The sequence below is a fragment of the Ricinus communis genome, chromosome 1 (genome assembly GCF_019578655.1).
Source record: "Ricinus communis isolate WT05 ecotype wild-type chromosome 1, ASM1957865v1, whole genome shotgun sequence".
NCBI classification, from domain to species: domain Eukaryota; kingdom Viridiplantae; phylum Streptophyta; class Magnoliopsida; order Malpighiales; family Euphorbiaceae; genus Ricinus; species Ricinus communis.
In genome coordinates this window covers 17,498,258-17,570,346 of record NC_063256.1, presented here as the reverse complement: position 1 = coordinate 17,570,346, position 72,089 = coordinate 17,498,258, and the positions used below count along the sequence as shown (strand labels likewise).

The 72,089-nt window shown below is 37.8% G+C and overlaps 2 protein-coding genes and 4 non-coding genes across 6 annotated transcripts; 2 read left to right on the top strand and 4 right to left on the bottom strand.

Moving 5' to 3' along the window:
• Nucleotides 1-11,777: 11,777 nt before the first annotated feature.
• LOC125369060 lies at nucleotides 11,778-11,884 on the bottom strand. Its single transcript, XR_007214553.1, has one exon. It is a non-coding gene; the product is annotated as a small nucleolar RNA R71 (small nucleolar RNA).
• Nucleotides 11,885-16,607: 4,723 nt separating this feature from the next.
• On the bottom strand, nucleotides 16,608-20,221 carry LOC125369797. The gene is made up of 9 exons (XM_048372975.1): nucleotides 20,008-20,221; nucleotides 19,574-19,905; nucleotides 19,345-19,498; nucleotides 18,647-19,242; nucleotides 18,065-18,595; nucleotides 17,726-17,912; nucleotides 17,115-17,284; nucleotides 16,827-17,027; nucleotides 16,608-16,745 (listed from the first exon to the last, which is right to left on the bottom strand). The coding sequence occupies exons 1-9, from the start codon at nucleotides 20,219-20,221 to the stop codon at nucleotides 16,608-16,610; spliced, it is 2,523 nt and encodes an 840-aa protein (XP_048228932.1).
• Nucleotides 20,222-20,351: 130 nt separating this feature from the next.
• On the top strand, nucleotides 20,352-20,457 carry LOC112535822. Its single transcript, XR_003079909.2, has one exon. It is a non-coding gene; the product is annotated as a small nucleolar RNA R71 (small nucleolar RNA).
• Nucleotides 20,458-42,237: 21,780 nt separating this feature from the next.
• Nucleotides 42,238-42,343, bottom strand: LOC125369065. The gene has a single exon (XR_007214558.1). It is a non-coding gene; the product is annotated as a small nucleolar RNA R71 (small nucleolar RNA).
• Nucleotides 42,344-63,191: 20,848 nt separating this feature from the next.
• LOC125369080 lies at nucleotides 63,192-63,298 on the bottom strand. Its single transcript, XR_007214574.1, has one exon. It is a non-coding gene; the product is annotated as a small nucleolar RNA R71 (small nucleolar RNA).
• A 7,451-nt stretch (nucleotides 63,299-70,749) lies between these two features.
• Nucleotides 70,750-71,670, top strand: LOC125369796. Its single transcript, XM_048372970.1, has 2 exons — nucleotides 70,750-71,131; nucleotides 71,324-71,670. Exons 1-2 carry the CDS (start codon nucleotides 70,750-70,752, stop codon nucleotides 71,668-71,670), a joined length of 729 nt encoding a protein of 242 aa, XP_048228927.1.
• Nucleotides 71,671-72,089: the final 419 nt, after the last annotated feature.

Below are 72,089 nucleotides of genomic sequence, written 5' to 3'. Positions count from 1 at the left end.
ATAGAGCATCAAGTAGGCTTCATCTTCAAGTTACTAGCTGAAGAGCAATTGGGAACTCCATCAAACGCTACTGAATCCGAGGAACACTTGGCGCCGCCACTTTGCGTTCAGGTGAGAATTTTCCGGTTTATCTACAATGTTTGTGATGATGCTTCCCATGCGGACGATTTCTTGAACATGGAGATGGAACCGGAAAGGAAGAGGCGAACATGATTCCTTGAAGACTATCAACAAGAACGTACGATTGATGATCTTTGAGTTGTAGTTAGAGGAATTTTTGGTGGATTTTCCACAAGTCCCTTCGATGATGGAAGATGAGCATGAGTTATCCAATGAAGAAGTCTTGGAGGAGCTCGAGTTTCTTTTAGCAAGTGAACCAAGCCAAGGACTGAAGAAAACCATCGACACTCCTGAAGATATTGCCCAACCATCGATCCTTCCAATTGTTGAAACTCCAGCTTTCAAATTGGAAGAGCCCCTAGAGCATCATGACCACGTTTAATTATATGAGGAGCGAGTTTTGCCCATCATATTGGAAGCTTGCTTGACAGTTGGGAAGAGGAAGTTGACGATTATCCCTTTAAGCGGATACTTGAAGCCATTTGCTCGGAAGAAGGATGGATGGTCATCAATCCCCACCGTTTGCTTTTCACCATGAGTCCAAAGTAAGAAGAGTCATCACATCAAAAAGAAGCGCTTTTGGGAGGCACCCCAAATTCTATTTTCAATTTGAATACTTTACCCTTTCACTGTGAACTTAGTTGATTAGGTTTCATGTTTGTTTTTGGTAAGTTTTATTTATGTTGAGTGTATGAGTTGAGGACTTATTGGTTGTGCGGTGGAGAAAGAGTGAGAAAGTCTTTGGAGTCGCTAACTTTGCATTCAGGAGATCAACACGAAGTGTTCAAGACCATGTTCATTAACACGGCCCGTGTTCTAATTGAAGAAAATCAAATTAAGATGAACACGTTGACAGTAGGCCACACGGGCATTTATGCCTGACCGTGTCTCCAACACGTTCCCATGTTCCATAAACAGGCGTGTTCTCGAAGTGGTAAGTCGGCGTTTTAATTAAGCTTAACACGGCCCGATATCCGGACCGTGTTCATGAACACGGCCCCTGTTGGTGAACACGGGCTTGTTCCGTACACTGCCTATATATGCCACTTCATTTCGAAATGGCTAAAAATTTTGCTCTCCTTTTAGTTTTAGCAATTCTCTCCTCTCTTACTCTCTCACTTCTTATTTCTCATCTCGAAAGCTTTGGATATGGCGTTTGTCAAGTAAGTACCCTCCAACTTCATTTTCTGTTATTTTATTTTGATATTAGTTTGAATTTATGTTTTCTTTGTGTTCGAATTTGTGTTTCAATTTTTTATTATAGTTTAATTCATTATTTTTTTATTTGGTGCATGCATTTACATTCATGTTTGAGCTTAATTTTCTTTTGTTTTCTTTAATTTAGTTTAGATACTTAACTTGCTCATATGTTCCGTTTTTCTTTTCTACCATTATTCATGATTGTGATTAATTCTTTATTTTTCTCTTTATTATTATTGTTGGCAGTTAAACAATAGGCTCACATCATTTATAGTGGACTCTGTTGTATCTATTTTATATTAGCATGTTGGTTTGCCTTGTGATGGCGAAGTTAAACTCCATGTGGATAAATTGAAAATTTAAATGGTTAGAATTGGTTGGTAGTATTGTGGATTGAATTTTCTTTGCAGGACATTGAGCGGTTTAATTTTATCAAGTTAAATCATTCAGTTTGTCCCTTTTATGCCGTTATGCTGCCAGAATTTTGTTGATCCTTAGTACTAAAAATTTCTTTTTTCAGGTACCATGTCTACCAGACGAGGATCAGGAGTTTACAAGAGGAGGCAGACCGATGGCTCCTCTTCCTCTCAATCGTCAAGCGCTGCACCGACTAGTTCAGGCCAAATTAGACCACCGCGGCGCCATCGATTCGTACTTTTCCAAGGGCAGCCCACCTTTGAGCAGAGGTATCAATGGATGAGGCACAAAGATTTGGGAAAGAGGCGTAGGATAGACTGGGCCGTCGGACTTGCAGTGCGATCGTCGATATCTTGAGGCGCCCCATTTCGGCATTTCTTTGAGATAGTTGAACTAACATATAGGGAGTTGGTATGGGTTGCGGCCTTTCTTTCTGCAGAGCCAGTTGCGGGACTTCCAACAATCGGATGCGATCAGTTTCAGACTAGCAGAGCAGTCTTTCAAGATGAGTGTACAGCAGTTTGGGGTACACTTGGGCTTGTGGACTAACGAGGATATCCCTGGGGAGGTTTATAGTCGTTGTATACACACGCCTGGTGTATCATATCCGCAGATGTGGGCTGAGATTTCTGATGACACTGAGGGTTACAATGCCAGTCAGTCCAAGGCGTCTAACTTGCCTGAGGGACTGCGGTACTTGCATGCATTGCTGGCTAGGACCATCAATGGTAGGGGAGATAACGGTGGTGTAGTTACCCAGCCGGACCTGTTTATACTTTACAGCATGGACCAGCACCAGTCCGTCGACATGGGGTACTTATTGGCCAGATAGATCAGTGCCTTCTACAACAACTCAAAGAAGGTATTTTTCTGTTTTGGGACTTACATTACTCGACTAGCTAGGAGCTTAGGAGTTTTGGAGCAAGCGATACCACATTTGACAAAGCTGGGGGTGATGGAGATGTTGGGACTTCCCCAGATGGTTAGTATGGGGATGGTGATTCATAGGCAGGGTCCGCTAGGACCAGAGTATATAATGAGGAATGCTCTTTTGGCAGCACTCAGAGAGGAGCGACCTGCCCCACGAGCCCATGGTACACAGGATGTCCCACCTTCTTCTGATATTCCAGAGTCTTCCTCCAGACCGTCTACTTCAGCTCCTTCTGGTTCTTCATCAGCTGTTTTAGGAGTCTCCCCAATTGAGTTTAGAGAGCAGCAGCTTAGAGTGCAGAGGTTGGCAGAGGAGCAGCAGCAACATTTCATTCGACAAGAGGCTTTTCAACAGGACCTTTTACAGCGTGAGGCTGAGTTTCAGAGCCAGATGATGGCTCAGTTTGAGAGGCAGAGGGCTATGCTTCAGGCCCTGATTGAGCAGGGAGGTAGGTTAGAAGCCTCTACGGCCAATGATATTTTTACTACAGACTTTGCACTGTCACACAGGCCGGGTTCGAGGCGAGCCATTTGACATCCTCTAGCGGATGATCCAAATTTGACCCTCCTCACGACTGAGCACCCTTCAACACAACAGCCTGACAAGCATCCTATTGACATTGCTCCTGCTGATCCACCAGCTCCTGCATGTGACACTACTTCCGATCCTCAGAGAGCAGCCACTCCTCCACCACGGACCGGCCATACCGATATACCTCTGGATGCACCTCTTTTCACTCCGGAGCTATAGTCAGGCCAGTATTAGTTCTTTTTCCTTTTTCATTTCTTATATTTTGTACACTGAGGACAATGTGTCCTTCAAGTGTGGGGTGGTGATATTAATATACACTTGCTTTCATGTTTTATTGCTTTGTATATGAAATTCATATCCTTTTCTAGTGTATATATCGCATTTCATTTATCCCATCTCAGTTATTTGTTTATTCTTTGTGCAATTTTTTGTAAAATTTTGAAAATTTTTCACTTTGTTTCGATGCTCTTACTGTTGACTTGCTTTTGAAATCCTGTTTATGTCCATGTGATCAGGTAAAACCGATAATGTTGAGTTTTGCGGAAGAATGTAAGATAATTAGTTTGAGTTTTGTACTAAGTTGCTTTGGTTTATTTAATTCTGTTTTGGTTATTTTTGTTTGGAACCTACTCAAAAGCACACTTGTGAGAAATTGAGCCTAAATTGTAAGCATACACTTTATATGCTTGTATTTATTTCTTATTGAGAGTGCCAATTACTGTCTTTACTTTTAGAACTTGCTCGGTAATGCTTATGAGGGCCACAAGGAGAGTTTAACACTTTGGTATGATAGAGGCACTTAGGTTATTCATTCTAGCCAAATAGCCTTCATTCATTTATTGATTCTGTAGATAACCCCTTCTTTCACCATTTCTTTTATCATATTCCATTACCACTTAGTTTTATTCTGCTTTGGGTTATGATTTTGCACATCAGTTGTTTTTATTGGGAATTTTTGTCTTGGGAATAGCTTTGGAATCTTGTAGCAGCTTACTTCAATCCAAAAAGAAATTCACTTTATTATGTGAATGTTCTTCCCTTATGAAAAAAAGAAAAAATAAAAAAAAAAGAAAGAAGAAAAATATATAAAAAGAAAAATAAGAGAGAAAGGTGATGAAAAGAAAGGAAGTAAGTGAGCTAAACATTTTAACTTGATTCCTATTTCCCACCTTGGACTACTATCCATTGTTTACCCCTTGTGATTATTGTGACTTGTGTGCATGTCATCTATTTCATTGTAGAACACCATAGGTTCAACATCTTATCAAATTTACCTACCCCTACCTAATCCCCATTACAACCCTTATAAAGACCTCTTGACATGGTTGTTGACTCTCCATAAGTGGTAGGATTAGGATTTAAGAGCAAGCATATAGTAAGTAAGGCTGTAGTTGATGCATTAAGCGATTAAACACTACCCTTTAAACACTTTGAGTGACTTAGAGTGAATCTGGTGAGGAGTTGGTTCTGAATAATTTTGTTGAGACAGTATTTTACGAAGTATTGGCATCTTGGTTGTGATACTTGAATTGATTGCTTCGTTTCTTTTTGTTTGACTTACGCTTGTTAAGGATAGGTGCAAGAGCTCTCTAGCTTGTCTGTCAGTTTAAGTATTGTTCCTTAGTGGTTTATTTTACTTATTTTACTTTTGATTGCTTGAGGCCAAGCAATGAGCTAAGTATGGGGTTATTTGATGTATGTAAAATACACACATCTAAATGGGGTTTTTAAGATTGATTTTATGGACATTTGGATGTGAATTGGTCCCAACACTCACCATATACGTCTTTTTGTGTGCATTAGGTCCAAAAGAAGTCAAAGGATGATAAAGAGAAGAATTATAGCATAATTGGATGTCGAAGCTGCCGAAACAAGCTAAGTACGAGCAAGAGGAAGCTGAACATGGCCGTGTTGGTTTTAACACTGGCCGTGTTGGTTTCAACACTGGCCGTGTTCCCAACACGTTCACCAACACGGCCGTGTTGGTGCATCAAACATCAAAGAAACAGAAGTTTTAGGGAGCACGGCCATAGAGAGTAACACGGGCATCAACACCAGCCCGGGTTGGGAACACTGTGTTGGCGTGAGGAGGAATTAGTTAAAAGAAAGAAGAGAGGGAAGAAAAAGAGGGAGCGGGGGAGAATGTCCCAAACCCTAATATTTCTCTCTCTAAGGGTTTTCTGAGCTGGAACCAAGGGAAAAGGAGACTTGGATCAAGGTTTTAAGCGGATTCCCTTCAGAGATTGAAGATTGGGCGAGGTTCGTTGATTAGTTTTCAAATCGAACAAGAGGAACAAGAATCGATTCAATTGGAGCAAAAGGATTTGGGGCTGTTTACTCTCATCCAAGGGTGTAATCAGGTTTTCTCTACCTTTACTTATTGTTGTAATTGAATTCTTGTGTATTTTAATAATGAACATGATTAGCTAGATTGATTAAATCCATTGGGATTTCTTTACTATGTTGGCTTGATATTATATTGTTGGATTGTTGGGTTAGTTTTGTATTCTTCTTGCTTTCAGTATTAATAAGATAATCATTATCCATCAGACGTTGTGAATTGTGTGTTTACATTGCTTTGTGTGATTGAGAAGTCCATTTGGCATTTAAAATTTTGAATAGTAAGAACTGGTTAATAATCACTTAGAGATAAGGATAATTAACTAGCCGGATTAAGAATTAACAAAGCTTAATAGAGGCGGATTAAAGCTTAATGCTAATTTAAGAATCAATCGTTAGGAAGAGATTCCAACTTTAGGTTATTAGATTTACGAATTCGGTTATCGAGAGAGAGAAACCGAATTCGGTTAAGAATTCGTCCACTGGTAGCATAATTAGACTCAACAATCCTTTATCTTTTGTTTGATTGCCAACTAGTTTAGGTTTCCTTTGTGTTTGCTCTCTTACCCTAGTTATTTTAGTTATCAATTACTCTTGCATCTCCCTTAGAACTTAGATTGTAGCTATTAGTTAGTTTAGAAAGTATTCATCACTCATTTTAGGTTAATATAACAAAGAACAAAGGAGTAACTCTGGGCTTTCACTTTGCCGAGGAATACGACCTTGATACTCGCCATTAGTGCTAGACTGCATCGATAGGTACACTGCCTTAGATTGTAGCTAACACATTTAGCAAACATCAAGTTCTTTTCCTTGATACTTGCCATTAGTGCTAGACTACATCGATAGGTAAACTGCCTTAGATAGTAGCTGCATAGATAGCAACCATCAAGTTTTTAGCCCCGTTGCTGGGGAATGTTTGAAAACTATAGCGAAATTTGCTATTTGTTACTTTAACCAAACTTTTTATTTTTATTTTTATTTTTATTTTTTTATATTTTTATTTTATTTTATTTTATTTTATTTTTGTACATATTTATTTAGTTCAAGTTTATGATTCAGGTAGTGAATGATAAGGAGGTTCAATGCTAAATTCAAACTCTTTGTATGACGCGTTAGAGAATGGGATCGAAAACCAAGAGAGTGCTAAAAATTGGGACATCCATGCAGCCTTAGGAGCTCGAGTGGAATCGTTTTGCAGGGCTACCGATCAACTCTTCACTCCTATCCTTTCATCTCAAGATTTTTATGAAATTTATTATGGTTTACATTTGAGTAATGATTGTCCATTGTGTAGTGATTTTGCTCATTGTTCTTATAACTTTGAACAGGTGAACTATACGGGAAGCTGGCTAAATAACTCGTATGAAAGCACCTACAATCAAGAATATAGCACTCATTCACCCTTTGGATGGAGCTTAGATGGACAACAACCACTAGGATCTCAGCAACCATATCAGCAGCCTAATCTTGCACATTTAACTCAAGATGAAGAGTTAGTGTCAGAGGAGCTGATGATGAGGTTCTTTACAAGTCTTGAGGATAGATTCCAACAACCAGAGAGGGTACTTGAAGGTCAACAAGCCTCGATTGAGAACATACAGCATCAAGAAGGCTTGATCTTCAAGTTACTAGCTGAAGAGCAATTGGGAACTCCATCAAACGCTACTGAATCCGAGGAACATTTGAGTGCCGTCACTTTGCTTTCAGGTGAGAATTTTTCTGGTTTATCTACTATGTTTGACGATGATGCTTATGTGTAGGACGACTCCTTGAACATAGAGATAGAACCAGAAAAGGAAGAGGCAAACATGATTCCTCTGAAAGACTACCAACAGGAATGTATAGTTGATGATGCTGAGTTGTAGTTAGAGGAATTTTTGGTGGATTTTCCAAAAGTCCCTTCGATGATGGAAGATGAGCACGAGTTATCCAATGAAGAAGTCTTGAAGGAGCTCGAGTTTCTTCTGGCAAGTGAACCAAGCCAAGGACTGGAGAAAACCATCGACATTTCTGAAGAAATTGCCCAACCATCAATCCTTCCAATTGGTGAAACTCCAGCTTTCAAATTGGAAGAGCCCCTAGAGCATCATGACTACGTGCAAATATATGAGGAGCGAGTTTTGGCCATCATACTGGCAGCTTGCTTGACCGTCGGGAAGAGGAATTTGACGATTAGTCCTCTAAGTGGATACTTGAAACCATTTGCTTGGAAGAAGGATGGATGGTCATCAATCCCCACCATTTGCTTTTCACCATGAGTCCAGCTAAGAAGACTTATCACATAAAAAAGAAGCGCTTTTGGGAGGCACCCTAATTTTTATCTTTAATTTCTAATATTTTAACCGTTTGTTTTGAAACATTTTATTAGTTTTAGTTTTCATATTTTATTTAATTTTTTTTCAGTTTCGATTTTAATTCTTTATTTTATTAATTGCAGCTTCTACCGAGGACGCACTGAATTTCTACTACACCAACCTCAGCGGACGATCAGGGCAGTCCCCTAGATTTTTTTTATTTTTGCATTTATTTACTTTATTTCTTATATACATGTCATGCATTTGGATTGCATTGCCTTTGTTTCTCTTAGATGAGCATTACCATGTGGGGTATCCATAACATGTTACACTAGGGACAGTGTGTCCTTCAAGTGTGGGGTAGGTGATATTTATATACACTTGTTTTCTTGTATTTTGTTTATCTTTTAGCTTTATTACCTTGTGTGTTTTTTATTTTATTTTTATTGTTCTTGTATATAAAATTTGGATCCTTTTCTAGTGCATATATCGCATTTCATTTATCCCATCTCAGTTATTTGTTTATTCTTTGTGCAATTTTTTGTAAAATTTTGAAAATTTTTCACTTTGTTTCGATGCTCTTATTGTTGACTTGCTTTTGAAATCCTATTTATGTCCATGTGATCGGTTAAAACCAATAGTGTTGAGTCTTACGAAAGAATGTAAGTTAATTATTTTGAGTTTTGTACTAAGTTGCTTTGATTTATTTAATTATGTTTTGATGATTTTTGTTTGGAACCTACTCAAAAAGCACACTTGTGAGAAATTGAGCCTCAATTGTAAGAATACACTTTATATGCTTTTATTTATTTCTTGTTGAGAGTGCCAATTACTGTCTTTACTCTTAGAATTTGCTTGGTAATGCTTATGAGGGCCACAAGAAGAGCTTAACACTTTGGTATGATAGAGGCACTTAGGCTTTTCATTCTAGCCAGATAGCCTTCATTCGTTTATTAATTCAGTAGATAACCCCTTCTTTCATCATTTCTATCATATTTCATTACCACTTAGTTTTATTCTGCTTTGGGTTATGATTTTGCATATGAGTTATTTTTATTGGGAATTTTTATCCTGGAAATAGCATTGGAAACTTGTAGTAGCTTCCTTCAATCCATAAGAAATTCATTATATTATGTGAATGTTTCTTCCCTTAAAAAAAAGAGAAAAAAAATAAATAAGAAGAATAAAAGGGAAGGGTGATGAAAAGAAAGAAGGTAAGTGAGCTAATTGTTTAATTGCTTTTGGGAGTTTACTTTTTGACTTGATTCCTATTTCCCACCTTAGACTACTGTTCATTATTTATCCCTTGTGATTATTGTGGCTTGTGTGCAAGTCATTTATCTCATTGTAGAACACTATAGGTTCAACTCTTATCAAATTTACCTACCCCTACCTAATCCCCATTACAACCCTTATAAAGACCTCTTCACATGGTTGTTGACTCTCTATAAGTAGTAGGAATAGGATTTAAGAGCAACCATATAGTAAGTAAGACAGTATTTGATGCATTGGGCGATTAAACACTACCCTTTAAACACTTTGAGTGATTTAGAGTGAATCTTGTGAGGAGTTGGTTTGAAACAATTTTTTTGAGATAGTATTTTGTAAATCATTAGCATCTTGGTTATGATACTTGAATTGATTACTTCGTTTCTTTTTGCTTGACTTATGCTTGTTAAGCATATGTGCAGGGGCTCTCTAGCGTGTTTATCAATTTAAGTGTTGTTCCTTAGTGGTTTATTTTCCTTATTTTACTTTTGATTGCTTGAGGACAAGCAATGAGCTAAGTGTGGGGTGATTTGATATGCATAGAATACACACATCTAACTGGGGTTTTTAAGGCTGATTTTATGTACATTTGGATGTAAATTGGTCCCAACACTCACCCTATGCGTCTGTTTATGTGCATTAGGTCCAAAAGAAGTCAAAGAGTGATAAAGGGAAGAATTGGAGCAGAATTGGACGTCAAAGTTGGCGAAACAAGTCAAGTTCGAGCATGAGGAGGCTGAACACGGCCGTGTTGGTTTTAATACTGGCCGTGTTCTCAACACATTTTGAAAAGCAAGCAGTGTTCCCAACACGGGCACCAAAATGGCCGTGTTGGGTGCATTTAACAATAGGAAAAAGAAGCGTTAAGGAGCACGACCACAGAGAGTAACACGGCCATTATCACGAGGTCGTGTTCCCAACACGCCCACTAATACCAAGCCGTGTTCCTAACACGAGCATGAAAACAACCATGTTCGCGGTAGCTAGACGAATTAATTAAAAGAAAGAAAAGAGGGAAATGAAAAACAGGGTGGAGGACGTCCCAAACTCTATTCTTTCTCTCTCTAAGGGTTTTCTGAGCTGGAACGAAGAAAAAAAGAGACTTGGGCCAAGGTTTCAATTAGATTCTCTTTGAAGATTGAAGATTGAGCGAGGTTCGTTGATTGGTTTCAATTCGAGCAAGAGGAACAAGAATCGATTCAAGATTGGGCAATAGGAATTGAAGTTGTTTACTCTCATCCAAAGATGTATTCGGGTTTCTCTACCTTTACTTATTGTTGTAATTGAATTCTTGTTGGTTTTGATAATGAACATGATTTGCTAAAATTGATAACCCATTGGGGGTTCTTTATCTAGGGATTTTTATACTTAACATTTGAATTGAATGTATTGATTTTCAATATTGGTTTGCAATGGAAGTTCTTATTGATTTGTTCTTCATGTCTTGTTGAATGATTTTTGGAATTTGAATGTTCTTAAGAAAGACGTTTAGGTTTGGATTGTCCTTTGCAACCTAGAATTGAATTCGCCTAGAGATAGGGTGTTCGTTCTACCGGATAAAGAATTAACAACTCTCAATAGTGTTAAATGGTACATAATGCTAATTTGGATAATTAGAGTTAGGAAGAGATTTCAACCTAATTAATCTAAGTTAAGATGTTAATGTCCTTGAGAAAGGCGTTAATTGCGTAGAGATTTTCCCCTGGAAATTGAATTCAATCAATCAATTCCATCTTTAGTTTCCATTCCCTAGAGACAAGAATTCCTAGGGGGTTATTCCTTAACTTGAATTAATCCTTCCCTTGTAGCCGTAGTTAAACAACAATTAGAGTAGCTATTAGTTAATTTAGGAATTATTCATCATTCATTTTAGGCTAATATAATAGAGAACAAAGGAGTAACTCTGGGCTTTCACTTTCCCAAGGAATACGACCTTGATACTCGCCATTAGTGCTAGACTGCATCGATACGTACACTGCCTTAGATTGTAGCTTCATAGATAGCAACCATCAGTGAACTAGAGTGAATTATTTTTGTGTTAATTTAGTCATTATCTATTTATTTATTCATTTTTTATACTTTATTTTATTGTTTTTGTTGATTGGTGGTTGTTTGGTTGTCGGTTTCAGGTAGTTTATGACAGGAGCTCTAACCCTGATCCCATAGAACCCTTATCTGACCTGGAGCGCTCTCTCAAATTATTGAAACGACGTTTGCAGACAGTTGAGGAGGAGGACAGAGTTACAGTTCAGGTTCAAGGAGCTGACGTGATGGAGAACCACAACCCCCAGGCCGATGACAATTAGAGGACGATGTACGAGTTTGCTCGACTATCTTTGGATGGGATGAAAACTAGTATAGTCAGACTTGTTGTAGCGGCCAACAATTTTGAAATAAAAGCCAATGTTATCCAGATGATCCAGCAAAGCGTGCAGTTTGGAGGATTGCCCAGCGAGGACTCCAATGCTTATATCTCCAACTTTTTAGAGATTTGTGACAGATTCAAGATAAATGGAACAACCGATGACGCCATTCAGCTGAGATTGTTTCCATTTTCCTTGAGGGAAAGAGCAAAGAGATGGTTGCAATCTCTTCCACAGCAGACGATTACTACCTGGAAGGCGTTGGTCGCAAAAATTTTATATAAGTATTTTCCTCCCGCTAAAACTGCTAAACTTAGAAATGACATTTCTTCTATTGTGCAGTTTGATGATGAAAGCATGTACGACGCATAGGAGAGGTTTAAGGACTTGTTGAGATATTGCCCACATCACGGATTGCTAGTGTGGATGCAAGTTCAGACTTTCCACAATGGGTTGAACCTTACGATGAGGCAGATGGTGGATGTTGCAGCAGGTGGAGCGCTAAACAGTAAGACGCCCGAGCAGGCTCAAAACTCGATAGAGGAAATGGCCATGAACAATTATCAGTGGCAATACTCTAGGAGCCGAACAGGAAGATAGGGGGTGGTCAACTAAGTGGATTCCACAGTAGCCTTGGCAGCTCAAGTGGATTTTCTAGCCAAGAAGAATAACCAACTCTAGATGTCGATTCATGGAGCGAATGTTAGCTGCAACTTTTATGGTGGCCCGCACTACAGTGCGAACTGTACTGCGGGAGGAATGTTTGCTTCATCTTCCTCTACTTTTCCATCTGTTTCTGTTGTGTCTTCTGATGTTGAGCAGGTTGATTATATGGGGAATTCCCCAAAGCAGCAGAACGACCTTACAGCAACACATACAACACTGGGTGGCGCAATCATCCCAACTTCAGTTGGACGAACAATAATGCTCAGGGTCCACTTGGTTTTTAGAGACTTCATGCAAGCACAACAACAGCCAGCTGGGCCTGCACAAGCTCCTTCTCCACCAGAAAAGAAATCAAATTTAGAGGAGCTTATGATGAAGTTTGTGACATCTACGAAGATGAGGTTCCAGCAAACTGATAGTTGATGTGTGCTAAGTCAAGCAAGAGTATAACCTAAGGCAGTGTACCTATCAGTGGAGTATAGCTAACGGCGAGTACCAAGTGTCGTATTCCCCAAAGAACGTGTGAACCTAAATCTACTCAATCTTCTCTATTATCTAATCACAGAAAATAAATGGTGTTAATGAATAATTCCTAAATTAACTAATAGCTACTCTAATTATTGTCGAACTACGTATACTAGGGAATGATTAATTCAAGTAAAGGAATAACCCTTTGGGAATTCTTGTCTCTAAGGAATGGAAACTAAGGGTGAAATTGATTGATTGAATCTAATTTCCGTGGGAAAATCTCTACACAATTAATGCCTTTCTTAAGGACACTAACATCTTAACTTAGATTAATTAGGTTGAAATCTCTTCCTAACTCTAATTTCCCAAATTAGAATTATGTACCATTTAACACTATTGAGAGTTGTTAATTCTCAATCCGGTAGAACGAACACCCTATCTCTAGGCGAATTCAATTCTAGGTTGCAAGAGACAATCCAAACCTAAACGTCTTTCTAAGATCATTCAAATTTCAAAAATCATTCAACAAGATATGAAGAACAAAACAATAAATACTTCCATTGCAAACCAATATTGACAATCAATACATTCAATTCAAAATTGAAGTACAAAAATCCCTAGATAAAGAACCCCAATGGGTTAATAAGTTTAGCTAATCATGTTCATAATCACAACCAACAAGAATTCAATTACAAAAAAAAATGAGTAAAGGTAGAGGAACCCGAATACACCCTTGGATGAGAGTAAATAGCTCCAAATCCTCGTGCCTAATTTTGGATCGATTCTTGTTCCTCTTACTTGGATTAAAACCAATCGACAATCCTCGCCAATCTTTGATCTTCGAAGAGAATCCAAGTCTCCTTTTCTCTTAGTTTCAACTCAGAAAACCCTTAGACAGAGAAAAAGATGAGTTTTTGGACGTCCTAACCCTAGCTGCCACCCTTTTTCTCTTTTCTTTCCTTTCAAATGAATTTGACCAGCTGCCGTGAACATGGCCGTGTTGATGCCCGTGTTCCTAACACGTTCTGGTGTTGATGCCCGTATTACTCTCTGTGGCCGTGCTCCCTAAAAACCTTTTTTCTTTGATGTTTGTTGCATCCAACACAGCCGTATTGGTGGCTGTGATAACCTTCCTCATGGCATACTTAGCTTGTTTCAGCAGCTTTGATGTCCAATTATGCTCCAATTCTTCCCTTTATCATACTTTGACTTCTTTTGGACCTAATGCACACAAACAGACACATAGGGTGAGTGTTGGGACCAATTCACTTCCAAATATACATAAAATCAATCTTAAAAACCCCATTTAGATGTATGTATTTTACGCACATCAAATAACCCCACTTAGCTCATTGCTTGTCCTCAAGTAATCAAAAGTGAAATAAGGAAAATAAACCACTAAGGAACAACACTTGAACTGACAGACAAGCTAGGGAGCTCTTGCACATATCCTTAACAAGCGCAAGTCAAACAAAAAGAAATGAAGCAATCAATTCAAGTATCACAACCAAGATGCCAATAATTCGCAAAACACTATCTCAATAAAATTATTCAGAACCAACTTCTCACCAGATTCACTCTAAATCACTCAAAGTGTTTAAAGGGTAGTGTTTAATCGCTCAATGCATCAACTACTACCTTACTATATGCTTGCTCTTAAATCCTACTCCTACCACTTATGGAGAGTCAACAACCATGTCAAGAGGTCTTTATAAAGGTTGTAATGAGGATTAGGTAGAGGTAGGTAAATTTGGTTGGAGTTGAACCTACGGTGTTCTGCAATGAAATACATGACCTGCACACAAGCCACAATGATCACAAGGGGTAAACAATGGACAGTAGTCTAAGGTGGGAAATAGGAATCAAGTCAAAATGTAAACTCCGAGAAGCAATTAAACAATTAGCTTACTTACTTTCTTTCTTTTCATCACCCTTCCCTCTTATTCTTCTTATTATATTTTTTTCTTCTTCTTCTTCTTTTTTCATAAGGGAAGAACATGTTCTTTAGGATTGAAGTAAGCTACTACAAGATTCCAACGCTACTCCCAAGACAAATATTCCCAATAAAAACAACTCATGTGCAGAATCATAACCCAAAGTAGAATAAAACTAAGTGGCAATAAAATATGATAAAAATTGGTGAAAGAGGGGGTTATCTACAGAATCAAAGTGTTAAACTCTCCTTGTGGCCCTCATAAGCATTACTGAGCAAGTTTTAAAAGTAAAGACAGTGATTGGCACTCTCAACAAGAAATAAATACAAGCATATAAAGTGTATGCTTACAATTTAGGCTCAATTTCTCACAAGTGTGCTTTTGAGTAGGTTCCAAACAAAAATCATCAAAACAGAATTAGATAAACTAAAGCAACTTAGTATAAAACTCAAACTAATTATCTTACATTCTTTCGCAAGACTCAAAACTATCGGTTTTACCCGATCACATGGACATAAATAGGATTTCCAAAAGCAAGTCAACAGTAAAAGCATCGAAACAAAGTGAAAAATTTTCAAAATTTTGACAAAAAAATTGCACAGAGAATAAACAAATAACTGAGATGGGATAATTGAAATGCAATATATACACTAGAAAAGGATCTGAATTTCATATACAAAACAATAAAACATGAAAGCAAGTGTATATTAATATCAATACCCCACACTTGAAGGACACACTGTCCTCAGTGTATAAAATATAAGAAATGCAAAAGGAAAAAGAAGTAATACTGGCCTGACTATAGCTCCAGGGTGAAAAGAGGTGCATCATCAAGTATATCAGGGCGTTGGCTGGTCTGTGGTGGAGGAGTGGCTGCTCTCCGAGGGTCAGAAGTAGTGTCACATGTAGGAGCAAAAACCAACTGTAAAACCTAATCACCTAAGTTCACATAATTTAAAGAAAAATTAATACCCAAAATGGAAAGAAAAAAATGAAAACTAAAGAATTAAAACGAAAATAAAAGAAACAAGCTTCTTTAAAGTCATAAGCTGGACTTTATTCTTTTATTTGAATCAAAAATGGGGCGCCCAATTCACAAGCTCCTCCACATCAAGTGACCCTCCAAGGTAATGCTTCAACCTCTGCACATTAACCTTGAAATTTCCATTTTCCGGATAATGCACTTCAACCGCACCATAAGGGAAGACTTGCGTCACTATAAATGGCCCCGACCAACGACTCTTCAGCTTCCCTGGAAATAAACGGACATGAGAGTTAAATAATAACTCCTACGTTAAATTCCTTCAAATTTTTCAATCGCTTGTCATGCCATTGTTTGGTCTTCGCCTTGTAGATTATTGAATTTCATAGGCTTGTTGACGCCACTCCTCTAGCTCATTTATTTGCCACTGCCTTTGTCTACCTGCGCTATCCAAATCAAAGTTAAACGATTTAAGTGCCCATAACGCTTTATGTTCTAGCTCCATAGGTAAATGACAACCTTTTCCATACACAAGCCTAAAGGGAGTGAACCCTGTAGAAGTCCTATAGGCAGTTCTAAATGCCCATAAAGCATCATCTAGCTTTGTAGTCCAATCTTTCCTATTGGCTCCTATAGTCTTCTCTAAAATGCGCTTAAGCCCCCTATTAGAAACCTCTACTTGCCCACCCGTTTGTGGGTGATAAGGCGTGGAAAGGCATTGAGATACTCCATATCTTTTAACCACTTTCTCAAGTTGAGAATTATAGAAATGGGTTTCCTTATCACTAATTAATGCTCGAGGTGTTCCAAACCTAGAGAATAGTCTCTTAAGGAACCTCACAACTACCCTAGCATCATTAGTAGGCAAGGCTTGTGCCTCAGGCCATTTAGAAAAATATTCAACAGCCACCATTATATACTTGCATCCATACAAAGAAGGAAAAGGACCCATAAAATCAATGCCCCAAACATCAAAAATTTCCAACACTTGTATACTATGTTGGGGCATTTCATCTCGGGCAGAAATATTACCTGACCATTGGCATGCATCACAAACCTGGACATATGCTCGTGCATCTTGGAAGATAGTCAGCCAATAAAAACCAGCATCCATAACCTTCCTGGCCATATGGTTTGCGGCTTGGTGTCCACCAACCGGTCCCTCATGACAATGCTTGAGAATTTGAATGATCTCCTCCCCATATAAACACCTCCTGATAATTTGATCTGCACAAATTCTAAACAAGATGGGGTCGTCCAAAATGTAATATTCTTCTTTTGCTGGCCCGTCATACCCTTTGGGAGTACCCTTGCAGCCAAATAATTTGCATAATCAGAAAACCAAGGAATAGCATTTGCCACCTGCATTGAGCATAGGTGCTCATCCAGAAAGAAGTCATCGATCTCTTTCTCATTAAGCTCCTCCAAGTGCGGGTTCTCTAATCGAGAAAGATGGTCTGCTGCAAGATTTTTAGCTCCTCGTTTGTCCTTAATTTCCAAGTCAAATTCCTATAACAGAAGAATCCAACGAATCAATCTTGGCTTAGAATCATGCTTTGAAAATAAATACCTTAAAGCAGAATGATCAGTGTAAACAATTGTCTTTGACAGCACAAGGTAGGAACGAAATTTGTCAAAAGCAAACACGACAGCTAGGAGCTCCTTCTCTGTGGTTGTATAGTGTTCTTGGGAATCCGTAAGCATCTTGCTAGTATAGTAAATAGGCTGGAATTTCTTCTCCTTGCGCTGGCCTAAAACAGCTGCAACTGCAGAATCACTAGCATCGCACATAAGCTTAAAGGGCAGCTCCTAATCAGGAGAAACCATGATGGGAGCCGTGGTTAGTTTTTCCTTTAATAACTCAAAAGCTCTTAAACAATCATCATCAAATTGAAAAGGTATATCTTTTACTAGCAATTGAGTTAAAGCCCTAGCAATCTTAGAAAAGTCCTTAATGAACCTTCTATAGAACCTTGCATGCCCTAAGAAACTTCTAACAGCCCTAACCGAAGTAAGGGAAGGTAGTTTACTTATAACTTCTACTTTAGCTCTATCTACTTCCAACCCTGCATGTGACACTTTATGTCCTAAGACTATACCCTCTTGGACCATAAAATGACATTTTTCCCAATTCAACACAAGGTTAGCTTCAATACACCTAGCTAACATCCTTTCCAAATTTTGCAAATAATGGGAAAAAGAGTTACCGAATACAGAGAAGTCATCCATGAAGACCTCCATCGACTCCTCTATCATGTCATGGAAAATGGCCATCATATACCGCTGAAAGGTCGCAGGTGCATTACATAAGCCAAACGGCATCCTCCTATAGGCAAAAGTGCCATAAGGACAAGTGAATGTCGTCTTCTCTTGGTCTTCTGGTGCTATGGGAATCTGAAAATAACTAGAAAAATCATCAAGGAAATAATAATACTTATGGCCTGAAAGCCTCTCAAGCATTTGATTGATAAAAGAAGGGGAAAGTGGTCCTTTCAGGTTGCATCATTCAAGCGTCGATAGTCTATACAAACCCGAAAGCCCGTTACCGTTCGTGTAGGGATCAGCTCCTCCTTTTCATTTTTCACCACCGTCATGCCCCCTTTCTTGGGAACCACCTGCATAGGACTGACCCAAGCACTGTCAGAAATAGGGTAAATTAAACCTACATCAAGAAGTTTAATTACCTCCTTTTTAACCATCTCTTTTATATGAGGGTTCAACCGCCTTTGTGGCTGCACCACTGGTTTGAACTCATCCTCCATCAAAATCTTATGAAGGCAGTAACTCGGGATTATTCCTAGTATGTCAACCGTCTTATACGCAAATGCCTTTGCATACCTTCTCAAAATACACAACACCATCTCCCTCTCCTTAGGTGTGAGATGAGCGGAAATAATAACCGGTAATTGCTTTGCTTCATCTAGGTAGGCATACATTAAGTGCGCTGTCAACTCTTTCAACTCAAGAATGGGCGGCTCCTCCAAAGAAGGCTTCAGCTTCTTTACTCTTGACCTGTCAAGATCAATAAAACCATCAGCCTTTTTATCATTAACATCAGCAGCTAATAAGTGCTCTAGCTGCTCCAACACTTGTTCATTGGATAAATTATCCTCATTTTCTTGCATTGCCACTTGCAAAGGATCATCAATCATTATTTCCTGCAATTGAGATTCCACAATATCATTGATAAAATCAATCGAACAGATAGTACCATCATGCTCATATGGGTATCTCAAGGATTTAGTCAAATCAAATGTAATGCTCTCATGATCTACCCTAAGTTCCAGCTTTCCGCTACTAACAGCTATCAAAGCTTTAGATGTAGCTAAAAATGGTCTACCTAGGATCAATGGGACATCACTCTCACCATTCATATCCATGACAACAAAATCCATAGGAAATATAAATTTGTTAACTTTAACTAGCACATCCTCTATAATCCCTTTCGAGTACTTAACAGTTCTGTCTGCTAGTTGTATACTCATCCTGGTAGGAGTTAGCTTAGAAGTGCTTAGTCCTAACTCCTCAAATAATGAACTAGGCATCAAATTGATGCTAGCTCCCAAATCAGCTAATGCTAGCAATTTCAATTTATCCCCAATCAAACAAGGTATAGTAAAACTCCCCAGATCGCGTCGTTTGACTGGAATCTTGCTCTGAAACACTGCTGAGCATTCAGCATTCAAGATCACCAATCCCAAATCCTCTAACTTCCTCTTGTTGCCTAGAATTTCTTTTAAAAACTTTGCATACTTTGGCATCTGCGAAATAGCTTCAACAAAATGCAAGTTAATCCGTAATGGTTTAAAAAGATCTAAAAATTTACCAAATTGCTGATCAACTTTATCCTGGTTGAGTTTTGCAGGATATGGAATGGGAGGTTGGTATGGCCTCGAAGGAATCTTCTTCAAATCCTCCTTCTCTTCAACTGCTCCCTTTTCTTTCTCCTCAGGCTTATCTTTCTTTTTCGACTCATCCACCTACACATCAGAATCATCATTAGTGAAAGGCTTAGATGGACTAGGAAGTTCCTTACCTGATCTCAAAGTAATTGCTTTGGCATGCTCCCTTGGATTAGACTCTGTGTTACTTGGAAGCGTGCCTGGCTGCCTCTCAGCCATCATCCTAGACAACTGCCCAATTTGAGTTTCTAAGTTCTGAATTGAAGCTTGTTGATTCCGAATGGCACTGTGTGTTTGTCGAAATCTGTTCTCCGAAGTTGCAATGAACTTCGTCATCAACTCTTCCAAGTTAGGTTTCTTCTCTTGACTACCTTCTGGTTGATGGGGAACAGAATGCATAGGTTGCTGCGGATGCAACCTCTGATATCTTGATGGACCTTGGTTATTGGAATTCCTCCATCCAAAATTAGGATGATTCCTCCACCCTAGGTTGTATGTATTGTTGTAGGGATCATTTTATTGCCTACCTACATAATCAACATGCTCAACGTTAGAAACATTAGTAGGCATAGAAGATGCAAACATACCTCCCGCTTTACAATTGGCACTGTAATGCGGTCCACCACAGAATTCACATCCGGGCTGAACTGCTTGGACTGACATTTGAAGTTGTTCTATCTTTTTGGAAAGTAGCTCTACTTGTGCCACCAAGGCTGCTGTAGGATCTGCCTCAGCCCGATATACAACGGGCTTTGGACCTCTAGCCCGTGGAGTTTGCCACTGATAAGTGTTAGTGGCCATCTCTTCTATCAAATCCTAGGCTTGCTCAGGTGTTTTACTATTGATAGCTCCCCCTGCAGCTGCATCTACCATTTGTCTAATGGATGTATTCATGCCACTATAGAATGTCTGCACTTGCATCCAGAGAGGAAGACCATGGTGTGGGCAACACCTTAACAAGTCCTTGAAGTGCTCCCAGGCTTCATACATCGATTCTCCTTCACCCTGCACAAAAGAAGATATGTTATTTCGCATTTGAACTGTCTTAGCAGGAGGAAAATACTCATTCAAAAACTTTTCAACCAAAGAAGTCCAGGTAGTGATCGTTTTCGGTGGCAAGGACTGTAGCCATCTTTTCGCTCTATCCCTCAAGGAAAAAGGAAACAGCCCCAACCGTATGGCATCATTAGTTGTTCTATTAATCTTAAAGGTATCACATATTTCCAAAAAGTTGGTGATATGCTCGTTCGGATCTTCGCTCGCCAATCCTCCAAATTGCACCGTATTCTGGATCATCTGGATTACATTCGGCTTTATTTCAAAATTATTGGCCGCCACGAGAGGCCTCACTATCCTAGTTCCTGTCCCTGCTAGAGAGGGCCTAGCAAACTCGTACATGGTCCTTTCATCATTACCTCCATTTGCATTGTGGTTTTCCATCTCACTAGTTTCACGAACAGGAATCTCTGCTTCAATCTCCTCCTCTACTGCCTGCATACGCCTCCTTAGCAATCTAAGAGAGCGCTCGGGTTCAGATAAAGGCTCTGTAAGATTAGGATTAGAGCTCTGGTCATAAACTACCTGAGCACAATAAAGAACAACAACACCAACAAACAAGATAAGAACAAAACTATACACAGAAAACAAATTATGAACAAAAAGAGAAATGACTAGACTAACAAATATTAAAATTTCAATTTAGTTCACAGAAAACTGCTCCCCGGCAACGGCGCTAAAAATTTGATGTGTGCTAAGTCAAGCAAGACTATGACCTAAGGCAGTGTACCTAACAGTGGAGTATAGTTAACAGTGAGTACCAAGTGTCGTATTCCCCAAAGAATGTGTGAACCTAAATCTACTCAATCTTCTCTATTATCTAATCACAGAAAATAAATGGTGTTAATGAATAATTCCTAAATTAACTAATAGCTACTCTAATTGTTGTCGAACTACGTATACTAGGGAATGATTAATTCAAGTAAAGGAATAACCCTTTGGGAATTCTTGTCTCTAAGGAATGGAAACTAAGGGTGAAATTGATTGATTGAATCCAATTTCTATGGGAAAAATCTCTACACAATTAATGCCTTTCTCAAGGACACTAACATCTTAACTTAGATTAATTAGGTTGAAATCTCTTCATAACTCTAATTACCCAAATTAGCATTACGTACCATTTAACACTATTGAGAGTTGTTAATTCTTAATCCGGTAGAATGGACACCCTATCTCTAGGCGAATTCAATTCTAGGTTGCAAGGGACAATCCAAACCTAAACGTCTTTCTCAAGATCATTCAAATTTCAAAAATCATTCAACAAGATATGAAGAACAAATCAATAAATACTTCCATTGCAAACCAATATTGACAATCAATACATTCAATTCAAAATTGAAGTACAAAAATCCCTAGATAAAGAATCCCAATGGGTTAATAAGTATAGCTAATCATGTTCATAATCACAACCAACAAGAATTCAATTACAAAAAAAATGAGTAAAGGTAGAGGAACCCGAATACACCCTTGGATGAGAGTAAATAGCTCCAATTCCTCGTGCCCAATTTTGGATCGATTCTTGTTCCTCTTACTCGGATTGAAACCAATCGAAAATCCTCGCCAATCTTTGATCTTTGAAGAGAATCCAAGTAAAACCTTGATCCAAGTCTCCTTTTCTCTTAGTTTCAACTTAGAAAACCCTTAAACAGAGAAAAAGATGAGTTTTGGATGTCCTAACCCTAGTTGCCTCCCTTTTCCTCTTTTCTTTCTTTTTAAATGAATTTGACCAGCTGCCATGAACATGGCCGTGTTGATGCCCGTGTTCCCAACACGTTCTGGTGTTGATACACGTGTTACTCTCTGTGGCCGTGCTCCCTAAAAACCTTTTTTTCTTTAATGTTTGTTGCATCCAACACGGCCGTGTTGGTGGCTGTGTTGGGAACACGGCCAGTGTTGAATACAACACGGCCGTGTTAACCTTCCTCATGGGCATACTTAGCTTGTTTCGGCAGCTTTGACGTCCAATTATGCTCCAATTCTTCCCTTTATCATACTTTGACTTCTTTGGGACCTAATGCACACAAACAGACACATAGGGTGAGTGTTGGGACCAATTTACATCCAAATATACATAAAATCAATCTTGAAAACCCCATTTAGATGTATGTATTTTACGCACATCAATAGTGCACTTAGGAATCAACAGGCCTCGATTCAGAACTTGGAGACCCAGATTGGCCAAATCTCTAAGATATTGTCTGAGAGGCAACAAGGAGCGCTCCCTAGCACCACTGAGTCTAACCCGAGGGAGCACGTGAACGCCATCACTTTGCGTTCAGGTAAGTTAGTTTCAGCTCTTTCTAAGCCTGTTTTTGACAACTCCACTATTAATGTGCAGGTTGAGGCGAGCAGTAAGGTTAAGGAACCTGAGGGACAAAAGGTGAAATCAATCCGAGTCAGGGAATATCAACCTAAGATTCCTTATCCTGCTAGAGTCAAACAAGTAGAAGCGCAAGAGCAGTTCAGTAAGTTTTTAGATATTCTTAGATAACTGCATATTAACTTGCCTTTTATTGATGCATCAGAGTAGATGCCGAAGTATGCCAAGTTCTTAAAGGACATACTTAGCAGAAAAAGGAAGTTGGAGGAGGTAGCCTATGTTCAGCTTAACAAAGAGTGCTCAGCAGTGTTTCAGAGCAAGTTGCCAGAGAAACATCATGATCTAGGGAGTTTCACTATTCCTTGCACTTTGGGTAACTTGTGTGTTGATGATGCATTAGATGATTTAGGGGCTAGCATAAATGTCATGCCCACTAGTTTGTTCAATAAGCTAGGTTTGGGGGAGGCAAAACCCACTAGGATGTGCATTCAATTAGCTTATTGTTTTGCTAAGCTTTTTAGGGGGATTGTAGAGAATGTGCTAGTCAAGGTACATAAGTTCATATTTCCTATCGACTTTGTGGTTATAGATATGGATAATGAGCATGAGTACCGTTGATTTTGGGGAGACCTTTCCTTGCCACGGCTAGAGCTAAAATAGACGTATTTGAGGGAAAGTTAGAACTTAATGTAGGGGATGACTGTGTTACTTTTAGTTTACCCCATTTGATAGTTCTCCCACTGACCTTATTCATGCCATTTGTAGTATTGATGGAATTGGTCTTGCATGTGATAAGCAACCATAGGATGTACAAATGGATGATGTTATACATGCTTCTTTCCCTGTTGATATGTGTTATTCATTTGAAGAAAACAACTTGTATCAATTTGAGACTTTATGCTGTGATACACCCGAGAAGGGTAGTTGCAACTTTGTTTATGACAGGACACTTAGCCAGATTTGGAGTCGATGAATGGGCATCCCAACTCGATGCGGAGAGCACCTCCTTGGTCATCTACCGCACATATTGGACCTTCTCTTTGCGCTTATATGCCTCAAGCCCCAACATACATTGAGCCCACTTGCTCAAATTGCTCGCATTGCAGGAATGCTGCTGCAGAGTCCAGCTAGACGACTCGAATAAAAAAAACCGCTTTCGGGAGGCATTCCCGAATCTATTTATGCTTTTTGAGTTTTTGGACATCTTTTATTTAAGTATTTATTTATTTTTTTCTTAGTTGGATATTTCAATTTATTTTTAGTTTGTTTTATTTGAGAAGATTTTATTTTATTGAACCTTTTACTAGATGTTGCTTGGGATGTATTTATTCTTGAGTTTTGCAGGAGTTAGCCTACTCGATGCTCATACGTAATTTTGAGGACTAACATATTTTGGAGTGTTAAAGCACACATCAAGGGCAATATCTAGTAGACTATTTCTAGTTTTTATCTCTTTCTGTTGTTTTGTTTTTCTTTTAGTTTTCTAGTTTTTGTGGACTCCCATAATTTGCTTCCTTGTGCATATTTTATCTTCCTTTTTTGGAGTGCCTACCTTATTTCACACTGAGGACAGTGTTTCTCTCAAGTGCGGGGTAGGTACCTTAATTTTGTGCAGGTACCAATTTTGTTTCTACTATTTTTATTTCACTTTCATTTCCCTTATTGATTGAGTCCGTTCATTCTTACTGTCCTTATCTTAAGTTTTTTTTTAATCAAGTAGTTGATGATTTTTCTCTTTTGAATGCATACCCTTATAGCTTTTATCGAATCTTGTTGAAAGAAGGCAATGAATGAATCTCTTAATTTCAATTAAGCCAGGTAAAACTGGTGTTTTTCCTCAAATTTTTTTTTCATTTTACTTTATCTTGGATATAGAACACTGTTAATATTGATGCTTATTAGATTGATTGATCGTTTAAACTTTGGTTTAGGAATTCATGCCATTTTAATCCACTCAAATGGTGAGGTTTTTATGCTCCTTTTGTTTTTGATTAGTGAGCATTGTATATAATTTTTGTTTCTAGAACTTGCTTTATGAGGACTTTTAAGATTACAATTCAAAATTCCAATTGCCAAATGGACTTCTCAATCACATAAAGCAATCTAAACACCATAATTCACAACGTCTCATGAATAATGCATTATCTTATTAATACTGAAAGCAAGAAGAATACAAAACCAACTCAAACAATCCAACAATATAACATTAAGCCAACATAGTAAAGAAATCCCAATGGATTTAATTAATCTAGCTAAACATGTTCATTATCAAAACCTACAAGAATTCAATTACAACAAAGAGTAAAGGTAGAGAAACCCGATTACACCCTTGGATGAGAGTAAACAGCCCTAATTTCTCTTGCTCAATCTTTGAATCGATCCTTGTTCCTCTTGCTCAAATTAAAACCAATCAACGAACCTCACCCAATCTTCAATCATTGAAGGGAATCCAATTAAAACCTTGATCCGAGTCTCCTCTTTCCTTGGTTCCAACTTAGAAAACCCTTAGAGAGAGAAAATTCAGGGTTTGGGACGTTCTCCCCGCCGTTTTTCTTTTTTTCCTCTTGCTCTTTCTTTTAATTAATTCGTCCTGTCACTGCGAACATGGCCATGTTGATGCCCGTATTGGAAACATGGGCTGGTGTTGATGGGCGTGTTTGGAACACGGCCCCGTGCTAATGCCCGTGTTACTCTCTGTGGTCATGCTCCTTAACACTTCTTTTTCTTTGCTGTCGAATGCACCCAACACGGCCCGTTTTGGTGCCCGTGCTGGGAACACGGCCAGTGTTAAAACCAACACGGCCATGTTCAGATTAGGGATGCGCAAACTCGACTTGTTTCGGCAACTTTGACATCCAATTCTTCCTTTTATCACTCTTTGACTTCTTTTGGACCTAAAGCACACAAACAAACGCATAGGGTGAGTGTTGGGACCAATTCACATCCAAATGTATATAAATTCTGCCTCAAAATCCCCATTTAGATGTGTGTATTGTACGCACATCAAATAACCCCACACTTAGCTCATTGCTTGTCCTCAAGCAATCAAAAGTAAAATAAGGAAAATAAACCACTAAGGAACAACACTTAAAACTGATAAACAAGCTAGAGAGCCCCTGCACATATCCTTAACAAGCATAAGTCAAGCAAAAAGAATGGAAGCAATCAATTCAAGTATCACAACCAAGATGCCAATGATTCACACAATACTATCTCAACAAAATTATTCAGAATCAACTCCTCACAAGATTCACTCTAAATCACTCAAAGTGTTTAAAGGGTAGTGTTTAATCGCTCAATGCATCAAATACTGCCTTATTATATGCTTGCTCTTAAATCCTACTCCTACCACTTATGGAGAGTCAACAATCATGTCAAGAGGTCTTTATAAGGGTTATAATGGGGATTAGGTAGGGTAGGTAAATTTCGTAAGAGTTGAACCTATAGTGTTCTGCAATAAGATAAATGACCTGCACACAAGCCACAATAATCACAAGGGATAAACAATGAACAGTAGTCCAAGGTGGCCCTTCCCTCTTATTCTTCTTATTATTATTTTTTTTCTTTTCTTTCGTTTTTTTATTTTATTTTATTTTTTATTTTATTTTTTGAAATATATAAGGGAAGACACATTCACATAATACAGTGAGTTTCTTATTTCCAATGCTATTTCTAAGATAAAATTTCCAATAAAAACAACTCATATGCAAAATCATAAACCCAAGCAGAATAAAACTAAGTGGTAATGAAATATGATAAAAAATGGTGAAAAAGAGGGTTATCTACAGAATCAATAAACGAATGAAGGTTATTTGGCTAGAATGAAAAACCTAAGTGCCTCTATCATACCAAAGTTATAGAATAATTATTATATAAAAGAAGTTGAAAATTTATAAAATTTAAAAGAATTTAAAATTAGTGAGTCAATTTATTTGTATTTAATAATTAAATATTTAAATATTTTAAAACTACAGTTTTTATATCTTAATTTAGCATATGGTATTCAAAATTTGGCATATTAATTTAATAATATTATATAATCTAAATAAAAAAGTTTGGTATATTAACTTAGTAAAAGTTAAATAAACTAAATGGAAATATATATTACTTTAATTCAAGATAATTTTGACAGAAAGAAGGTTAACATTGTGTTTAATTTAAATTCTAAAATATCTATTTTATTGAAAAATTATAGTTTTAAAAGAATTTATTTGTAAGGTTTTTTCTTTTCTTTGTTAGTGTGATGTGTAACAAATGCAAATTTTATTTGAATATTAAATTAGAATTAAAGAGAGAGAAATAGAAAAAATGAAAAAGAAAAGAAAATATTTGAATCAAGTATATAGTTTTGTCATAATAAAAATATAATCTCTTAAACTTTTCAATTTATTTGAAATTATATAGAATTTGATAGAATTAGTTTAATAATATTCAATTCTAAAAATTTAATAAAAAATAAATTTCAAATAAAATTTTAGTTATATCAAATACAAAAAATATGTATTTATAAATTAATATTGTAAGAACTTTATATAATATATAATATATAAAATATATTTATATATATATATATATAATATTATTTATTAAGATTTAAAATGCTTTTGACACATGTGTTTAATATATAAATTCTTTTTAATAATGCGTACTCTTATGATTTTATAATTTTATTAATTTATTATTTAATAATTTATATTACTAATTAAATGTTAATTTTAATTTTAGAAAATAATATATTAATTATATTTTAGTACGATATTAATTGGTAATTTTAACAATCATAATTTTACTATAAAAATAACATATAAATTATATTTAATATTATATTAATTAATAAACTAATTTTTTAGTTAAATAATAATTTTGATTCTATAAATAGTTTTTAAATAACATTTTGGTATTATATTTATTAATAATGTGTTTTTAACTGTATATAATTTTTAATTTTAAAAAGTAGTAATATAAATTGTATCAATAGTATTAATTTATATTAATAAAATTAAGAAATATAAAAAATATTTAAAAATATTTAAAAATATTTAATTTATTATTATTTTTTAAATATAATAAATAAATATGAATAATTAAAAATTCTATTAAATTTTATTTATATATATAATTTTGTAATTAAAATAACAAAAACAGTCTAAACAAAATGCAAATAATTTAATTGAAACCCTTTTCTTTTACTTTAAGAAAATCTTAGTTAACATTAATGTTTGTATTTAATACGAAATTGACTAATTACTCTATTATTCATCATTTGGACTATACTTTTTGAGTTGTATCTCCGCTCCTTTTTATCTTTTATTCTATTAGCATCTTTTTCTTGTATTAAATATATTTCTGCCATTATATTTTAGGGTTTTAATGGGGGAAATCCCTGTGATGCGTTTTATGATCTTCATGTCGGAAACCGAAGTGTACACACATTCACTATTTCTAATAAATTCTACAGAGAAGATTTCCAGGAAACTCGCTTACGTTGTGATGATCCAGAGTTTAGAGCAATGGTAGGTTTTCACTTCCGATCATTCAAAAAATACACCATTTCTTATTAATTTTAATTGCTCTATTTGATCTGCAAGATTTTTATTTTCTTTAAATGGTATCAGATAAATGAAAATGGAATCCCTGTTCTTTTAAGTAATGGCGATGGCTTCCTAGAAAAAGAAGCAGAAATATTGGAGCCATTACGAGGCAATGCTCAGGGATTTGAAAACCCTAATACTGAAATCGTGAAGAAAAAAACGGGACAACCTTTGAAGAACGCCCTCAACCCAACCCAACCCAGCAGGGACGTGTAAAGGAAAATCACGTAAGGAAAGAAAATGTTGTTGCTTAATTGGGCCGGGGTGCTTCCTAATATCTGTCCTTCCACTTTTCCTTCAAATAAAACATACTGAAGCAGTATATCATGCATGCAGTTATCTTGTACTAATGTGATAAATAATTAACAACCAAATCTCACACTAGGAGAGGTTGCATTTTAAATGGCAGGTAAATAAGTATCAGAATTTTGGTTTATTTTTTCAATTAGTATCAATATTTTAATGTTTTTAGTATTAAAATTTTATTTTCTGCATAGGACGACGATATCTATTAAAAAATCTATTCAATTTTTTATGACGTGGAGAGTGGAGCTCTATTTTAGTATTTCACTCATCGTCTATGTCATACTTGATTTTAAAAAATTGGCTAAATTGTCCGTTGGTGCCAAAACTTTACAATTTATATCCAAATGGTATTAATTTTTTATTTTGTTTCTTTTTATTACTAAATCCATTCTTTATGTTACAATTGATGTTACAAATTGGGATTTTAATCATTTTTTGAGATGTGTTAATTAGTGTTATACTAGGCAAATTTTCGTCTGCCACGTTAGTAAGATATTCTTAAAATTTCAATAAATACTGATGTCACTAAAAGTGCAAAGTAACAATAATGTAATTGATTTCAAATAGGGGCTTAAGAAATAGTGTTCAGTGTTGTATTAGCATTAGTTAAAATGGGTATTTATACGAGAAATTTTAGTTATTCCTATGTCTAGCGTGGTTTTGATGATTAGTAGAAACATGGGTTTGTCTATATATGGAGTATGTTAATGGTCTAGACGGGTTATCAAGTATTGACGAATTCTTAATTTATAGGAAATTTTTCTTTACATGATGTTGGAATTTGGATCAGAATCGCCTATGACAATTGATCCAAACCTGTTTAGCTCAACTAATGACTCATATTAAACACATCGATAAAAAAAGAAGTGAAAGTTATTCTCTCTGATTTTTTCCAGCAATATAGAACTTAAGTAAATTGGATTATAATTAATCATACATTTCCATTATGAATAGTATATAACTTAGTTTCAATCAACACACTTGTGAGATCATCAAGAGGTAAGTGATCTTTACTTGATTCATATTTAATTCTGCTATAAACAATAGGTGAGTTATCATCAGGTAATATCGATTAAAATAAAAATAATAGGCCTAGTACTAAAGTATGTTGGCAAAGCTTTGGTACCAACGAGCAATTCGTCCAAAGTCAAGCATGACATGGACGATAAGTGGAATGCTGATGTGGAGCTCCATCCTCCATGTCATAAAAAATTGATTGAATTCCAAATTGATACTGTCGCCTGTAACAAAAATTAAAAAATTTTGATACCAAAAAGAAAACGAATTAAAATATTGATACGAATTAGAAACATAGATCAAAATTTTGGTACCAATGAAGCTATTACCTGTCTAAAAGGAACTCTTTATCTAAATTATAATTTTTAAATATTGCAGGCACTAGTACTCGTGAATGTTACTGAAAAATTAGTTACAGAATGAATTACATGCTAGGATTTCAATAATATGTGGAGATATAAATTTCAATTCAACAACTTCTCCAATTGCCATAGCGTTCTTTCTTTTTTTGGTGATCACACAAATGGTATCTTAACTTTTTCATACTATATATTTAATATCTATTTAATAATATTTGATATATATAAAAACTAGTATGTAAAATTATTTTTTAAGCACTTTTGGTATCCATTTATTATATGTTAGTATTTATTTCGTATATATTTGATATATAACTAGTACCTAAAACTAGTCTCTAAAACTATATTTGGCATTTATTTTATACTTTTGATATTCATTTTATACATTTAATAAATATTTGATATATATCTGATATATAATTAATAATAAAATTCATATCTAAATGTCATTGCGAATTTAATAATGTTTTCTAGAAAAAATATATTTGTCATATAGAAATTCAAATAAATAACTAAAAACTGATAATATAGATGCACAAGCACTTATAAAATGCTTTTCATGAGATTATACCACTTTACCGAAATGCCTAAATACCTAAAAGTCATTGAACTTTACACCTTTTAATAATTTTAACTACTTCTATAATCATTATCATAGAGAATTACTATATTTTGATTTTTTTCTAAAATAGAATTTGACTACCCAAAAGTGACGGCTTTTACTGACTATGTAATTTTTTATTTAAAAAATAAATAAAATGTCATATTTTGGTGACTCGTTTATTTTTTATTGACGACTTTTCGTTAACTTTTCTAAAATGTCCTATACCACCATCATCGCCATCTTTCTCCTCCTTCTGGTCGCCAGTACCACAACAACAACCTTCTTCTAATAATCCCAAAGCTAGACTCATTCCTCTCACAATAATCTCATATAGACTTAAAACACATAAATAACACATTTTAAACCCTCCTATCTTCCCTTAGAAACTTTCTCTCCCACCACTCTAACTTAACTCACATCTCTTCTTTCATAACCTCCCTTTTCTCTCTCTTTCTCTCTTCACATCCGTCTTGCGGACCCTTTTTCCCTCCTAACTCCTTCTCCCTCTCCTCCTCATTCCTCTCCTTCGACCATTTCGACATCATCACTTTTGATTCTCCCTACCATTACCACTGCCTTTCCAACAAACATTCTCTCCTCCTTTATATCTCCTACGTGGGCCCTATTCTCACCTCACGCCTTTTTGAATCCCTCCAATCTGCAATCTTTAGAATCCCTTCTTCCCTGCAGTACCCAACCTCTCTATTCTCTTCTTCCCAGAGTTTTACCATCTTGCCGCTATGCATGGCCAACCCAAGTCCCAAAAGGCTCTTCTTTTGGATATGAGCTCATTAATTTGGAGTGCTTATGAGGTTTTGCATGTACCCTCTTTGAGAATTTCTATCCATTTTGACACTTCTTTGATGGTTGAGTTTATTCATGTTTATGGGTCTAAAAGGAGTAGTGGTGGTTTGGATTGGAAAGCCATTGAGAAGAATTTTAGAGATGAGGCTGGTGAGGATGGGTTGTTGTTAGGGGATGATTCTTTAGATGAGTCAGTTTGTTGTGGACTCGTTCTTTTTTAGATAAAAGAATTACATAATCAGCAAAAGCTGTCACTTTTGGTGGTCATATAGTATTTTGATAAAGCTGAAAATACTGATGGCTGAGTGTAAACCTCCGCTATGGCTGCTGATGTGTCAAATAAAAGGGTTCCATGCATACTAAAAAAGAATTCTATCTTAATTTCTTAGCCCTTTCTCTTTAATATAGTGAAAGAAATATGTTTAAAAAGAAAAATAGAACAAACTAAGACAATCTTTCCACATCTTCTTCCCCACCATCACCAATAATAACCACTACGCCCTATTAATTACAAAAAATTATAAGGTTAATATGGAAACAAGAGGAACACATAGTTAGCATAAGGGAGGAAAAATAGAAATAAATGTTGCTTATACAAACTCCAACCTAAAGAAAAAAGTAAAGTTAAATATTACAAAAATTATTACTGAAGCAATGCAAATCCACATTATATGCAGCTAAAACCTAGGTTGCGAAATTAACTACTACATTAGAATTTTATATTCATTTAACAAATCTTTTGGGTGTTTTTATTGTGTTCTTCAAGATGGCATCTGCAAAAACAAAAGCAAAACTAAAAAGTGGCATATGCTTACTATGTAAAACAACTACCACAGATGAGTACTTAGAGTTGCTATGTGGGCTATTATGGCACATGCGTCCTTCGTCTCAAATATCTTACATGGTCAGCCTCAAATAATTTTTCTTCTTTGTATGAGATTACCAAATCAAAAACCTAATTCAAATAATTGTTGTAATTATATTGCAGGTGCAACACAAAGTGAGAGTTTAAATAAAGTGTGTGGAACTTCTCTTGCTGGAATGTTTGCCTTTAGTTGGTGGCCACTAAATCAGGAGAGAGATTTGAGCCTTTTATTGTTGGAGCATTAGTTTTAATAGTAGGTGTATGCGTACTACATGAAATTAGATTAACGACCTTTCCATTTGTTTGATTCTCGAACTTGGAGTAGAAGATTAATATTAACTAAACTCAATATGGTGCTTCTTTATTTTACTTATTCGTTCAGCATCTGCAACAACCTTCTCTAGATTTATTCCATTAGTGAAACAATGATTGGGTTATGGTGTCATGATTTTCATCCTCACTTTTTAGCCTCGTTGATGTCTCCGGTGATAGAGTTAATAAATTGTTTGCATTGGCCCATGAAATAATAACTACTATTATCATCGGTACTTCTTTATGCATTTTTTTAAGCATGATTATATGTCCCATTTGGGATGGTCGAGAACTATACACTCTAATCACTACCAATATGGACAAACTTGACAATTCTTTGGATGGTTAGTGTATTGGAGTAAATTACATTTGTAGGTACTACCAAGAAAATACTGAATCTTCAATTTGTAATTAAGTGGTTACTGAATTTCATTTTTAATAATATGAATGAGTTTTTTTTGGTAAATATGAGAAAAATTTCCTTACACGTACTAGGGACTCTTACTGGCCTTAGAGCTCAAAATACAATAGTAACCAATTGGTTTTTTATCAGATGTTTTATCACTCTCATTTTGATTGAAATACTCAGTTGCACAACTTTACAAATTTTGCTGGATAGGAACCTACTCATGGCAGTTTTGGCTTCAAACATCCATGAAAGTAGTGCCCAAAGATCAGTGCATCCATGCGCAGCTGCACTTATTGCATTGAGGCTCTTACTAGTTACATTGATTTAGAAAATCAAGTAAACCTATTGTAAGCACTTATTTTCTGAATCTAAATATCAAGGGAATTATGAAAAATTCAATGATTAAAGTTATTGTTCCTATTGAGTCTTTTAAAATTGAGAAAAGCCAAAATCCAATTAGGTTTATTAGTAATTAAGCTAAATATCACTTTTCAAAATCAAATCGGACTAAATTAATAAAAAAAATTAAGTTTTAAGGTCAAAATTGAATAAATTACCAAATATAGGGACTAAATTGCAAACATTCTTGAAATTATCCAACCTAGAGCTCATCGGCTTTGCATACAGCCGATTCGCTCTGTGTAGAGGCGGCCGGTTCTACACAGTGTCGATTGGCCCAAAACTCAGATTTTTATGTAGTTTTTTGGCATTTTTCGATTTCAAAAATTTTTAACTATAAAAATGTACTGTTTAGAAGGTTTTTATTGATAATTATCTAACTTTTAATTGCTTTTTTTAAATGAATATTTATTGATAATTATCCCATTTATCTAGAAAAGTATTTATCGTTCAATAAAAGGGTTTTAATAAATTTCTTTAATTATCAATAATACCTTAGAATTATTGATAATCGAAGGGATGATTATCCTGCCTCCTAAGGTTTCCTCCACTTTCTCTATAAACAAAAAATGATATCCTAGGCTGGGGGGTTGGCAATGCTTGGCAGACAGAGCGATTGGTAAATTTTTTTATGAATGTACTGTGATTTTCAAGAAACAAACACAAATCCTAAAATACTTTGGATTCTCACTCGATATTTGGATCAACCTCCTCCTATACTCCTGAGACTCAAGGACCTGCAATACAGTGACGACTTAAGGTTTCTTAAAAACTCACACATCTCACCATATTCTTTTCTTTATGATTTTTGTTTTGTTTTAGTATAATGCTTAGGGTATTGAATTTAATATCAATTATATGTTTCGCATGATTAGATTCAAATTTTCTTTGATGCTTTAGTAAATTGATGTTATTTTCATTCTACATGCCAGGATTTTGAATTTGATTACTTTTGTGAGGTTGCATTTTTCATCTAGGTCTTTGCCATGATTTTTATTAGAAGTGCATCATTATGATTGAAAAATTGTCGTTCTTTATAAGTTTGAATTAAATTTCCATATTTAGTTGAGAATCAATTTAAATATGCTTTTGAGCCAATTACCTACTATTCATCAGTTCTAAGACCATTGATGTTGCTTTGATCATTATTTACGTATTTTATTGTGTTTTTCATATATATTAATCATTATTTTATGTTCTTTTATATATTATATAGTTTATTGGAGAGTTTGAAGCTACTATTTTTAGGAATGGACCTAGAACCCACCTTAGACCGATCGACCCTATGACAGCCAATCAGTTGTTCATTCTTAAGTTGCTTGATCTTGACAGTTTTTGTCGAATCTTCGCGTGATGATCACATTTTACTAGTTTCTACCTATTTTATTCATTTTTATTAACTTTTGCCTATTTTTATTTTTTGGGGATGCATTATTTTTCTGCTTTCTTTATATGTAATCTGTGAATAGTGGGCAAATACTTGCTTGCTTGATTGTTAACTAAAAATAACTCGTATTGACTTAGGCCTTTGAAAATTGGATTTTGGCATGCAACTTGTAGTTCATTAGGTTAATAAGATGGTAATTGGGCCTAATTATAAATCCAATTAGAATTTGATAGGCTTTCATGCTTAATTAATAAACTGACCATTTAGACTTAGGAATTAAAATAGGCCTTGTACGTAAAATGTAGCCCATTTAGGATTAAAGGTTGGTATACTTGGGCTTAATAAATAAAATGGGCTAGAATTAAGTGGATGTAACATGTTGTATTACTTATGTATATAAAATATTATGATGCATTTATAGATAATAGATTATTAACTAATAAAATTAAAGGTAGGAATACACAAATAAGGAAGTTGGTTTTCAGATCCATCTCCGGATATGGCGATGCTTCCTTATGGAGTCTTGTTATGCCACGTAAAAAGTAAAGTGTCCTAGTGACTTACCCAGGTGAAAACTCCCTTTCTTTGCACCAGTCTCCGTGACTAGTTAGCGTGTTTTCGATTAGAGTGAAAAGCCTTGTAGTATCGTAGTCACTAAGGACACTTAGGTGCACGTCCGAAACTGCTGCCTATAATGGCGATTCTATTAGGGATAAGAGAAGCTGATTCCGATGTATTCTTACCTTTAATTTTTTTTTCATTTAATAATCTATTCTTGCATCAATAAACCATTATCACACATTGTGCACATTGGTCTCTATAGCTCCGATGGTGTTACTTAGTAGTTTTTTTTTTGTCCACTCGAACCTTGAAATTACAATACTGGCTAACCATCACGCATAAATATAAGTAAATCTCCTTTGTCGTATAGATCCTTGAGTGGGGAGACGAGCAAAGAAATGGTATTTGATTTGTAGGAGCATTTATCCTTACCCGAGACTAAACCATGGTAATAATAGTAGAAATTTTCTCTTGGTATCCAATTGCTTGCTATTTGAGATATTTTCCCTTATAGAATTTGAAGCCCATATCTTGGAAGGCCTTAGCTCAAAACATGTATAGGCTTTGCCTTTGTATTGAAAAATATCATCTTGTTTGTTTAAACTACTTTGAGAGCTATTGGCATGCATGTCAATACTTACTATCCCTTATTGATAGTAAGCTTAGACCAAAAATCCTAAAAAAGAAACACTTACTTCAAACCATATGTAGGAGTAATAAGGTTGAAAGGATGGTTATACTATACCTTGTATATACTTTGCATTACACATGCATCATGCATACCATGCATCTCATGCATCACTCTAAATCATTGTTTTGAAGCCATATATATCTCCTTGGGTTGGAAGAGACAAGAAAGTGGTAAGTTGGAGAGGATATCAATATCACTGAAGATCTAATCAGTGTTGGAATACTTGGGGAGACCGAGAAGTCAGCCATCCGTAACTAAGACTAAGACTGCAACTAAGACTAAAAATGCCAACGAAAGGGCTAATGAGCAAGATGTTGAGATCCCCAAGAATACTGTTATTGATGACCTAATGGGTGTGATTTGGAAAGAGCTCTAGCAACTTTTGGTTGGAATGGATGCAAACCAGGCCCCTCCAGCTGCTCTAATTGCCCTACTATAGCTAATTCCCCTACTATTGTTGATCCTATTACTATTGTTGCTGAAACCGTTACTACTGTTGTAGCCGTTACTACTGCTGCCACCGCTAATGCTAATGTTGATGACCCCGCTAAGAGGGAGTGGCCTAGAGACTTTTAAGACTATGATGAATACTTGTTCAATAAGGTTAAGAGAGAAACCGCAATTACTAATAATGAAGTTGTGAGTGGCCTGAGTGTGAGGTTGGATAAGATGCAAGGGATGTTGGAAGTCAATGGTCTAGACCCGACTTATGACTTTTATGAGTTACTCTTAACTGGGGAAGACAAATTGCCTTTGATGTTCAGAATGCCCAACATGAACAAGTTTAATGGAACTAGGGATCTAAAGGTCCACCTGAAGTAATATGCTGCCATCATGGAAACTACTCAGCTAAGCATGTCTCAAATTGTTAATCTATTTGTACTATCTTTAGAAGGACCTGTGGTAAATTGGTACCATAGTTTAGAAAGATCTACTAAAGTTGAGTGGCGGTATTTGTGTAATTCCTTTGTAGAGAAATATGACTATACTACACATCTCGAAGTCTCAATTAGAGATCTCGAATCCACTAAGCAAAAACTAAATAAGTTATTCTCTGATTTTTTAACTAGATGAAAGAATAAGGTTGGATTAATGAAGAACAAGCATTCTAAAAAGGACCAGGTTCGTATGGTAGTTCGTAATATGCTTTCGTCCTGGGTTGAGAGGCTCCAAATGATGAAGCCAAAAACGTTCATGGATTTGTATAACAATGGGTTGCAAGTCAAGGATATCGAGAATAATAAGAGAAGTAATGCCCGAACTGGTGGAAGAATAAATCATTAGGTTGGAGGGAGCAGATTCCTTGATGTGAATGTTGTCAAACAATCGAGAATGTTCTCCAACTTTAAGCAGCCTCTTTCGAAGATTTTTCAAAAGGCTAGTGTAAAATGGCACGCTACAACCCACTACCTTCAAAAACCCGTTAGAACCCTAATGCACCTATATAATAGTTGAACGCCTACTATAAACTTCACCAATCAACCGACCACCATATGGATAATTGTATTCGCCTCAAATATAAAATCCAAGACCTAATTGAAATTAGAAAGCTAACTGACCCTTACGAACCTAGTACCAAAAGAAACCCATTACCAAACTATAATAACACACCACCTCTGAACCAAGTTTCCACGATCAACCTTGAATTCAGTAAGACAGAGATCATGAATTCTTTCCAAGAAATACCTGAGCCTAAACCTGAACCAGAACCAAAGAACACATAAAGAATCTTCACCGAACTAGGGCACCATTGTCTATACTGTTCCATCATTTAGTAAGAAGCAAAAAGCTGATGCCTTTGACATTGAGGCATGGTCCAATTTTGCACAATGGCTAGCATTATGAATTTTACCAAATATTTGGACATGTGATTTATCTATGCAATCATCTACGACACGAGATTCATGACCTTGATAGACTGTAGAAAATAGCAAGTTTGGCAATAATCTCAGAATACTGTAGCCATCAAATATGAAGACTTACTAGGGTAACCATCAAGAAAATTTGACTATAAGGTTCACTATTCCAGGCCTCCTTCGACTGACATCCAAATCGAGAATATTGTATCGAGCGGCTGGGGTTCGATAGTGATGAGTAACCAGTTGGTGATTCTTACATCATGGAAGTATGGAAGTAAGGGAAAAGAAGTTGTTATGGCTATAGACATCTAATACAGTTTTAGAGATGAATATAAGATTCAAGACAGTGGTGCCAAGTATCTCTAGGGGGACAATGACTTCGATAAAGAGATCAAGCAAGAAGCCAATAGTAGTGACAAGGGACTACAAGATATGAAACAGGTAGAAAAGGGTTTTGAAGAAGAGGATAAAGGGTTGCTAGAAGAGCTGAAAAAGAACAAGAAAACAATTGATATCTAGGAGTTATTGATGCATTTACTAGACCATATAAAGGCTTTGATTTGGGTTTTTTCCAACACTAGTATAAATACAACAGCTACTCTAGAGGAAATGATCAAGACAGTAACTCATAAAACTACTGGAATGATCACTTTCTTGGATGAAGACCTGCCAGTAGAGAAGAAGGATCATAACAAGGCTCTGTACATCAAATTTGAGGTAAAAGGGAAGAGGACTCCTTGTATGATGGTAGATGATGGGTCAACCATTAATGTCTGTCCTTCTCATATCCTTCCTAAACTAAGAATGAATGTGAAGGATCTAAAACCTTCAAACATGCTCATAAAGGCTTGTGGTGAGACGAAAAGAGATGTGGAAGGGACATTCTCGACCCTAATAAAAATTAGTCCGATAGAGTCCTAGACATCCTAATAACTTTTGCACTGTTATTGGGAAGGCCATGGTTCCATGTGCTGGGTAAAGTGCCTGGTATTATGCACTAGAAGGTCAACTTCCCTCATGAAGGAGAGATAGTCACAAATAATGTTGAGGGTGGCAAGGTTATTTCAACCATCCAAGAGGCTGCCAAAGAACTTAATGCCCCGACTAAGTTTCAAGTGATTATGCTTTATGAGGACTAAATGGATCCTAAGGTGGCTAATATGTTCAAGAGGTTGGACTTCATGCTTGAAATGGGCTGAGGAAGAATTAGTAGGGTGTTATGGAGCTACTAGATTTCATAGGACAAAAGACTTAATGGGTTGGGCTATAACAAAGATGAAGATGAAGGCAAACCAAAGGGTAAGACACTAAAGGAGTTATTTGTCAAAGATTACAAGCCTTATACTAGTGAGCCTAAGTCAATCACTATAGCTGGGACTGATGTGCTTGGGTTTGAAATTGTCAAGAGCTTGATTATCGACAAGACGGTTGAGCTGAGTATTAAGGATATCCGAGTGAATGTTATTACTAAGGTTAAAAAGTTGAAGCCAGAAGATCACATCAGCCTATGGAAAGACTGGAACTCGCAAATTTTAGCTGCATTAGTTGAACAAAATATGATTGATGTCTTTTATGAGAAAAATGATATAATAACATCTAGACTTTATGAGGGTGATGACATTTTTTCTTCTAAGATTAATGACATAAACTTTGATTTTGCTTACTTATGTGATGTTCTTCTCGATGGTAGTGTGCATTTTAATAATCATTACATATGCATATTTGACATTAACTCTATACAAATTGTCTCATTCAATTTAGGCAAAATGAACGCCTTAAGAACATTTCCGTCGCTCATGATATAACTCTTGAGAAGAGAAGAGAATTCGAGAAAATATTAAAAATAAAATCAATATTGCTTGGTCATATGACGATGTGCTAGGGTTAGATAGAAAATAGCAAAGCACCACATCTCGACCTAGCCACACATCAAGTCTATCAAGTAGAAGATGAGAAGGCTGAGGCCAGAATGGGCAGAAAAGACTACAGAAGAGGTTGCTAAGCAAGTAAAAGCCAACTTCTTGGATGTAGTTGATTGTCCTGACTGGTTGGTGAACATTATCCCGATCCTAAAGAAGGACATGAAATTTAAAATGTGTGTGGACTACAGGGACCTGAATAAGGCTTGCCCTAAGGATGACTTCCTGATAAGCATCATACTACACATGTTTTCATGCCCGATTGTTCACATTTTTATGCATGATTATCCCGTTTTATGCTAGAATCACCTTTCTTTTGTTTCCCTTTTCGTTTCAGGTCATTTTCAAAGGACACCATCAGTAATCAAGGGAAATACGTGGGATTACGGAGCAAAATCCATCAAATTGGGCGAGAACAAGCACCCCGAGGGTTGAGCACGGCCTGGACTCCGGCCGTGCTGAATTATCAAGAGGCCATTCCCAATTGTGCCATTTCAGCACGCCTTCCGTAGCCACCACGGCCTCCAGCATGGCCTGTGGTGGATCAAGACCGCTTGGCACTACCGTGGTGGCTCGGCCACAGACTCCAGATTCGGCTGGACTCGGCGTCTTGAATCAATCAACTATATAGGCGATTTTGAATTCTAATTGAAAAAGACGATTTTTGGACTCAATTCCAAGACACACACTTAATCAAATATTTCCTATACCTCAATTGTAGACTGGAGAGATCAATTTTCATCAATTGAAGGGGGATTCCACTTATTCCAACATCGAATTGAAGATCAAGACAAACTTTGAGAGCATTCAAGAGGCAACTAGGGTTTGAGATTTTGAATTTGCAAATTTAGGGTTTCTCATTCGACTTGAAAGAGAAGGGTGTACATACCTTTAATTTGTTTTTCCTTATTTTGTTCTTTAATTGCTTTGACTATGAACATGAGGCTAGATCTTTTGAATCCATTAGGGTTCACCTTTGTTGATGGATTATGCTTAATTGTTAGTTTTTATAATTGTCATTCTTGCAATCTTCTTGCTATTCAGTGAATAAAAGTTTGATGCGGTTAATTTGAGACGTTGGATTAATTGTTTATTAGGTTGTTTCTTGACATTGAGAAATGCTTGTTACAACTAGATTTTGAATAGTAAGGACTGGTAGTTAACACTTAGAGATGAGGTTGATTTACTCACGGATTAAGAACTAACAACTCTTAATAGTCTTAAATCATACTTAATGCTAATTTGTAGTAATCCCGATAGGAAGAGATTCCATTAGGTTAGTGCAGTTTAGGAATCCGTGTAAGCGAGAGAGAGCAGGGATTCAATTCAGGGATTTAGGCACGGGTAAGCAAGATCGGCAATCCATAAAATTCATCTTTAGAATTCCATCACTTAGGCTCCCTTTTGGATTTATTTCTCTCTTTACAATTGTCTTTTAATTGTCCATTGTTGTCCTTCATTTACTTAATTGCACTCATAACCATTAAATTTCGGTATGTTAGAACTTTCACACCCTATTTCGGACTAGATAACATAGCAAGGTAGTAACTCTAGGTTCACCCGATCTCCAGGGATACGACCTTGATACTCACTAGTGCTAGGCTGCATCGGTAGGTTCAACGCCTTAGGTGTAGGTTGCATAAAGAACCCATCAAGTTTTTGGCGTTCTTGGGAACTGTAACGGTGAACTAGAGTGAATTGTTTTTGTGTTAATTTAGTCATTATTTGTTTTATTCATTTATTCTTTAATTCTATTATTATTTATTATTATATTATTTTTGTTGATCGGTGGTTGTGTGGACTTTCGGTTTCAGGTAGTTTATGACCAGGAGCTCAAACTCGAATCTTATAGAGCCTCTATCTGATCCAGAACGATCCCTCAGACTCTTAAGGAAGAGGTTGCAATTAAAAGAGGAGGAGATTGAGGTTGAGATACCTGTGGATAGACTAGACACGATGGAAAACCATGACCCCCACGCCGATGAGGATCAGAGGACGATGTACGAGTTTGCTCGACCATCTTTGGATGGGACGAAAACTAGTATAGTCAGACCTGCTGTAGCGGCCAACAATTTTGAGATAAAGGCCAATGTTATCCAGATGATCCAACAAAGCGTGCAGTTTGGAGGATTGCCCAGCGAGGATCCCAATGCACATATCTCCAACTTTTTGGAGATTTGTGACACATTCAAAATAAATGGAACAACCGATGATGCCATTCGGCTGAGATTGTTTCCATTTTCCTTGAGGGACAGAGCAAAGAGATGGTTGCAATCTCTTCCACAATGACGATCACTACCTGGAAGGCGTTGGTACGAAAAATTTTTATATAAGTATTTTCCTCCCGCTAAAACCGCTAAACTTAGAAATGACATATCTTCTTTTGTGCGGTTTGATGATGAAAGCATGTCGATGCATGGGAGAGATTTAAAGATCTTTTGAGATGCTGCCCACATCACGGATTGCCGGTGTGGATGCAGTTCGGACCTTCTACAATGGGTTGAACCTCGCAACGAGGCGAGATGGTGGATCTTTGCGGCGGTGGGCGCTAAGCGGTAAGACGCGAGCAAGCTCGAGAACTTGATAGAGGAAATGGCCATGAACAACTATCAATGGCAATCCTCTAGGAACCGACCGGGGAAGACAAGGAGTGGTCAACCAAGTGGACTCTACAGCCTTGGCGAGCTCAAGTGGAGCTTCTAGCCAAGAAGATCGACCAACTCAGGATGCCGGTTCACGCGTGAGCGTTGGTCGCGAGTTTTATGGTGGCCCGCATTACGGTCTGACTGTCTGCGGGAGGTATGTTTGCTTCATCTTCTATTAGTTTTCCATCTAATTCTACTATATCTTCCGATGTTGAACAGTTGATTATATGGGAATGCCCCAAGGCAGTAGAATAACCCCTACAAAGAATACATACAACCCTGGATGGCGCAATCACCCCAATTTCGGTTGGAGGAACAATAATGCCCAGGGTCGCCAGTTTCCAAAGACTTCATCAACAGCCCACAACAACAATTTGGGCTGCACAAGCTCCTCCTCCCAAGAAAAGAAGTCAAATTTAGAGGAGCTCATGATGAAGTTTGTGACATCTACAAACAAGATTCCAATCGATAGTGCACTTAGGAATCAGTAGCCTCGATTCGAACTTGGAGACTCAAATTGGCCAAATTTCTAAGATGCTTTCGGAGAGACCTTCGGGATCGCTCCCTAGCACTATGAGTCAAACCCGAGGGAGCATTACAAAGCTATCACCTTGCGTTCGGGTAAGAATTTGACCGGTTCTTCGCCTTTAGGCCGATAAGGATAATACAATCGTGCGGTCGAGCCGGTAAGGAAGGACCGGACCTTGAGATGGTAGAGAATGAGAGAAAGAAAGAAGACAAGCAAAGAGCCTGCGGGAGCATCGGCCGGTACCATATCCTGCAAGGTTGAGACAGGATATGGTGGACAAGCAATATGATAAGTTTCTTGACTTATTTAAGCGGTGAAAATTAACTTACCTTTTGTTGAGGCAATTTCACGGTCAGAAATCGCCAAGTTTTTAAAGGAGATTTTGAGCAACAAGAGGAAGTTGGAGGATCTTGGTCGGGGTGGTGCTTAATGAGGAGTGTTCAGTATTCTCCAGAACAAACGCCACTCAGCGGCGAGATCCAGGGAGTTTTACTATCCCTTGTATGATTGGTGATTTATCAATTAGTGGTGCATTGGGCTGATTTAGGAGCCGATTAACTTAATGCCCACTAGTTTATTTGCCAAATTAGGGTTGCATGAGCCAAAGCCTACTAGGATGAGTGTTCAATTAGCAGATAGGACTGTTAAAATTCCTAGAGGTATTGTTGAAGATGTACTTGTAAAGGTAGATAAATTTATCTTTCCTGTAGATTTTGTGGTAATGGATATGGAGGGTGATAGCACTGTGCCTCTTATCCTGGGTAGGCCTTTCCTAGCTACATCGAGGGCTGTTATCGATGTAAGCGATGGAAAGCTTAAGCTTAGAGTTAATGATGAGACCATTACCTTTGACCTGGCCACTTCCATGAGATAGTCACTGGACTATGATAATACTGTATGTTCTATTGATGTTATTGATGATGTGGTTGAGTCCCATTTATAAGAAATTTTATGTGCTGACCCTTTGCAAGTAGCATTAGGCCGAGGGATGAGGAGGAGTTGTCCAATGAGCAAGTGTTGGAGCAACTCATTTGTTTTATTAACCGAGCCGAGCTTGTCAATGATCCCTATCTTTTCTTGACAGTCCGGGGTGCGGAAAGTAAAGACTTCATTCGAGGACCCACCGGTTTTAGAGCGGAAGGAGTTCACCGAGCCACTTGGTTTATGCCTTCCTGGATGAAGAGAAGCGCTTACCGAGTAATCATAGCGGTACCGATCTAACTCCTGAAGAACAAGCCATGCTGTTGGAAGTTCTAAGGAAGTACAAGAAGGCCTTTGCTTTCAATATAGCCGATATCTCGGGCATAAATCCAAGTTTCTGCTCTCATAAGATTTCATTGGGGGACAGTTTCAGGCTGGTGGTTCAGCCTCAAAGACGACTCAATCCGAACATGAAAGAAGTGGTAAAGAAGGAGGTAATTAAACTTCTTGATGCAGGTTTGATATATCCCATTTCCGGCGATTCGTGGGTTAGTCCTGTGCAGGCTGTACCCAAGAAAGGAGGCATCACAGTGGTAAGGAATGAGAAGGATGAGCTGATCCCGACTCAGACGGTAATAGGCTTCCGAGTTTGCATTGATTACCGTAGGCTTAATGATGCAACTCGGAAGGACCACTTTCCTCTTCCTTTCATTGATCAGATGATTGAACGTTTAGCAGGCCACATGTTTTATTGTTTTCTTGATGGCTTTTCGGTTACTTTCGATTCTATTGCACCCGAGGACCAAGAGAAGACTACCTTCACCCTGCCCTTATGGGACGTTTGCTTATAGACGGATGCCATTCGGACTGTGCAATGCACCAGCTACATTTCAGCGGTGCATGATGGCTATTTTTGAGGACATGATTGAGGAGTCTATGGAGGTATTTATGGATGACTTCTCTATTTTTGGTAATTCTTTCTCTCTTTGTTTGGCAAACCTTGAGCGCATGTTAGCTAGATGTATTGAGGCTAACTTGGTACTAAACCGGGAAAAATGTCATTTCATGGTAAGAGAGGGGATTGTTTTAGGGCATAAGATCTCTCGGTCGGGATGGAGGTGGATAGAGCTAAGGTAGAAGTAATATCTAAGCTACCTCCTCCTAGTTCATTAAAATTTGTTAGGAGTTTTCCGGGCCATGCAGGGTTTTATAGGAGATTTATTAGAGATTTTTCTAAGATTGCTAGGCCCTCACTCAATTGTTAGTTAAGGATGTACCTTTTATTTTTGATGATGCATGCGTGGCGACTTTTGAGTTCTTGAAGAAACTTCTAACTCATTGATCATGGTTTCTCCCGATTGGGGGCCGCCTGAACCCGATGTGCGATGCTAGTGATTATGCGATTGGAGCATGCTTGGACAGAGGATTGAAAAGAAGTTTCAACCCATTTACTACGCCAAGACCTTGGCGAGGAGCCCAAGAACACTACACCACCATAGAGAAGGAGTTATTGGCGGTTGTTTACGCCTTCGACAAGTTTAGATCATACCTCGTTCTCTCCAAAACCATTGTCTTCACGGACCACTCGGCATTGAGGTACTTATTCCTGAAAAATGATGCGAAACCGAGATTGATTTGGTGGATTCTTTTATTACAGGAATTTGACGTTGAGATCAAGGATAAGAAGGGCGCGGAGAATCCGGCGTGGACCATTTATCGAGATTGGAAAATCCTCACTTAGATGCACTTGATGAGACGACCATAAATGATCAATTTCCAGAAGAACATTTGTATGTCACTCAGGTATACACTGATACTCCCTAGTTTTCTGATTATGCTAACTATTTGGTTGCTAGGGTTCTACCAAAGGGTATGACGTGTCGTGAAAAGAAGAAATTCTTCACGATTTGAAATACTATATTTGGGAAGATCCCTTTTGTTTAAAGTATGTGCGGATCGGGTGATTCGCCGTTGTGTATATGGCGAGGAGACTCTCCAAATATTGAAGCAATGCCATGAGGGACCCACTTGGAGGTCATCAAGCGTGAAACCATACTGCGAGGAAGGTGCTAGAGGCAGGATTCTATTGGCCTACGCTCTTCCAAGATGCACGGAAATTTGTTAAGGTTTGTGACCCTTGCCAGCGCGCAGGTAATATCTCTTCTCGTGATGAGATGCCCCAAACCAGTGTGCAAGTCGTTGAGATTTTTGATGTCTGGGGCATCGACTTCATGGGACCCTTTCCCTCTTCGTATGGTAATAAGTACATTCACAGTTCTTTGTTGAATATTTCTCTAAGTGGCACGAAGCTCGGTTGTAGCCATCGATGATGCTAGGGTTGTCTGCAGGTTCCTTAAGCGATTGTTTGCTAGGTTTGGCATACCTAGGGCGCTTATTAGTGATAGAGGAACACATTTCTGCAACACCCAATTAGAGAAAGTACTTAAGCGGTACGGAGTTACTCATCGGTTCTCTACTCCCTATCACCCCCGGACTAGTGGGGCGGTTGAGGTAACTAATAGGGGTATTAAACGTATTTTAGAGAGAGCGTAGTACCGGTGGGAAGGACCGGACTCTTAAGTTAGATGATGCATTATGGGCGTTTAGGATCGCTTTTAGGACATCTATAGGTTTTACGCCCTATCGCCTTGTTTATGGAAAGTCATGTCATTTGCACATTGAGTTAGAGCATAGGGCACTTTGGGCCCTTAGAACTTGTAACTTTGATATTGATTATGCAGGGTAAGGAGGCGGCAATGGCGGTGAGTGAGCTAGATGAGTGGCGGTATACAAAACTCCTTAACTTACAAAGCAAGGACTAAGAAATGGCATGATCAAAGGATTCGTGAGCCTAAGGAATTTCAGGTTGGGAATCGAGTGTTGCTTTACAACTCTCGCCGTCTGCTTCCGGAAAGCTACAGACTCGTTGAGTGCGGACCATTTCGGATCGGACAAGTCTTTCCATATGGAGTGGTAGAGTTGCATCATCCGGAGAAGGGGAACTTCAAAGTGAACGGCCATCGGCTAAAGCGATATCATTGTAACTCGTTGGATAGTGAGCAACGAGTTGACTGGCTTTGTATGCACAGAAGGGTGATCCGAATGAGTCACGCTTAAGACTCGCAAATAAGCACTTCCCGTACATTCGACTTGGATTATACTTTCATGTTTTTAATTAGTTGTGATTGTTTCATTATTTTCATTTGACTTTATTATAGTTGCTTAAAAATAATTAGGTTAATTTTAATTTTCGGACTTATAGAATCAAGAGGACAAACTCTTCCTGTTTGACCATATCTACTTGTTTAATGATCTAATTACATGCATATGTGTTAATTATAGGTATGGGGGCAAGGCGACTCGAGTCGGCAAAAGGCAAGCCCAGAAAACTCCGTTTCACCACGGTTTCCGTGGCCATCACGGCTGCATCACCGGTAGAGTCAAGACCGTGTTGAAGGATAAAGAGCAATTGTCACGGCTTGAAGGCGAGACACAACCCCTAGCCGTCTTTGGGAAGCACGGCCGTGCTCTGCCCGTGCCAAGGAGCATCCAAAGAAGGCTAAAGGATCGGCCGAGTCCTAGCCGTCTTGTCGACGGCCTTACCCTCACCCGTCTTTGGCTTAGTGCCTATAAGAATTGGAGGCCTCCAAAATTTTGCTTCCCTTTTGTTTTTCTTAGCTCAAAGGTGTTGTTCTTATACCCCTATCTCACCCTTCTCACTTTCCTAAGCGAACTCAGGTAAGTCCCTTCATTTGTTGCATTATATATATATATATATATTTTTTTATTATTATGATTTCACTTCTATTTTAGACATATACTTTTGTTAGTACATGCTAGGATATTTTGGTGGCTCTATAGTGTAACTATATGACCTTGGTTAGGTTAATCTACATTAGTTGTTGTGTTTGTGGTGTAGTTGGTTATGAAATTAATAACTGTGGGGTTTTGGTGGAAATAAAATGTGCCTCTGACATGCAAAGCATGAATAATGTTTAGATTTAAATTGCAATTCTTTGGTTCATGATAAATTGGATTGATATATACTCGGTTTATTAGTTTATACAAGTTTTGGTTAGTCAAGTATAATCATTATACGTTGATTCGGTAGATTATTTCTTTCATTAACTTGAATTTTTACAAAAACTAATAATTCGTTGCATTAGGTGATATGACGGACCGCGATAAATCTCGTAGAAAGCAAACTGAAGCGTCGCTACCGAAGCGATCGCGTGGTGAAGGAACGTCTTCCTCCGGCGCGAACCGGCCGGCACTTCCACCTCCACCACCACGAAATAGTCAGACCTCGGAGAGCACTACTGTGAATCCATCCACACTGGCCGTCATCCATTGTGGACATTCCCTAATGCAGACAATGAAAGTAGATTCCAAGTCATGAGATGGAAGCAAGTGATGGCGGGCCGTTGCATAGACTTCACATCCCTAGAGAGAGTGGGATTGGCTCAAGATGTGCACACACTGATCAAGACTCTGCCATATGCGAGATTCTTTAACATCATTGAGCCAACCTACCGTGAGCTTACGATCGAGTTCCTCAGCACCTTCTTCCTGCGTGACAGGATCCTGGCGGCATCGGCTGATGCAATTTATTTTAGGCTTGGGGGAAGGGATTTCTCGATGTCAGTCCCACAATTTGGAATGCATTTAGGATTATGGACTGAACAAGAAATCTCGGGGGAGGAGTATCAGGGTTGTCTCTACATCCATCCAATTTCATATGACGCCATGTGGGATTCATTGGTAATGAGGCCGTAAACATACTACCCAAGCAGGTCTAAGGCATCTAGCCTACCGGACCATCTCCGCTACATTCATACCCTACTAGCTTACACCATTACTGGTAGGGGGCGGTTTGGGGCGATCCACCGGTGATGTCTTTATTCTCTGGGCTATGCAACATCGGAAGAAGCTAGACTTGGGATATTTATTTGCTCGCCAAGTCCGTTCATTTATAGTAGACGCTCAGAAGAAGATGCATTGTTGTTTCGGTCCGTATGTGACTAGGTTAGCTAAGAGACTAGATGTATTGGACGGTATGCAGCCGGAGCTTTCAAATATTGATGACATGACACCACTAGGGATCAGACAAATGATCAACATGCAGATGATCACGGCCACTAGACATCCACATGGTATTGAATATAGGCTCGTGAGCACAATAGTTAGGGAAGCTAGAGAGGCGTGTGAGGCCAACATCCATCGGTGGGATTCCGGATGTTAGGATTCCTAACCCGGCTAGAGTGTTTATGCCTTCATCCGGAGCCTCATCCTCTCATTCGGTAGAGCCATCGAGCGTCGGATCGGTGCTTTGGCCGGCCGTCTAGATCGAGTCTGCGATCTTGAGTTTGTGCGGTTTCAAGAAGAAACGAAAGCACGGTTAGGCGGTTTGAACAGTACACTTCAACAATTCCCCGAGTGGTTTAGAAAGACAGGCCACCCAGACTTCATAGTAGTGCGGATTCAAAAGATGCAAGAGGTCGGAGCACAAAATCAACGGCTCATTGATGATATGGAGTTCGATTTGGCGACATGCTTCATGACCCCGATCCACCACCACAACCTCCTCGGCAAATTTCCACCTTTGACTTCCGAGATCCAACGGTGAGGATACACCGTCGTGAGACTCTAGAGGAAAGAAAAAATTTGTGATATTTTCCTCCATCCTTTTTCTTTATTTTATTTTATTATTTTTTTTTTATTATTTTTTTTTCTTTCAATTTGTTATCTCCTTTTACTTTCTTGCTTGTAGCTTGTTTACTTTTATGTTATTTCCTTGCACTTGTTTGTTTATGTTAAGTAGAACATTATAGTTTTTTTAATTTGAAAAAAAAAAAAAAAAAAAAAAATTTCAGCATTATCTTCCATAACCATAATGTGTGAATCATATGCTTCCTCAGTCTAAATCTCTCTAACACTGTGGATAGTGTTATACTAAAATGTGGGGTAGGGACCTACCGATGTTGTGCCTATCTTGAGTTTTGTTTTAATTAAGTAGTTGATGACTTTTTTCTCCTTTGAATGGATTCCCTTATAGCTTTTATCGAACCTTGTTCGGAAGAAGGCAATGAATAAATCTCTCAACTACAATCCAGCCAGGTAAAACTGGTATTTTTCCTTAATTCTTCCATATTACTTTATCGTAGATATAGAACACTGTTAATATTGCTGCTTATTATTGTGATTGACTATTTAAACTTTGGGTTGAGAATTCATGCAATTTTAAATCACTCAAATGGTGAGATTTTGAGCCAATTGGTGCATCACTATTATGCTCCCTTTTCCTTCATTAGTGAGCATTTCAGAATCTACATTTCTAGAACTTGCTTTACGATATCTGTTGAAATTACATGAATTGTCAATAATCGTGAGATGATTTGGGCACTTAGGATTTACACAATTTGGCCAAAAAAAGCCTAACCCTATTTTTCCCTTAGTGAACCAATTTTGAGCCTTAGCCATTCCTTTCTTGACAATAATAACAGTGACACTCATCTTATCACTTCTATTCATTTGACCATTCTTTCTACCATTATTGCTGGAAATTATATAAGTTATGCTGCATTTTACTTTGGATCAATCTGCATTCATATATTTCACTAAGTTGCTAGATTTTTCATAGATGCTTCCTTCAATTATTGTATGTGTCAATAACCAACAACTCCTACATAAGCTGTTGTAATATATATACATAGTATATATATTTATATATAAAAAAAAAACAAAAAAACAAAAAAAAAAAGTAGAAAGTATTAATTTAGTTCATTTCGAGCATCATCTTATTTTTAGAGCAACTTAGTGTTCATTTTGGTACAACACTTGATCCTTCATTACTTTCTTGCATTACTTGCTTAACTTCCAGCAACTTGTAGCCTACTTTCCATATTTATACGTACCTTACCTTAACCCCATTACAACCTGGCTCAAGACCCTTTGATCATGAATATTGATTATTTCGTAGTAGTGGAGATTGAATCCATAAGCAAGCCTATGGTAAGCACTTTTTCTGTATTTTTGCGTTGAGAGCTTGGCGATCTTCTTTCACCTATATACACTTGTGTGTTTTGAGTGATATCTTGTGAGGCATGATTCTCAATTTCTTAATTTAGATGGTTTATCATTTTAACTTTAGCAACTTTATTAAGTTTGCTCTTTCTCTTAAGGATTTAGTGATTTGGGGATTTTGGGAAAAATCATTACAGAGTTTTGAAATTTATTTTGAGCTAACCTCCTGCAATGCAGTTGATTGAGTTATTTGATATCTTTTGAGGAGTGAGTTGTAAATTGCTTGAGGACAAGCAAAAGTTTAAACATGGGGTAATTTGATAAGCATCATACTACACATGTTTTCATGCCCGATTGTTCACATTTTTATGCATGATTATCCCGTTTTATGCTAGAATCACCTGTCTTTTGTTTCCCTTTTCGTTTCAGGTCATTTTCGAAGGACACCATCAGTAATCAAGGGAAATACGTGGGATTACGGAGCAAAATCCATCAAATTGGGCGAGAACAAGCACCCCGAGGGTTGAGCACGGCCTGGACTCCGGCCGTGCTGAATTATCAAGAGGTTATCCCCAATTGTGCCATTTCAAAGACGCCTTGGTAGCCACCACGGCCTCCGGCCGACTGTGGTGGATCAAGCACCGCCTTGGGCACGGCCTGTGGTGGCTCGGCCAGACTCCATGATTGACACCGGCTGGACTCCGTGTTGAATCATTTTGGACTCAATTCCAAGACACACACTTAATCAAATATTTCCTATACCTCAATTGTAGACTGGAGAGATCAATTTTCATCAATTGAAGGGGGATTCCACTTATTCCAACATCGAATTGAAGATCAAGACAAACTTTGGGAGCATTCAAGAGGCAACTAGGGTTTGAGATTTTGAATTTGCAAATTTAGGGTTTCTCATTCAAACTTGAAAGAGAAGGGTGTACATACCTTTAATTTGTTTTTCCTTATTTTGTTCTTTAATTGCTTTGACTATGAACATGAGCAGTTAGATCTTTTGAATCCATTAGGGTTCACCTTTGTTGATGGATTATGCTTAATTGTTAGTTTTTATAATTGTCATTCTTGCAATCTTCTTGCTATTCAGTGAATAAAAGTTTGATGCGGTTAATTTGAGACGTTGGATTAATTGTTTATTAGGTTGTTTCTTGACATTGAGAAATGCTTGTTACAACTGGATTTTGAATAGTAAGGACTGGTAGTTAACACTTAGAGATGAGGTTGATTTACTCACGGATTAAGAACTAACAACTCTTAATAGTCTTAAATCATACTTAATGCTAATTTGTAATCCGATAGGAAGAGATTCCATTAGGTTAGTGCAGTTTAGGAATCCGGTAAGCTCGAGAGAGGAACCGGGATTCAATTCAGGATTTAGGCACGGGTAAGCAAGATCGGCATTCCATAAAATTCATCTTTAGAATTCCATCACTTAGGCTCCCTTTTGGATTTATTTCTCTCTTTACAATTGTCTTTTAATTGTCTATTGTTGTCCTTCATTTACTTAATTGCACTCATAACCATTAGCTGGTATGTTAGAACTTTCACACCCTATTTCATACTAGATAACATAGCAAGCAGTAGTAACTCTAGGTTCACCCGATCTCCAGGGATACGACCTTGATACTCACTAGTGCTAGGCTGCATCGGTAGGTTCACTGCCTTAGGTGTAGGTTGCATAAATAACCCATCACTTCCCCTTCCTCATATCGATGTGATAGTCGACAGTTCGGCTTCTAGTGTAATGTATTCTTTCATAGATAGGTTCTCCGAATACAATTAGATTATAATGGTAGTCATAGATAACCTAAAGACAGCGTTCATCAAATAGTGGGGTACTTATTACAATAAGGCTATGCCTTTTGGGTCAAAGAATGCTGGAGCAACTTAGTAGAGAGTAGCCATTACCTTATTTTATGATATGATGCATAAGGAGGTTAATGTGTACGTAGATGACATGATGGCTAAGTCTGAAACAAAGAAAGGGAATTTTTAGGCTTTAGATAGGCTTCTAGGATGAGTGGAACAGTATAATCTAAGACTGAACCCTAATAAGAGTGTGTTTGGAGTAACATCAACAAAGCTGTTAAGACACATTGTGAGTCAACAAGGGATAAAGATAGATCCTGAAAAGATTAGGGCGACTCAAGAGATGCTAGTGCCGAAGACGGAAAAGAAGTCAGTGGATTTTTAGGACGTCTACAGCATACCAGTTAGTTCATCTCCAAGCTTATAATGATTTGTGATCCTATTTTCAAGTTTTGAGAAAACACCAAACTATTGTGTGGGATGAACGGTGTTAAAAAGCCTTTAGCAGTATTAATGATTACCTGATGAAGCCACTAGCATTAAAACTGCCAAAGGATGGGAATCCATTGATTCTTTACTTAGCTCTAGAAGAGGAAGCAATAGGGGAAATGGTAGCATAATGTGGGCCTAACGACGTGTTTGGCTATAATATGGGCTATGAGAAAGTTGGGACACTACTTCCAATCTTATAAGGTCCAAGAAATTTTAAAAATAGACCCACTGAAGTATTTATTCAAAGCTCTGTCCCTTACGGGTAAGTTGGCTAGATGGCCAGTACTTTTGATAAAGTTCGACATCAAGTACGTCATGAAAAGTAGTTAAGGGAAGAGTTGTAACAGAATTCCTAGCACAAATTGCGATCGAGGGAGATGACCCTTGAGATTTGAAGTTTCCTTATAAATCTAAGGGCAATCAAGATTCAAGAATGAAGGTTGTACTTTAATAGAGCAATGAACGCAAAAGGTGCATGGTTAGAGCAGTATTGATCACATCGGAAGGCGAGATGCTGCCAATGGCCAATATATTAGACTTGAAGTTCACGAACAACATGGCATAGTATAAGGCATGTCTGTATGGGCTAGAAGCGACTATGATGGCAGGAGTGAAGCATTTGATGGTCTACGGTGACTCCATCCCGGTAATCCTACAAGCTACTAAAGAATAGAAAGTGAAGGAAGAGAGGTTGAGACTTTATGTCAACTATCTCATGACTTTCGTTTGCAATATCTTTAATTGTTTGTTCATTCACTTGCCTAGAGACAAGAACCAGATGGTACATTTGTTAGCCACTCTCTCATCTATGTGGGACAATCTCGCACAACTCTAGATAAAGCTATTGGAGATTGTAAAATCTAGAGTACCTTATTACTATAGGAAAAGGATTATGGATATCAAGATGGACCTAGAAGAGAAATCTTGATTTTATGAATTGCAGAAATTCATAGAGAATAGAGAATATACAAAATAAGCAACTACAAGGGATAAGCATGCGCTACAGATTCAAGCTAGGAACTACATTAGTCACAATAGGGTAATGTATAAGAGAATGGCAATGGAAGAAGTGCACAAAAGGGTGTTTGGGCCTCATATGAATGGCATAGTGTTGATTAGTAAAATCATTCATCAAGGCTATTATTGCTTGATGATGGAAAAAGATTACATAGCTTTGGCAAGGAAATGCCATGAGTGTTAAGTATATAGTAACCTGAAGCATCTGCCTCCGATAAAACTTCACAATTTAACGTTTCTATGACCTTTTGCAGCTTGAGAAATTGACATCATTGGAGAAATCAAGCCTCCCTCGAATGGACATAGGTCTAGAGTCGTGGTGATTGACTATTTCTCTAAGGGTGCTGAAGCAGAATCATTAACCACCATTTTGGCAAAGTAGAGGGCTAGGTTTATACGGGATCCCGCACCATATTGTAATAGGTAATTGTACAGTTCATAGGTGAGGTAGCAGATCTGCTTGAGGAATACAAGATTGAACATCACAAGTCTTCTCCATACAAGCCTTAAGAAAATTATGCAGTTGAAGCGGCTAATAAGAATTTGAAGAAGATACCCCTAAAGATGGCATGGAATTATAAGGATTGGTTGTTTCACCTGCCCTTTGCACTTTGGGGGCATCAAACTACTGAACGAACATCGACGAGGGAAATATCGTACTTTATAGTTTACGAAACTAAAGTAGTTCTACCAGTTAAGTGAGAACTGAAAGTCATGGTAGAAGCAAACATACCAGAATATTAGTGAGGTGAGCAGAGAGTTAGCTCTCATCAACGAGAAGAGGATGAAGGCTTTGTATCACATGTTGTTGTATTAGAAGAGGGTAGCTAGAGCATTCAATAAAAGGGTGAGCTGGGAAAGATTAGAGTTGGTCACTAGTGTTGAAGTGTTGGTAATTGATATTAAAACATAAGGAAAGGCACAATTGAAGCAATTTAAAAAAAATTCAAATAAAACAAGTGAAAGATAGAGAAAGGCTTATAAAGGGAATGTGCTGCTAATTCCAAAAACTACTTCTAGCTTTATTGATTCATAATTCTTCAAGGATGATTGATGCACTTTAAGCTACTTAAGTAACCAACTTCTTTGGGTGATCCATACAAGCTTCTAAGCAAAGATCTCACTAAACTACTTTTAGGAGATTGAGAAGAGATGTTGGAGATTGAATGGTAGTTTCAAGCAAGGGGGATGAATCAATTAATGTTAGTGATTGTTTAACCTAGGGTATTCTTCTTAAGAAAATGTTTTTCTTATTAAAGACATCAATCACAATTAGCTTGTTGCCCCATACACATCTCTTTCTATATAAATATCTTTTAATCAAAGTCCTTAAAGGTTTAAGATTCCTACAAAATCCTAACTTACTTTAAGTTGGATTGTGTTATCCTAAATGCACTTTCTATATATATTGCATTCATAGGCCCATTATACAAGGCCCATTAGCTCTTAATTAATTAACCTTTTATTAGGCCCAATATATATGAGCTTCAGCCTAATTCTTAAGCCTCGTTGTAATCCTCAATTAAAGCCTATTTTTGTTGACTCAAGAGGTTCCAAATATATTACAGATTTTGAATTAAACTCCTCTAATTCAATGTTAATTCTCTAATTTAACTCAATCCATATTCATAGATTAAGATTGGCATTTAGCAATGCCTCATGATCACCCAAATGTGCAGAAATGACTAAAGTGCTTTAATTAACCTTTGTAGTGAACAATCATACAATGTAATTCAATCCTTTCATTGTACTTTTATCCCAATTGATTCATAAAGTATGGATGCAAGTGTTAACTCTATAGTTGAACCAATCATATTTTTCTTGATAATTCCATATAACATTATTGAATAAGATCTATGAAACACTTTTCATAATCTTCATTCATACAACCTTCGCCAAGGATCTCAATGTTAAAGCATATCTAGAATCATCAAGATAAGGTCCCATGATATATTACCTTGGGCAATAATCTCTTAATTGATAACTTAAAATCTACATATGATTTTTACTATATCTAATAGCTATCCCTTGAGCACTCCATGGATAGGAGGATATAAGATAATATTAAAGTATAAGAATCCTCATATAAGATAATACATTGTTATCTTAAGTCTAAGGATCAGTCTTACATGATTGTTACAAGAGTATTGTCTATAGACACTCGAGATAAATTCGATATAGACTACTAAGTGGGGTCATGTTCAATGAACTTGTTCTTGAAGCACTCATATGCTTATCTCGGAGTCCCTATTCCTCAACTGTATGAAACATGTTGCTTTTTTCATAAGTAAATGATATCACACTATGGTAGTCTCAAGCGTTTGATTAATATCCATAGATTAATATATAATTCTTAATCAAACATTGACTATGAACAAAGTTTAGGAACGTATGTAATGAGAACCTCATCATTATAAACTTGCTTTACAATCTCGTTTAAATTTGTGTTTACATTCCATGGTGTTCATCTCTAACAGTTTAGATTATTTCTTGATAATACCATGACTACTCCTACCACTAAGAGACGAGCAATGCCTTCAATATCTAGAATAACCATAAAGTCTAGTACATAACATGACATATGTATATAATAGAATATTATGCTTTCGTATAAATTATTCTGTTAATCACTTCTTTCTTAATGAGTGTTTAAAGCACATTTCTTTGGGAAAAGATATGTCATGAGACATTGCCAAGAATCTTTCTTTGATTCTTCCATGTTAAACCTTTTAACATATATGTCTATGTACATGAAGTTTAGAACATTCATGCAGTTTGAAGCATCTATCTCTATATATCTCAATTCTAGAAAGTAAACTGCATGTTCTAACTCTTTATGGACTTATAAGCCTTGGGAGACTGATGATAAAAAATATGTCACTTTCCTTTTATCTATATGTCCACAACATACAATATTAGCAAATATTATTATACTCCTAAAAACCCCTTCATATACACTTGTTTTATTCTATTTAGATTGATACTTATAAATACATTACTAATCAACCCTTTGATTAAGTATGTAACTTATTAAGTTTTCTTTGCTCAACCTTTGGGCAAAGATTTCTATATTAGTTTTTCTCAAAAAATACTCACTTGTACCTTAATGGATCTTATCCATTTAGATGGGTCCACCACAGTCTTCACTTAGTTAAACAATATGGTATCTACAATATAATTTATGGCTTGATGCCAGCTCAAAGAATTAATATCAAACATTAGTTCTTAATGTAGTAGTCTCATCAACAATGAGATATAATTACATATTCCATAAGAGATCATTTCTTGTAAATATATTGTATCCTACTAAATACTAAAAATTGTGTATATGATTAGCTTAAGGTTGTGCATCTTATGCTAAGCATCTTCAAGCTTTTTTCCATTTTAATATTAGTTTATTTATCCTAATCTCCATCAAGATCTATCAAAGTCCTTTTGCTTCTTTCAAAATACTCCTTCTCTTAAAAGACAACAAATCCCAAAAAAACACTTTTGTTTCAAGAGTATGATAGTGTTGATATCCTAAAACCCTTTTGGATATCTGTTATCATTAGAAATCGGAGACTAGCGTTATATAAAACCCAATGATAAGAAGGTATAGTTGGCTGCAGAACTGAAAGATGACAAGGAACTGTAAACTCGACCCTTAGGGAAATTGCCCAAGGAAATATAATAAAATAATAAATATTAAAATGAGCAAAAATACTATGAAATAATGGTGAGAGGTATATAAGATTGCACTCATGTGGGCTTAGCCTAAGCTCACGCTAGGCTATCCAGGCAGTGAGCGACCTGCGACCTCACCCGCACCCAAGGTGAGCTTGCACAAATTCAGCCTAAACCCGTGACCCTCCGACGTGTACACGTGCGAGTCGAGTAGTTGACCTAGGGGCATGGGCTCTGCATCTGACCTTGCGCATGTTCATCCCTAAGCTTATATACCTCAAGCCTGAGCTCCCATGTGGCCTCGCTATGACTTCGTGGGAGCTCAGCTTGGACAGAGGAAAGCTCTTAGCTGACGTGTCGCTCATCCATTGGCTAGCAGGTTTAGACGGGATTTTTCTGTCCAATAAGGGGATAACACTTGGCAAACCCTATAAAAGACAAAGGGGAACTTTGTGTCAAGGGTTGGGATTTGAAACTAGTGTCAAAAAATCAAAGTTTTGGGAAAAGACGATTTTTGGAAGGCTTTCTAAAATTTATGCTAAAAAGATTTCTTCTTCAAAAGACAAAAGTCAAAAATTAATCATTTTTCTTTGGGCAATCTTTCTTTGAGCAAGGTTATTTCATCTTCTTTGGGCAATCTTTCTTTGAGTAAGGTTATTTCATTTTTCTTTTTGAATTTTGGGAAGATTAATTCGTTCTCAAAGAAAAACAAAGGTAGCCACTTAAGGCCAAAATATTATTCTTGCATTCATCACATCTAAATTTTGTCAATTTTGTTATGTTTTATTTATTTTGTTTATTTATTATTATTGTCTATTTGCTTTATCCCATGCATCATCATTTCTAATTTTCACCCACGCACATGTTTCTTTTTTCCATATAAAAGTTGATGGCTATTTATGCAACCTACACCTACGGCAGTGAACCTCCCGATGCAGCATAGCACTAGTGAGTATCAAGGTCGTATCCCTGGAGATCGGGTGAACCTAGAGTTACTACTGTTTGCTATGTTATCTAGTTTGAAATAGTATGTGAAAGTTCTAACGTTACCAGCTAATGGTTATGAGTGCAAATAAGTAAATGAAGGACAACGAACAGTCAAAGAAAACAATTGCAAAGAGAGAAACAAACCCAAAAGGGGGCCTAAGTGGTGGAATTCTAAAAAATGGATTTTATAGATTGCCGATCTTGCTTACCCGTGCCTAAATCCTGAATTGAATCCGGTTCCTCTCTCGAGCTTATCGAGTTCCTAAACCTGCACTAACCTAATAGAATCTCTTCCTATCGGATTACTACAGATTAGCATTAAGCATGATTTAAAAACTATTAAGAGTTATTAATTCTTAATCCGGCGGGTAAATCAACCTTATCTCTAAGTGTTAATTACCAGTTTTTACTATTTAATGTCTAGTTATAACAAGCATTTCTCAATGTGAAGAAACAACCCACAAACAATTAATTCAATGTCTCAAATTAACTGAATCAAACTTTTATTACTAAATAGCAAGAAGATTGCAAGAATGACAATTACAAATCTAACAATTAAGCATAATCCATCAATAAAGGTGAACCCCAATGGGTTCAAAAGATCTAGCTACTCATGTTCATGGTCAAAGCAATTAAGGAACAAAATAAGGAAAAGAAAATTAAAGGCATGTACATCCTTCTCTTTCAAGTTGAATGAGAAACCCTAAATTTGCAAATTCAAAATCTCAAACCCTAGTTGCCTCTTGAATGCTCCTAAGGTTTGTCTTGATCTTCAATTCGATGTTGGAACAAGTAAAATCCCTTATTCAATTGATGAATTGTTTCTCTCAAGGTCTACATTGAGGTATAGGAAACAATTGATTAAGTTGTGTCTTGGAATTGAGTCAAAATTTGTGTCCTTTCCAAAAGAATTCAAAATTGCCTATATAGTTGATTCAGCATGGCCAGAGTCCAGGCTGTGATGATTCAGCACGGCCGGAGTCCAGGCAGTGCTGAATCTGTGAAGTCTATTGTGCTGACTCCTTCCAAGCCATGCCCAAGCCGGTGCTGATCCACCACAGGCCGTGCTGGAGGCCGTGGTGGCTTCGAAAGCCATGCTGAAATGGCAGAATTAGGGATAGCTTCTTGGCAATTCAGCACGGCCAGAGTCCAGGCCGTGCTCAACCCTTGGGGTGCTAGTCCTCGCCCAATTTGATGGATTTTGGTCCATAATCACACGTATTTCCCTCGATTATTGATGGTGTCCTTCGAAAATGACCTGAAACGAGAACGGAAACAAAAGACAGGTGATTCTAGCATAAAACGGGATAATCATGCATAAAAATGTAAACAATTGGGCATGAAAAAATGTGTAGTATGATGCTTATCAAAAGTCTTATTGGAAATAAAGTTTTGCCATTTTTCATTTCTGCCATCTTCTGGGTAGGTTGAGCTCGCGGGAGTTTAGACTCTGCTCATGCGAGGTCAACCCCTTTTGCCATATTTTTCCTATCATTTTATTTATATGCCTCTATGTTTAGATTGAAACGAGGTCGTTTAATGGCCACAGGGACCTGAACCATTAAGCTCATGCGAGGTCATACTTTGCACGCACGAGGTCAGGGAGCCTAAGGCCTTAAACCAATGTCGTTAGCCCTTAGAGTCGTGTTTGGTATGTTCCAAGGACTGGCTCTAAGCGCGTCTGATCTCACCCTCTACTCGTGCGAGTCTAGTGACCATTTGAACCCAAACAGAGACTCCTAGGGTTAAACGACATCGTATTGATCATGGGTAGAGTTTACGGTTTCACCTCGCGCGAGCTTAACTTATGCTCGCATGAGTTCACTCTCTCTTTCTCCCTCAGTAAATGGGTTAGCTTCAAAATGATGCTGTGAGCCCCCCTCCATGTCCTGAGGGACTAACCTCACGCGAGCTCAACCTGTACTCACGTGAGGTCAGCCTCTGTGACGAGACATAAAATATTTTTTTAAAATTATTTAAGTTAGTTACTCTTATTCTTATTTAAGTCTAGTCCTTCCTACTTTAATTAAATTTTCTGTCTAGTTAACTTGCTTCATTGTGCTTTTAGTTCTAACCCCTAAATGCAAAGTAGTTAGCCTGTGGAGGTCCACCCCCCGAAAAGGATGATGTGCATCATTTTATACATGTTTATATGCCCAATTATTTACATTTTTGTTCATAGTTATATTGTTTATGCCAAAATCACCTGTGTTTTAGTTCCTTTCATGTTTCAGGTCATTATCGATGGACATTATTAGTAATTAAGGGAAATATGGGCAATTACAGACCAGAATCCATCAAAATTGAGCAAGGACTAGCATTCCAAGGTTGAGCACGGCCTGGACTCTAGCCGTGCTGAACCATCAACTCTTGACCCTCAAGAGTGCCATTTTGGCATGGTTTCCGAAGCCACCACGGCCTCCACCACGGCGCGTGTGGCTCAGCACCAGTGAGGGCACGACCAGGAAGAAGCCTTAAGTTGCGGGATACGGAGGTTCGACACGGCTGGACTCACTTGACCGTGCTAAGAGATTTATATAGGCAAATGCGATTTATTGAGTTAGGGTTCGTTTTTCTGACTTGATTTCACATATACATGCATAAGCCATCTTTTCCCAGACTTCAATACTCAGCTTTAGGAGACCATTTCATCTATTGAAGGAAGGATTACATTAGTTTTAACATCAAATTGAAGATCAAGAGGAGATTTAGGCAATTTAGGGTTCATCATTCGGAATTAAGAATTTAGGGTTTTTTCAACTAACTTGAAGAAGGGTGTACATGCTTTCAATTTACTTTTATGAATTTGTTTTTACTTTGTGTTGCTTATTAGTATGAGTAACTGAATTTGTTAAACCTATTGGGGTTCCTATGTTGTTGGATTATTTTTAATGCTTATGAGACTTTGATTATCAATGCTTGTCTCTTCTTGCTTTCATTATTAATGAGAAATCACATTATTCATGAGACGTTGTGAGTTGTGGTATTTAGATTGCTTTATGTAATTGAGAAATTCATTTAGTAATTGGAAATTTGAATAGCAAGAAGTGGTTAATGATCACTTAGAGATAAGGGGAATTAACTAGCCGGATTAAGAATCGATCGTTAGGAAGAGATTCCAACTTTAGGTTCTTAGGTTTAGAAATTCGGTTATCTCAAGAGGGAAACCGAATTTAGTTCAGAATTCTTCCATGGGTAATTGCAATTGGTAATCAATATAATCTCTATCTTCACTAAAATCCAACTAGCTTAGGTCCCCTTGGGTTTGCTTTTTCCTTTGATTGTTTCACTAAATCCTTTCAGTCTGTCTGACACTTAGTTAACACTTGTTTACATTTAATCATAGAGTAGCAACTTCATTGATTTTGTTAGGGTTAGATATCATAAGACGCTGTAGTAGTTCTAGGATCACCCTTACCTGAGAATATGACCTTGATACTCACCGTTAGTGCTAGTCTGCATCGATAGATTCACTGCCTTAGATTGTAGCTACACAAATAGCCTATCAAGTTATTGGCGCCATTGTCGGGGAACTTTTGTTTGAACTAGAGTGAATTTGTGTTTGTGTTAATCTAGCCATTTTTTGTTTGTCTTTTCATTTTTTCTATATATATTCTTTATTATTGTATTTATTCCTGTGTTCTTTAGTTGCTGCCTTTCCATTTCGAGTAGTTTATGATTAGGAGCTCTAATCCTACTCCTGTATACCCTCTTGCTGAAAAAGAGCGATCCCTCTATTTGTTGAGGAAGCATATGCAAGAAGAAGAGGAGGCATGGATAGAGTTTGAAGCCCCTGTGAATAGACCAGCAGGGATGGAGACAATAATCGGGCTGCAGATGAAGCCAGGACAATGTACGAGTTTGCTAGACTTTCTCTTGAGGGGACACAGATGAGTATATTGCGACCACCTGTAGTGGCCAACAACTTTGAAATAAAGCCAAACGTGATACAGATGGTGGAAAATAGTTTACAATTTGGGGAATTGCCAAGCGAGGACCTAAACGCTCACATCGCCAACTTCTTGGGGATCTGCGACACCTTCAAGATAAATGGAACAACTGATGATGCCATTCAGTTGAGGCTGTTTCCTTTTTCTCTGAGGGACCGAGCGAAAAGATGGTTGCAGTTGTTCCCAGCCAACACTATTACGACATGGAGATCGCTGGTTGAAATTTTTTTATATAAGTACATTCCTCCTACTAAAACCGCTAAATTGAGAAATGATATATCTTCTTTTGCGTAGTTCAATGACGAGAGCATGTACGATGCTTGGGAGAGGTACAAAGATTTGCTCTAGTGCTGCCCACACCACGGACTACCAGTATAGATGCAGGTCCAAACCTTCTACAGCGATTTGAACCTTGCTACTAGGCAGATGGTAGACGCTGCAGCAGGTGGGGCCTTGAACAGTAAGATGCCGGAGCAGGCGCAAATCTGATAGAGGAGATGGCCATGAATAACTACCAGTGGAAATCCTCTAGTAGTCGGCCAGTCAAGCACGGAGTAGTCAACCAGCTAGACTGCACAACAGCTTTGGCAGCTCAAGTGGAGCTTCTGACTAAGAAGTTAGACCAGCCTCAGATATCAGTTCATGCAGCCCAGATAAGCTGCGAGTTTTGCAGTGGCTCATACTATGGTGCAAACTGTAATGCGGGAGATATGTTTGCTTCAACTATATGGGTAATGCACCTAGACAGCAGAACAACCCATACAACAATACATACAACCCATACAGCAATACATACAACCCCGGTTGGCGTAATCATCCAAACTTCGGTTGGAGAAACAACAATGCCCAAGGTCTACCAAGCTTTCAGAGACTGCATTAGTAGCGACCACAGCAGCAGCAGCAGGCTGGACCATCATAGCTTCCTCCACCAGCCGAGAAGAAATCTAACTTGGAGGAGCTGATGATGAAGTTTGTCACGTCAACTGAGATGAGGTTCCAACAGACCCACAGTGCTCTTAGAAATCAGCAGGCGTCTATTCAGAACTTAGAGAGTCAGATTGGGCAGATTTTTAAGATGCTGTCTGAGAGGCAACAAGGATCTCTCCTCAGCACAACAGAGTCAAACCCAAGGGAGCAATAAGAAGGCTATCACCTTGCGATCAGGTAAGCAGTTGTCTAGCTCTTTGCCATTAGCTGATGATGATGATGTTTCCATGTAGGATAAGCTAGCTAGGAAGGAGTTAGAGCCTGAGGCAATAAAAGTAGAGAAGGTGCAAGACAGGCATAAGAGCCCTGTGAGAGAGTACCAGCCACCAGTCCCCTACCCATTACTCGACTTAAGCAGGAGAAGGTTGATAAGCAGTTTGGTAAGTTTTTTGACTTGTTTAAACAATTTCGTATTAACCTGCCTTTTGTTGAAGCTGTTTCGCAGATGCCGAAGTATGCCAAGTTCATAAAGGAAACTTTTAGTAACTGATAGGCTAAATTGTGTTAGCTACAATCTAAAGGCAATGTACCTATCGATGCAATCTAGCACTAATGGCAAGTATCAAGGTCGTATTCCTCGGGAAAGTGAAAGCCTAGAGTTACTTTTTTGTTCTTTGTTATATTAACCTAAGATGAATGATGAATAATTTCTAAACTAACTAATAGCTACTAGCTAAGTTCTAAGGGAGATGCAGGAATGAATGGATAAATGAAATAACCAAGACAAGAAAGCAAACCCAAAGGGAACCTAAACTAGTTGGTAATCAAACAAAAGATAAAGGATTGATGAATCCAATTATGCTACCCATGGACGAATTCTTAACTGAACTGGGTTTCTCTCTCTCGATAACTGAATTCCTAAACCTAATAACCTAAAGTTGGAATCTCTTCCTAACGATTGATTCTTAAATTAGCATTAAGCTTTAATCCGCCTCTATTAAGCTTTGTTAATTCTTAATCCGGCTAGTTAATTATCCTTATCTCTAAGTGATTATTAACCAGTTCTTGCTATTAAAAATTCCAATTGCCAAATGGACTTCTCAATCACACAAAGCAATCTAAACACCACAATTCACAACGTCTCATGAATAATGCTATCTTATTAATACTGAAAGCAAGAAGAATACAAAACCAACTCAAACAATCCAACGATATAATATTAAGCCAACATAGTAAAGAAATCCCAATGGATTTAATCAGTCTAGCTGAACATATTCATGTTTAAAACAATCTAGGAAATCAATTACAATGAAAGAATAATGAAAATAAAACATGTACCCCATTTTCTCTCGAATTGGATGAACAGCTCCAAATCTGGATCTACACTTTGATTAATCTCCTAATATGCCTCTTGAATTGCTCCACTACTGTTTTGCACTCGAAACCTTGCGGTTCCGGGATTCTTCCTCTCTGCAACTCTCTCCTGAACTCAGCACTATGCAGAAACCAAACCAGCCGCCAGGGCTCTATGTCACTCCCTTCCTCTTCTTTTTTTTTTTTCTAAAAGAAAATACATTTTCCTTATATATTTGATTTAGCACGGCCGTGGTCAAGGCCGTGTTGGTCAGCACGGCCTAGACTCCGACCGTGCTGAAACTGTGAATCTCACACAACTAGGGTTTCACCACGGCCGTGCCCCCGCCGGTGCTGGCCACCACGGCCCGTGGTAGAGGCTGTGGTGGCCTCAAAAACTGTGCCCAAACCATTATTTTGAAGATCAAGTTTCGATGGTTGGTCACAGCTAGAGTCCAGGCCATGATGGTCAGCACGGCCTTGACTCAAGCCGTGCTCAATGTGTGCAACGCGAGCTCTTGTCTGATCTTGATGAATTCTCGTCTATTTCATATGTATTGATTTATAATTGCTTAAACACCGATGGCGGTCCTATAAATGCTCCTGAAATGCAAAAGAAGACAAAACACCGGTGATCTGGGAATAAAAGCACAATAATTGCTAAGAACATATGCAATAATATGCAAGCAAATATGTGTAAAACTATGCACATTAATAACAAAAGGAAGCTAGAGGATATGGGACTAGTGACTCTGAATGAGGAGTGTTTAGCTATTCTTCAAAACAAGCTACCACTCAAAAGGAGAGATCCAAGGAGTTTTACTGTTCCCTGCATTATTGGTGATTTGCCTATTAGTGGTGCATTAGCTGATTTAGGAGCTAGTATTAATTTGATGCCCACTAGTTTGTTTGATAAGTTAGGTTTGAGTGAACTTAAGCCCACTAGGATGAGCATTCAGTTAGCTGATAGGACTGTTAAGATTCCTAGGGGTATTATTGAAGATGTGCTTGTTAAGGTAGACAAGTTCATCTTTCTTGTTGATTTTATAGTTATGGACATGGAAGGTGAGAGTATTGTGCCTTTGATCCTAAGTAGACCTTTTCTTGCAACATCTAGGGCTGTTATAGATGTTTGTGATGGAAAGCTTCAGCTTAAGGTAGATGATGAGACCATTACCTTCGACTTAGCTACTACTATGAGACATTCTTTAGACCATGATGATGCTGTGTTTTCTATTGATATTCTGGATGATATGGTTGAGTTTCATTTATAGGAAATATTGCGTGATAATCCTTTGCAAGTAGCATTACAAGGAGATGAGGAGGAGCTGTCCAACGAGCAAGTGTTGGAGCAGCTCGCTAGTTTGTTGGCTACTGAGCCTAGCCATTCTACTGACCTTTTTCTTTCTCTTGACAGGTGAGAAGTGCAGAAAGTAAAGTCTTCTTTTGAGGACCCCCCGGCCTTAGAATTGAAGGGGTTACCTAAGCACTTGAGCTATGGATTCTTGGATGAGGAAGAAATGTTGCCTGTGATTATTACAGCAGATTTGACACTTGAGGAGCGAGCAAAAAATCTAGACTCGCTTAAGAGATATAAGAAGGCCTTTGCCTACAAGATTGCTGATATTCCCGGGATCAACACTAGCTTTTGTTCTTACAAGATTCTTATGGAGAATAGCTATAGACCAGTAGTTTAGCCCTAGAGGCGGCTTAACCCGAATATGAAGGAAGTAGTGAGAGCTTCTAAGGGGAAGGTGAATCTTCCAAACCTCCAGCATCTACGGACCCCAAGTTTGCCGAGATGGCAAGACAATTGGAAAGGATGCAGAAAATGCTAAAGCTGAAAGGGTGGAAGATGATAGAAGACATTGATGACCTAGTTGCAATAACTTCTAAGGGGAAAGTGAAACTTCCAAACCTACAAAAACTTGACAGGACCGAGGATTCGCATGCCTTTTTGAATTGTTATAGGGTGGTGATGAGCATAGTTTTACACATATTTGCTTGCATATTATTGCATATGTTCTTAGCAATTATTATGCTTTTATTCCCAGATCACCCGTGTTTTGTGTTCTTTTGCATTTCAGGAACATTTATAGGACCATCATCGGTGTTTAAGCAATTATAGATCAATACGTGCGGAAACGGACGAGAATTCATCAAGATCGGACAAGAGCCCGCAATGCATACATTGAGCACGGCCTGGACTCTGGCCGTGCTCAACCATTGGCTTTGATTCTTGAATTTTGCACTTTGGGCACGGTTTAGTAGCCACCACGGCCTTCAAAGACGCCCGTGGTGGCCAACACGGGGAGCAACACGGTAGTGGTGAAACCCTACTTGGTGAGATCCACGATTTCGTACGGCTGGACTTGGCCGTCTTGAGTTAAATATATAAGAAAAATGAATTTTTCTTAGAAAGGAGAGGAAAAGAGTGACATAGAGCCACAGCGGCTGGTTCGGTTTCTGCACGGTATTGAGTGCGAGAGAGTTCGCGGGGAGTAAGAATCCCGGAATCACAAGGTTCCGAGTGCAAAACCGTAGTTGAAGTAATTCAAGAGGCGTTTGGGAGATTAATCAAAATGTAGATCCGGATTTGGGTATTCATCCAATTCGAGAGAAAAGGGTGTACATGTTTTATTTTCATTATTCTTTCATTGTAATTGATTTCCTAGATTGTTTTAAACATGAACATGTTTAGCTAGACTGATTTAATCCATTGGGATTTCTTTACTATGTTGGCTTGATATTATATTGTTGGATTGTTTGAGTTGGTTTTGTATTCTTCTTGTTTCGGTATTAATAAGATTATGCATTATTCATGAGACGTTGTGAATTGTGATGTTTAGATTGCTTTATGAGATTGAGAAATCCGTTTGGCAATTGAAATTTTGAATAACAAGAACTGGTTAATAATCGTTTAGAGATAAGGATAATTAACTAGCCGGATTAAGAATTAACAAAGCTTAATAGAGGCGGATTAAAGCTTAATGCTAATTTAAGAATCAATCGTTAGGAAGAGATTCCAACTTTAGGTTATTAGGTTTAGGAATTCGGTTATCTCGAGAGAGAAACCGAATTCGGTTAAGAATTCATCCACAGGTAGCATAATTAGATTCACCGATCCTTTATCTTTTGTTCGGTTGCCAACTAGTTTAGATTCCCTTTGGGTTTGTCTTCTTGTCTTGATTATTTCATTTATCAATTACTCCTGCATCTCCCTCGGAACTTAGCTTGTAGTTAATAGTTAGTTTATAAATTATTCATTATCCATTTTAGGTTAATATAACAAAGAACAAAGGAGTAACTTTGGGCTTTCACTTTCCCAAGGAATACGAACTTGAATTGTTATAGGGTGGGGATGTCGACATGCTTGAATCTGACCAAGCAACAAATAGTGAAATACTTATGAGTGTATCTGACAAGCTCTACAGTGACATGGTACTGGCAACTGGAAGAGAAAGTGAGGGATGATTGAAAGGACATGGGTGAGAGGCTTGTCACGCATTACGAGTACAAGACTAAGGTGAAAGTTAGTACTTAGGACTTAGAGTTGACTCGGAAGCGGTAGAATGAGGCCACTTCAGACTTCATTATCCGATTTAGAGCCAAGGTAGCAAAGATGATAACATAGTCGATCGAAAGGGATCAGGTTCAGTTTGCATTTAAGGGTTTGCTGCCTAACATCTACGAGAGACTAGCTGCACATCTAATCAAAAAATTTTAAGACTTGCGACAATGCGCGGCTAATGTAAAGGAGGACAAATTGAAAAAGAGCGCCTACAGAAAGAGCATTGAGAACTGCTCAAGTTCTAAGGAGGTGAGTGTGTCGGCAGTTCAATACTATGCTCCGACGCAATCGCGTAGATTTTCCAAGTTCTTGGTGCCCTTATCGTAGGTCATGGTGAAGTTGCAAGAGCACAAGCTGCTGAGGTCACTGATTTTTTAGCCAAGAAATGCTTAATTAGGGGAAGACGTGGGGTCTTACTACCAATATCATTAGATTAATGGCTAAAAGACAGACAACTGCAAGAGCCTCCATTATGAGATTCAAAGGATGACAGACGAAGGATAGATAACGGACTCGGAAATGGGAAGGTGAGCCAACTCACTAGGGAATTACAACAGCGCTTGTTCGCCCACTTAACCGACCATAATTATAAGTTTTGCCCTCTTGGAAGAATACATGTTTACAACTGTTGAGGTATTGCAGGAAACCCCAAATCAGAAGGAAGAGGATTGTGAAGAGAGAGACAAAATCAGAGAGTGGGAAAGAGAAAAGTATAAATATGTAAGTGATGATGAGCGAGTCATCATCATTCACCTAGGGGATAGCTTCGGGACCCAGTCTTCCACGATTACAGGTCTCGATTTCTGGGGAAGCGAGCAAAAAGAAGAAAATCAGTTGGGGGGAGTAGGACCCCTATATATATGGAGGGAATTTGGCACGGCAGTCCAAGAGCTAGTGAGCAAGGCAATTGAGGGTATCATCCAAGGTGATAGGTGTACAATGACATGAGCAATAAATCTCTCACTAAGAAGAAGGAAGGGAAAATAGAGAAAGAGAAAGAAGAATAAAAGAGTAAACACAAACCGAGCGAAGAAACCATGTTGAGGCAGCTTAAGAAGACTTAGTCCAACATCTCAGTTTAGCCGTTATTAGATGCATCCCTTGAGCTTATAAGGACATTGACCAAGGCTTTAGATCAGATAGTGGTGTCAAGTAACCCCCGAAGAGTTGCTCTTAGTTATACAGGAGACTACTAAGGTGATAAGCTTTATGGATAAGGAGTTGCCACTTGAGGGAAGGGAACATAACCGATCACTATACATAAAGGCCACAGTCAAAGGGATAATGAGTCTGTGCATGATGGTTGACGACGGGTAAGGGATCAACATATGCCTCTTAAGGTTTCTAGGTAAATACGGGCTAGAAAAGACTCATCTAGAGTCCACCTCTACAATCATCCGAGCCTATGGTGAATAAGAAAGGCAAGCTTGTGGGACCTTTAAAGCTCTGGTCAAAGTAGGGCCCATCAAATTAGTCATTGAGTTTGTGGTCTTGGATATATCGGTCTCCTTCATAATATTCCTAGGAAGGCCTTAGTTCCATGCTTTGGGCGGCGTCCTATCTACCTTACACCAAATGTCAAATTCTACATGAAGGAAAGGTGGTAGTAATCAAGGCTACTGAAGGAGGGGTATGAATAATCAATGCCATCGAAGAACAGGTCCTGACCGGGTTTCAAGTGCCTATGCTAGAGCTAGAAGAGGCGAAGGATGAGAAAGAAGAGCCTAAAAGGCCGCTACCGAGATATTGTTGGCCCAAGTCCGAGCTATAGACACTTAGGTCATGAGAATAATGAAGAAAATGGGGCATACCTTTAGGTTCAGCCTAGGTAGAGATCAAGGTGGAGTTAGCTCATGGGATGACTTGGAAATCAAGAGTAACTCTGGCCCTATTGGAATGAAAGATGAGGTCCCACCAACTAGCAGGCTAAGAGAAAGGAAGTCACTTGTGGGGAGATTCATATAGTTCATGAAGGAAGGAGCCTTCGCCCCGTGTGATGGTAAGTCAGAGTCTTGGATTGATGAAAAAAGGAAGTTCGGCCTGGGGTTTGAGATATTCACAAAAGAGTTTCAATCTGCAAGGCTTGAGAGGATAAAGCAACTCCAAGAGAAGAAGCTCGCCATGGAAGCTAGGACAACAATCATCAATGAGAGGAAGTCGAAAGTGAAAGAGTCAATGCTAGCTAATAAAGAAATGGATGATGTGGTCGATTTTATTGATAACTCTATTGGTGATGTATTTTATAAGGACCTGTTTATCCTTAACCTTTTTGACATTGCGGACGAGTTAGCCGATAAATGTAATGAAATGCATCTCAATTCTGCTTACTTAGATGATGCTTTATCTGATGGTGATTTGAATTTTGATGATCATCCCATATGCATATTTGACATTAATTCCATACCATGTCATTCATTAAATTTAGGCACAACTGATTCTCCTCGAGAAATTTTGTTAGGGTCTAACTTGATTGCCGAAGAAAAAGAGAGAATGATAAAAACATTAATAAAAAGACAAAAGTGCTTTTCCTAGTCGTATGAAGACATGCCAGGGGTAGATAGAGAGATAGCTGAGCATAAGATTCCTACTTACCTAGAGGTCAAGCCTGTCATGCAAAAGCTCCACAGACTTCGACCAGAATACGCTCAATTGGTCAAAGATGAAATCCAAAAGCAGATAGAGGCCAAGTTTCTAGAGGAACTAATGCATCTGACATGGTTGGCCAATGTGGTTCTGATTCCTAAGAAAGATGAAAAGGTTCGGGTTTTTGTAGATTATAGGGACCTCAATAAGGCTTCGCCCAAAGATAACTTCCCTCTACTGCATATAGATATCTTAGTGGATAACACAACATCTCATGCCATTTATTCCTTTCTGGATAGATTTTAAGGGTATAATCAAATAATGATGTTGGTAGTAGATAAGCTCAAGATGGTTTTCATCACGAAATGAGGAGTATTCTGCTACCGGGTCATGCTGTTTGGACTCAACAATGCTGGGGCTACTTATAAGAGGATGATTGTCACTTAGAAGTGTATCTGGATGACATGATGGTTAAAACCAAGACCCGTGAAGGACACATTATAGGCGGCGGTTTGGAGCGTGTACCCAAGTGTCTTTAGCAGCTACGACACTATAAGACTTTTCAACCTAATCAGGAACACGCTAACTAATCTCTGAGACTAGCATAGAGATGGGAGTCGCCACCTAGGTAATTCATCAGGACACTTTTACTAATGAGTGGCACTTCTCAAATTCCATAAGAAAGCTTACACTATAAATCTAGAGATGGATCCCATAGCCAACTT

Coding starts and splice junctions, on each gene's coding strand:
- LOC125369797 (XM_048372975.1), bottom strand. CDS start 20,221: ATGGCCACTAACACTTATCAGTGGCAAACTCCACGGGCTAGAGGTCCA. Junction 19,906..20,007: donor TGCCAATTGTAAAGCGGGAG/GTATGTTTGCAT, acceptor CATACAACCTAG/GGTGGAGGAATCATCCTAAT. Junction 18,596..18,646: donor TTGATGATCCTTTGCAAGTG/GCAATGCAAGAA, acceptor GTGTTGGAGCAG/CTAGAGCACTTATTAGCTGC.
- LOC125369796 (XM_048372970.1), top strand. CDS start 70,750: ATGAAGGAAGGAGCCTTCGCCCCGTGTGATGGTAAGTCAGAGTCTTGG. Junction 71,132..71,323: donor AGATGATGCTTTATCTGATG/GTGATTTGAATT, acceptor AGTCGTATGAAG/ACATGCCAGGGGTAGATAGA.